This window comes from Mastigoproctus giganteus, chromosome 2, assembly GCF_048544385.1.
Source record: "Mastigoproctus giganteus isolate SK-2022 chromosome 2, ASM4854438v1, whole genome shotgun sequence".
Lineage (NCBI taxonomy): Eukaryota > Metazoa > Arthropoda > Arachnida > Uropygi > Thelyphonidae > Mastigoproctus > Mastigoproctus giganteus.
In genome coordinates, this window is record NC_143576.1 from 170,342,519 (window position 1) to 170,414,607 (window position 72,089).

A 72,089-nucleotide genomic window follows, 5' to 3' on the forward strand; every position below is an offset into this window, starting at 1 on the left:
AAGTAGTGTTACTTGTAAAATTTGAATCCTCAATATTGCGAGGAATTTTTATGGACCTTTTTTCCCAACATGGTGGGTCAGGTAGATGGGCTAACATCAGGCGAGTGTGACAGTTTTTTCCTCCTGGTAATTCGGAATTTTCACCCAGCAAATAGTAAGCCGACAAAAGAATACACTCAATTACACACATAAATAAGTTTTGAATTGAAAAACTGGGTTAGGAATTTTTGCTTCAAAATTGCCTCTTAAATAATCTCAAGTATGTAGTAGTTTAGTATAACACCCTGTATAAAAGAATATATCCATACCTAGACAACCTTCATTAAATATCAATTTTGCCCTAATCATTCATAGTTCCATTTAAAGCATGTTTACAACAAATTGTTGCAGTGTCATAAAGAGTTCTGAAAGTTTGAGGTGGTGTCTTTTACACTGCAAACCAAACTTTTCAGAACAGTGGAATATATGCTGAGCAAGTGGGTATTCATTGGAGTTTGCTTGATATAACAATACTGACATCCCCATGGCAAACTTACCTATTGCTGTTCCTCTGAAAATTACATAATTAGTGCCATTATGAAAAATACACATCTCATTTCAGCTGCACTGCCAGTGCAATAGTACTTTCGGTATGGATACCAAACAATAGTTATTGATTTCTATTTGTGTTCAGTTACTAATAAATATGACCATTCTTTCTCTCAATAAGAAACTGAATTTATATATTTTATTATATATAAATTTTCATTAAACCCAACTTATTTTAAAATTTTACAAAACATTTATATAAATGTTACATAAACAATTAACTAGCCAAAAGAAATTATTTACAAGGTTATCTTCAGTTTGTAATCCTCTTCAAAATTTAAATTTATTGCTATCCATAAAAAATAGTAATGAAATCTGATAAATGAAAGATCTGATTTTTCTTTTCCTTCCCATCACACCAGTGAACAGTGTATAGTGTTTAATTCATGGCTATTCAGTTTTACATTGGCACAGAAACTAATCTAATTTTCATGTTAAAATAATCATATACATTTGTTCAGTTCACTGGAGAAAGTTCTGTTGACCAATAGGATTTAGTTTTTTTTCCCCCACAAATAGTGACAAAGCATTAAATGAAAATTAAATAACAAAATTCATAAGGTGAAATATGATACATGTAAGAACTTGATTTTTTTTTTTTTTTTTTTTTCCTTTTTGCAGTACAAAATTGCAAATAACCTGAATTGTGGATATATTCCCACTTTTCTGTAGTATATTTACATATCACTTCATGTTCTTTTTATCATTTTTTCAGTGGTGTTTTTTTTTTTTTTTTTACATTGTACACTTTCATGCTTGTGTAAATTAATAAAACCTTTTAACTCGGCAAATGTTTAATCACTGCAACAAAAACAACAAAGTGCCATGCATAATGCACATAAGCAACAGTCTCGAGCACAGTCATCTTTTTTTTCTTCAACAATTCTGAAATTAAATTTTAAAAGAATAATTAATATTCATTATAACCTATATTATATTTAAAGCTCTTATTCACTGAGAGCCTGTTTATTATAAATTAAAATTCACTTCAGCATTTAACCATGTCATGCAACTATGATTATTGTACAATTTACACACATGGTGAGATATGACACCGTGGAAACATGTAAAATACAGTTCTGTCTGAAAATTTTTTAAACCCAACTTACCCAGCTGTGTCTGAAATTGATTGGTATAAGAAAAGTGTATAGCAGTTGCTAAGCAATAGATAAATAGAAGCATATTTGGAGAGCATTGATAGCAGGAAGATAAGGTAAATGAGATTTAAATGATAGAAAAGTTCACAGAACCAGTTATCTGAATGGGGTGTTGACAGTTGGGAATATGATCCTTAATTTTTTCAAGAGATTATCCCCATCTCTTCAGTAAAGGATTGGTTATACGTGTGGCTGTTAAATAATGAAAATTGCAATACAATAAATATGAAATATTTCATACCTTAAAAATTATCCCCTTCAAAATTGCCTTGGGCTTACACACATGGTTCCCTACATTCCAAGACAGAAACATATCTGGAAGTCATCTCTAAGAGTCATTTTTTTTTCTGAATGTCTTCAGTGGACTGAAAATGGGTTCCCTTCAGTACAGTTTTCAGTTTAGGGAAGAGGAAAAAGTCACAATGGGCTAGGTGAGTAGGGTGCATGTTCACACATACACAGTGATTTTGTTTTTGGCCAAAAACTGGAGAACATAGAGCATGCTGTGTGCTGGTGCATTGTCTTGATGGAGCATCCTTCCACAGTTCAGGTCTCTTTCTCTGAATGTTTTCATGCAGCCTTGTCAGAATTTCAATGTAGTATGTTTAATTGACATAGTACATCTAATTTGGTGGTATGTATTCAGCCATAATATTAACTTTTAATATCAAAAACAAAAACGGTTTCCATTTTTGGATTTCACATTCTTACTTTTTTCATCTGGGGAATTGCTTTGTCTTCCATATCATTTCACTGTCTTTTAGTTTCTGGGTCGTACTGTACTGGAATAGCCAACTTTCATTGCAAGTGACTACAATACTCTGGAAGTCTGGATCTTCAATTTTTTTCAAAACATCTTCACAAAGTTGGAGTATTCTCATCCTGCAATCTTCATTTAAAATTTTTGGCACTTACTTGGCGCGTGCGCACACTTTTCTCGTGCTTAAATTTTCCGTTACAATTTGTCCGTTTCTTTGTCCATATTGAGTTCTGGTGCAACCATTCTAATACTTAAACAGTGATCGCTTCTAATCAATGTCCTTACCCAGTCCACATTTTCATTAGTTTTCATGGATACTGGATGGGCTGGTTGTTCATTGTCTTCAATATTCTCTCTTCATTCTAAAAATCGTTGATGCCATTCAGACGTGAACTCTTGACATAACTTTCCGTGTTTTCTGTAGTTTCATTAAAGTTTGAGATTGATTCATTGTTCGTTTCTTTTGTCTATCATTTTCCTGGCAAACTGCAAAAACACAAGGTAATGAAAGCCTGTCTTACTGCTAAGCAAGTGAGTGTGTTGAGTGTGATTTGGCAGACAACTAGCGGAAAGAAAAGATTCAAGGTCAACTTCTGTGCCTTTGTTTCACAGATAGCACTTGGTGTGTAGTGGCTGCATGGATTGTGTCATTTAATAGCCACACTTGTAGATAAACAAATATGACAGCCGAGGACAAACTACTAGTGAGCAACTTGATTCAGTTACCCAATGCATCTAGCTGAATGACTAAAATCAACAATAATCTAATCACTCAAGTAATTGAGCAGAACCATAGCCACCTAACCACCGCCTTTGTGCCCATACTAATACCTGATATACCAGTGTCCCAATTACAACAGTATGACATTGTGTAAATATATTGGATTTGGCAGGAATTTTATTCTACTGTGCCATATCTTATTCAAATAGAAAATTTTACAGCATTATTAAAGTATAACTTTAAATATTGCCCTCTTTTGTCAAGATATGAAAATCTGCTAAATTGGTGGAAAGTGATAATTTATTCCAGGCTTTTCAAATTCTTGGAACTATGGAGACAACATTGTGTGTTGTCTTCCATAGTTCCAAGTGAGGGAATTTTCTTGAAAGAGATAATTGAAAAGCATAGCAGGTTAAGTGACAAATTCTAAAATAGTTTTTTTTAATCAGTAGCATGTTTAAATCAAGTGAAAGCCATCCCCTGCCCCAACTTCTACAAAATTATACATTTCAATTTTTTTTTTTTTTTTTTTCTTTAGCCCACAAAAACTTGTAGTCCCTAGGTACACTAGTGTGCCTATTCTTAAAACACTGTTGTTGGGTTCATAGTCACATCAGTGGCTTGAGCATGTTGCACAGTTGTATTTGTACAAGCATGTGATGTGTTTGTGGGCTGAAAAGCTCAGAATAACTCAGGGGGATCCTTCTCTCCCTCCCCCCTCCTGAGCTGGTAACCACAGCCTCGATTGAAGAGAACTTTAGCAATTCCTACAGTTTTTAACAGGAATTAACCCAGCCCTCTCTAAACATACCAGTATTCTTAATTAAAATATTAAAAAAAATTAAATCTGTTAAAAATCTTTAATTTTTGATAATACTTTCTATTGTGTTCATTAGTCTCGTAATGTGCTGTATTTGTGGTATATGCATTGTGTGTTGTCTTCCTAGTTCAATACGTTTTAAATAAAATGTACAAAGGAATAAAAAAAAAAAAACATTGGGATTTCTACTGTATTATATGAATAATAAAAAAAAACTAATTAAAAATGTGTAACAAAATTCTTGGGCTGAATTGGATGTGATCATGTTTCTTGATTTATATCTTTAAAATTTTTTGAAATAAAATATGGAATCAATACGTGAAATATGAAATGGTTGATGTGTGTGGAGAAAGGAGGGAGGGACAGATAATGAAAACTTATGAACTGTTCCCATTTCTTTAATAAATTGTATAATCTAACTTCGTGTACCTCTGAGTAAGATTTGAAGTACTGTCTTGCATATGCATTTTTTAAAAAAGAAATTTATAACTAGCAGTGTCTCCTATCATTTACCAGCACACATTCTCAAATATCTTCCATTAAATACAGATTTTCAAAAAAAAGAAAGAAAAATTTTACTGAATTAAAAATAACTAATTATTGTTATTAAAGAAAGTAAAGTTCCTGAATTTTAGTGTATTTTGGTTACTAGCAGAATGTGTTACTTTGCAAAATCTCTTGATTGACAATATTTTCTCTGTCGACTTTCCATGATGTCTGCTTTTTGTAATATAACTATATTTTTTAATTGATCAGTAATATTTATTCATATTTCAATTTGGTAATAAAGGCCTACTCTGGAAGTAGGGATCATAGCCTTTTTAATGAATGATGATATGATTTGGTAATGTTTTTTTTAGAAGCCTGTATTCAAAGGTATTTGATAATGTGTGTTATTTAGTATTAAGAGTTAATACTGTAGTCATATATTTAGTATACTATTATAACAATGCAAGGTCATTTTTCTTAGACTAGAATTTTATGATCAACTTGTCTGTGATATTTATAATCCAAGCAGATTTGCAGAATGCTGTGGAAGTTACATAGATCAAAAATGAAGTTTCAGTGGTTAGTTTATATAATCAAGAAACTCCCTTCCTGTTGACATGCTTTTTATTTGTATCTCATTTAGGGAGGGACTCACATCTGGTGAGTATGGGCTTGGCACACCCAGGGTCCTGAGCTGGATATCATTCTTCTCTTTCTTGGCAATTCCTTTCTACTTCTCTCTCTCTCTGATCATGTATACTTGATATAATACAATGCTCTGCGGACCACCGGTGTTCCACGAGAAAATTTTGGTGGTTCGCAGAGTAATCTGGATATATTTGCAATTTTCGTGTTTATTAAAATGTTTCATTATATTCTGATTCTACTTTTTTTGCAATTTTCACCTTATTACGTTGCACGTTTATAAAAGGCCCAGTACAATATCCGGTATTAGCGAAGCTTTTATTGTAAAAAAATATGGAAAGCTATTTCTATTTCTTATCATTGACCTAGCCTGGGCATGGCCTGGTTCACAGTTCTTAGGTAAGTGACCAGTGATATTTTTATTTTAACTGTTCACAGTGTGATATTTAATAGCATCAAAGAGCTTGAGTTTGATAACTATCTTATTTCTTGTTTGGTTATAGATTCAAATAAAATAATCCCAATGAGTGAGAAAAAACAAGCAAGCATTTTACACTTCTTAGGTAATACATCACGTCATGAGTTGATTAATGAATCAGAGCCTCCGCAGCCACAGCAGGGCATCATCAGGAAGGACATTAGAACTGGAGGTGGAGAAGAAAAGGTTTGGTTTTATTCAAGAACCTGGAAGTGAACTGGATCCACGGCCGCTTTCTGGTGAGTATGGGCTTTGTGCACCCAGGGTCCTCAGCTCGATATCATCATTCTTCTCTTTCTTGGTGATTCCTTTCTACTTCTGACTCTCTCTCAGGTTCAGGCTGGTGCAGCATAAGCCTCAGGTTTCCTTGCACCATATAGCTAATCATAATATGTTCTGAGTGTTTATCCGGTGATGCCATGAAACCTTCGAAACTCGGCAGGCACTTGCAGTCAAAACACCCAGATTTAGCTAAAAAGCCAGATGAATACTTCCAAAGGATGCGTGAAGGTTTGCAAAAGCAAAAAAGTTCATTAGCAACAATGATTGTTGAAGATAAGCCCTTAGTAAAATCTTATTTGATAGCACTTCAAATCGTGAGATGTAAAAAGCCGTATACAATTGGAGAAGAGTTAATTAAGCCTTGCTTGTTACAAACCTGTGAAGAGGTTTTGGGGAAACAGGCTGTCCAGAAACTGAAAGGAGTTCCTATGTCCGCTAACACTGAAGCGCAGAATTGAAGACATGGCCGAAGATATTGGAAATCAAGTGATTGCACTTGTGAAAAATTCTACGTTTTATTCAATTCAACTTGACGAATCAACAGACATAACTAACAAGGCAGTTCTTTGTTTTGTGAGGTTTGATTGCCAAGGAGAATTAAAGGAAGAACTCCTCTGTTAATCTTTCGGGTAGAACAACAGGCTTTGAAAATTTCAATGCACTTAATAGTTATTTCCTGAAACAGTATTGAATGGGAGAAATGTATTGGGATATGCACAGATGGTGCCGCAAGCATGACTCGACATCGTTCAGGAGTTTTTGCAAAAGTGAAAGACGAACATAGACATTTTGTTTACTTATTGTATTATACATCATGAGCATCTTGTGGCGAAAAGATTATCTCCAGAACTGCACGAAGTACTCTTGTAATTACGTAATTTCAAGAGAGCATGATGTAATTAAAATTGTTAACGAAATTCGCCACAAAGCGCCCAATTCTCGAATATTTGAGTCACTGAAGAAATGGGCTCTCAGCATACTCATTCTTCTTCACGCTGAGGTGAGGGGCAAAGTACTAACCCGATTGTTCGACCTGCGCCACGGTCAAGTTATTCTTCCATCACCAAAATAATTCGAGGTTCCATGATCTCTTATCCGACAATGATTGGCTAGCCAAGCTTGCATACCTGGCAGATATCTTTCTTTGTTAAATGAGCTGAACACGTCCTTGCAAGGACAGCTTATGGATGTGTTCGCACTGCGGAGCAAAATGGAAGATATTGCTGTGGCAAGCGCGGTTGGCTGAAGAAGATCTGCAAATGTTCCCAAATTTTGATGATTACATGAAACAGGTGGATGTCAACTGACAGGTAATAACTCTTGTTCGATTGCACTTACAGTCGCTCACTGACTCTTTTGGTCGTTATTACCCAAAGGAAGAGGACCCCAGACACGGAAATACGTGGATAATAGATCCATTTTCGGCGAAAATCGAGGATAGTAATTTTGAACATGAAAGAAAAAGAAAGCCTAATCGATCTATCATCCGACGACAGTCGCAAAGGTAAATTCCACTCGTCCCTAACAAGATCTCATTTTTGGCTTTCCGTAAAAAGTGAGTGCTGAGTGAAAAGGCCATCAAAATTTTAATTTCATTCGCAACTACATATATGTGTGAAAAGACATTTTCATCAGTTACGGCAATTAAAAACAAGTACCGCTGTCGGCTAGAAATACAAACGGCTCTCCGTGTTGCAGTAACGTCATTGGAGCCAAGAATCCAACAGCTTATTTCAAACAAGCAGCAACAAATGTCACACTGATTATTTTGCTATAATTAATCCTTTATACATCTCTATGTCGAGATGCACTCGATAATTGTTAATATTAATTTTCTGTTAATTCTTTTTTTTTATCATTATAAGGCCATTATATTAACATTAATGATATCTAATTTTCTGCAAATAACTTGGAGTGCAAAAACAAGTAAGTACCATTTCATATTTAGAATGTTACTTTAATGGAAAAAATCACGGTCCGCGGGATTCAAAATTTTGAGTTTAGTGGTCCGTGAGGTCCGAAAGGTTGGCGACCGCAGATATAATCCAAGCACATTGAAACTTATCGATTACATTACACTATTGAGTCAAATCTTACCATTGCTTGCAAAATCCTAATTTACATTGTCAGTCTTTTGTCATAAATACATCAATTTAATATTTAATTTCATATTTGTCACAATTGATTAATTTTAATAAAAATATTTGTGAAGATAGTTTTGGATGTTTTATTGTTCTAGATCTGCCCATAGGTATACCAAATTGGATTCCCATGGGTATTAGATTTTTTGAACCATCACTAACTTGAATTGGCGATTCAGTTACATTTTTCACTCGCTGGCTACAGTGATTGCACTGAATGATGGTGCACTGTGGAGCTTTGAGTTGTGTTCGTACTGACTTCAACTCCTGGTTAGTTAATGTTTTGCGATTCTTGATTTGTGATGTCTGACAGTTTGATTTGTGATTCTTGATTTTTGACTAATGATTTGTGATGTCTGACAGTTGCAGTACTATCTTTTCAATTACTATCTGTTCGTATGGAGTGAGCTTCCTTAGTCTTCATCTATTGCTGAGCAGTGGTAGTACCACATTTCATGACAACAAATAGTCAATTTTAGATTGTGTATGCTATTAGCCATTGCTTAAAGGATCTCAGTCCAGAACATGTTTGTCTTGAAATCTCAGAGTGCAATCATAATAAAAGCAGCTCCCAATAGGTCATATAAGACAGGCAGTGAAATCAAATTTACATAATATTAAAGTAAAAAAAAAGGGAAGTACTAGATAGAAATGGCATAAATGGGCACAGTGAAAGGAGTTGAACTGTTGGAATCCAATGGTCTAGATATGAGCTCAGATCTCATTGTTGACAGACCACCATCCCACACTGGAAAGGAAAAATGTGAATTCGATTTCCATCAATGACGCAAAAAAATTTTGTGTTCCTTTTTCACAACGAGGAAGAGATTAGCCAATCTCAGGCAAAGGTATCATGGTTTTTTCTCCTGGAAACGGATATTTAGTCCAGCTAACCGACCCCAGACCTTGCGAAATTTAGAGACATAATATATGCGGTGTAATATGGCCTACCTTACCAATGTGCCTAAAACACAATAGTGTTGGCCTTAGATTTAGGTAACATGATGTGTATCCCAATTGAGGTTTCTTTTGATATATTTTTATTCTGTGTAATTAATTTCAATTAAGAAACCACAATGGTTGGGACCTCAAATTATCCTTTTTGGTGTTACAGGATAAATTATTGCAGAAGATTCACAGGAAAAATTTCTGATGCTTCAGTATAAAGGCCAGAACTAGGCCAAAGTACTGTTGTTGGAGAGTATTAGCGACTTGGGCATATTGTGCCATATATAACGTCAGTAAATAGCGTGTGTTCTGTTTGCTGGATGAAAAATCCCAATTTTCCGGGAGAAAAAAATCATGCTATGCTATGCTCTCCTGAGACTAACTCAGCCAAGTTATGAAAAAGTCACAAAAACTCGCATCATTGAGAGTATTTAAACTGATCTTGACTGGCCGATGTAGAGAGGATGGTAATTCATCAACTATGCTACATACAAGGATGTCCTCGAACTACGCTATTCAACAAAATTAACAGAACATACAATACGTGTAACTTGTGCAGCTTGCAATGAGGCGGAACAAATTTGGTATGGTAGTGTACCATAGAATAACTAAATGAGATGGCACGAAACTTCGGATAGGTATAAGGGACATTCATAGGGGTTGAAGAATTACCAAAAAGGTCACATTACAGAAGTCGATAGAAGATTCTCGAAAATGTGGTCACATGGAATCAGTACAACGTATGATCTCCCTCCAACAGCTAAACAGGCCTGAAAATTGGGATCCATGCTTGCTATCAGGATGTCTAAAATTCTGTGGCAATAAATGTCATTCTTCCACCAGTGCAGTTCATAAAGTGAATGAGGAGTTGGCTTTCGTAACTGCCACCACCGACGACGACCAAGTGGCGTCCCACCCATGTTCGATTGGATTTAAATTGATTGTGCTGGCTAGGGCCTATCTTAGGCCTAAGCATGTGCCTAGGGCCCGTACTTTGAGGTGGCCCGTAAATGGCAATGGACAGCCAAAATCAATGATATCCAGTAACTTAACTACAAACATGAATGTTCATGTCCTTATAAAATTTGCAAATAAAATTATCACGGTCTTTGTCTTTATACTTAAACGTTTTTTTTTTTAAGAAAATATGGGCCAACCGCACCCCTAAAAAGTCGCGCATAGGTCTCGAGGATCTGGTCTCCGAACCGCTGTGCAGTTAGGTTTCTTTATCAAAAACATGAAGTGGGGTGCAGCCGTTGGTCATTATTCTGCCCCACATGAGAACGCGTCGACCGTAAGTGTCCCTTTTTCTGATGTCGGAGGGAGGGTACCACATTTCTCATTGTGTTCAGATGAAATAACGTCTAGAATCTATACACTAAAACGGGGCTCGTCAGAGAACAGAGCTGTACCCCACTTGTCTGTGCTACAAATTACATGTTCATGGCACCAGCTTCGAGCTTTGCAGTGGCTTAGGGCTAATGGAATACATACCACTGGCTTCCGTACTAAGAATCCACTTCAGTTGAGCCTTTTGAACACTGTCCAGTTGAATATGTTTTCTCCTGTGGCTGCAGCAACCTCTAGAGCCAGATAGCCGTCTGCTCTGGTTGATGTAGCCCTCGAGCGACCATGACCAACACTTCCTGTAGTGGCTCCTTTCTCCTGAAACTGCTTCCATAATGCTGGGACGACACTGACACATTAAGCCAATGTGCTACACCTCTGCCTGCAACTGCCCAGCTTCAAGTTGTCCAACCGTCCTCCATCTCAAAGAATCATCTAAACGACGATGATTCTCTTGCCATCCTGGGTATTAAAGATATAGTTATCCCACTGAGCAAGCCAAAAAACAGAATGAAGTAATGTGGTCGTAACCCGTGTTTTTACAGGCATGAATAATTTGCATAATGTGCAGCTCTAAGGCAGTAGACTGATTTCTATTGGATGTTCGGAATTTACATGCCAGGGTGCCTCCTAAATCAAATATTCGCTTCAGCAACACTGTTTTGTCGAGCAGTGTATCTCTGAGGATTAGAACATTATTGGAGCGGTTAGAGAAAAAAATTTTTCATAAGGTTTTTTTTTTTTTATGTTGAGGAGTTACAAGTCAATGCTTTCTGAATTGATATGTATTCTAGGTGTTTGGCTTATGAATACGGCTGGAAAATGTTCTAATAAGAACGTGTTGTTTGCCATTGTGCTGGTAAAGGACGTTTTCATAAGAAATGTGTCTAAAGGGACAGCTCCACCTGTGCAAATTTAGTTGAAAAATGTGGTCCTTCCCACTTTGTAAAGACTTGCCTGAATATCTAAGGGCTCTTCACTTCGTCAAGAATAGGACTGAAGCCGGAATATTTTGCTGTTTAAGAACTTAATGTAAAGAAAACTTTCGGACTCTTGGTGCATACAAAGTTCTTGGAGTGGAAATGACTTAAGTGTAAGTGTAACAGTGTCCGGTAGGTTCAGAAGTTTTTTCTTTTCTTCTATGACTCAAGACCCATTAGACTGCAAAGGATGACTAGCAGTTAGAGCTCAATCCGTCAGCTGTATCTTGGGTGATTGATAGTAGGAAGAACTTATTGCTTACACATAAAGGAGCATAAATTTAAATTGAAGAAGGATGATTGTCTTCATTCCGAGGATAATTGATGGTTGGAACAAACTTCCATCAGTGCTGTGAAAGTGGACAGTTTGAATAAATTTAAGGAGGTATTAGAAAAATTATTAGAGGGAATGGACACGTGATTTCTAATTATTTTTTGGTGTATAAGTTTGCTTTCTTGAATCATTTGCCGATACTAATGCTGATGTACTGGGACAGTGGGTTTTTTTTTTTTTTTTTTCTTTTTGCGTAACTCTTCCCTTAGTTGTTTCTCCGTCTCTCTCTTCCATAATTTATCTTGTATACTTGAGCAGCATAATACAGCATGTTCGTGTCAACTGAAAGAATGTAGATAGCAGCAAATAGCCAACCACGCTACACCTTAAGGATGGAAACCAGGTAGTGTCAGGAACTGCAGTCATCTCTGGACAGAGGCCAAGCATTCAACACAACACTGCGGTATATTGACACTTAGATTGATTTTACTACGTATGGTGTCTTCGCATAATACACGGAAGTTTTCCAGATCCGATTCTAACAGTCTAAACAGAACAGAAAAATTCAAAGAATCATCTCAATTGAGAGAGTGTGTTAAGTAAATCCAAGGCCAACACTACGAACCGTGTGAATATTGTCCTTTTAGGTCAAATCTATCTAAAAGAAATTCAGATTTTTTCAAGAAGTAGGGAAAGAGCCAGTCACATAAGATTTCCCTAATAACGTAATTATAATTAACACCTATTGGGAAATTGTGTGCTAGTTGGGAGTGCAGTAGCACACGCTCTTTGAGTAGACCGAGGTTCAAGCCCCTGACTGCTGAATACGGTTGATCTGCAACCCGCACTGGACCAGCGTGGCATCCATCCTGTAGTGGGTTGATAATGGCTGCACTTTACCTTTTTTTTTTTTTTTTTTTTTTTAGCTCATTTCTAGATGGATGTACCAACAAGTACTGTAAAGAGATATCTGAGACCTCTGTCCAAGAATTACATGCAAGTCGCAATTAGACATTATCATCTTACAGGGTGATAATGTCCAATCACACCAGATCTTTTAAAACCATAATCTCAATGCATTCTTGGTTGAAAAGATCATATGCCTCATTACATTACATAATATCGTAATTAAAAATAAATTGAAATCTTATTGATATCAAAAACTTTGTACACCTATCGATTTACTTTGTTGGCGCAAAACTCGACAACGAGAACGTGAATAAACAGACATTGAAGGAACGCTTTGATAATACGAGAAGTGATCATTTAATTCGCGGACTGGTGCAAGATTTTGTTTACCGCGCGAACTTTCCATAACTGCTACTACAGGCGCTCTCCCTGATCGTTACTGAGCAGGCTCTGTATGCGCATGCCAAGACTTGTCGAGCTAGTGTTGCGTGAAGAAAGCTTTTTGAGCTGCGTGTCACTGACAACCGTTTTGAAGTATCATGTCGGACGTACAGATTGAATAGCGATATGTGATTCGTTATCGTGCCAAGAGCGTAAATGCATCGGAAACGGCGCTTCCCTAGCCAGGTGGGCAGGAGCAGTAGTGTGTAGCACACGCTTCTTGATTAGACTGGGGTTCAAGCCCGTGACCACCAAATACAGATGTGGAAAGGTCAGGGAATGACCACCGCATATCCCCGGAGCAATATGGCCTTAGTTGCTAATGCTCCTAAAAACCAAATAACAAACAAACAACAAGCATCGGAATTAAAGAGATAAATGAAGCGTATGGTAATGGTCTTGGTAAGACAGCTATATTCCGGTGTGAAAACGTTTCTCCATCAAGGCAGTGCTAGGGGTATACGGCTAATATTGTGTAGGCAGTGATCACTGCCATAGGTGCCGAGATTCTGCCACATCCCCCTTATTTATCAAACTTAGCCCCGTGTGCTTTCTTCCTGTTTCCATGTCTGAAGGATGCTCTGAAAGGCAAGCGTTTCATGTTCAAGTACAATGATTCTCGCAGAGCCACAAAGGAAACACTTCGCAATATTTCGAAAAATGGCTTGCAAGAAGCATTTAATGCATGGTTACGACGGTGGAGAAATTGTGTAAAGTTCAAGGAGAGTATTTCGAGAAGGAGAAATCCACCGAACATTCAGATGATGACAATTAAGATAAGATTTTGCACTAGTCCGCGAATTAAATGATCACACTCGTATAATATATAACAGACTGCCTTATACATTTAATTGAATAGACACTGGTCCAGCCCTTTTGGAAAATTTCTGGCACACTTATGGTTATTCCAAAAGTGTAATTATTTTTAAGATATATAACAAATAAAAATAAACCAATGCAGATTGTGAGCTGCGTATTCAAGGGCTACGATGATGTTTTGAAATGCTTCACTGGTACATCGCATAAAAGAGTTAGCTTAATTCATTTCATTATAGAAAAGTTTGGGATTAGGATAAAACAAGGTTTTAATCTTTAGAATTTTTGAATAAGTTAAGGCCACGACGTGTGTGTCAATATATGATGTTTGTAAATTTAATGTGTTCTGTGGTTGGTTCATATTACATGGAATACAAAATCTGACTTTCTGTGAGAAAAAGCCATAACCTAAGATTTATAAACTCTTCTAGGGTATGAATAAAGTCCATATAAAAGTTTCGCTCATACCAATAAGAAGCAGTTCTTATTTTTAAACGAGGACATAAATCAAATCAAAGCTTTTTTCGTGAAAAATAAAAAGGCATACTTACACCGTTGTAGGCGGTGGTGGAGGTGGTGGATACGGATATGGCCCTGGGCCAGCTGGTTGTGTTGGAGCAGGCTGGCAGACTTGTGGCGGATAATATCCACCAGCGGCAGGATAGGTTTGAACTGGTTGGCCAGTTCCACCATAGCTTGGAGGATAGGTTTGAACTGGTTGGCCAGCTCCACCATAGTTAGTAGGATAAGTATTCATGCTCGTGCAAAAATAATTTCAATCCTGCAATATTAGCTTGATTCTGTTCAAGAAAGGATAAAGAATCTTAAATGAGAAATTACATTGTGTATTTTGCTAAGAAACACTTAAATTCATAACACAACATAATTGCAGTTTCAGGAAACAAAAATATGTGTAGGTTAAACAAATCACAGAATAGATTGAAGTAAAATGCATTGTGTTTCATGTGTATCAGAGATATCCTATTTCATGTGTATCACAGAATCCTAATTAAAATGACTGCAGAAATCCACTTAAAAAAGGCTTGTAATAAGTTTATGCTAAATTTCTTTCTTTCTGCTAATCTGAAAAAAAAAAAAAAAAAAAAAGTAATACTAAAACATTTTCAACAAAATGGGAGAACAGTTTATTCAGAATAACCCCGAAATGCAAGTCCAGCACTGTGCAGGATATTCTCCATAATGGCCAATTTTCCCTAGAAATTCTTTCTCAAATATTCTATCTATTAAAAGTTTGCTGCTTATTATATTAATCTGTTTAGGGCTGAGCCGGTGTTGACACATTTAACTTTCCAGCGCTTTGCACAGTCCACGTTGCTAGGCGTATGAGAGCATCTGGCCACCAGTTATGTTTGTATTCCAAAGTTTTCTTTAATTTGGGGTTTTAAATGAATACCCAATCAGGTACTTCTTGTGTACTCCTTGAAAACTTCGAATCCCGTCATTAACGCAAGGAATTTTTATGTTTTTTTTTTTTATAAGGTGGCTGAGTTAGTCTGTCTCTAGCGAGGGTAGCATGGTTTTTTCTGCCGGAAAGTCCGGTTATTCATCCAGCAAATCATCCACAGAACACACAAAATTCACTGACATATTATGTAAACGTAATATGGCATAACTGCTGATGCGCCAAACACCTATAACAACCAACTCCTTGAAAACAAAATTACTACCCATAAATGCTGGATGCAGGCATTAACGACTGTTGAGAAAAGATAATTATCTTAAAATCATTATGCGTTCTGCTCTACAACCGTTCATTTGCTGTGTCAGCTATTGCTCATTGCACGTCCAGCAGTCCTGGCCTATGTTAACACTAATATATTACAACTACGTTGTGCAAAAGTGAGCTGTGTGCCAGGGTTTGGCTAAAGGTTACTGGTGTTATGTCTATCATGATGATATATTTATCACACAACGTTTCTCCTGTGTTGAAGTATATAGCTGTTTGCATTTTCACTGACTTTTTTTTGTTTGTACATTCATTTCGTGGACACTTTATTAGAACCATGGGACCACCGTGGGTCCGAATCACTGCTCCGACACGATGTATCAAGGATTCAACAAGGTGTTGAAAAGTGACATGAGGAACATTGGACCATTCTTGTAATAAACTGTGTTGTTGTTGTTGTTGTTATTTGGTTTTTAGGAGCATTAGCAACTAAGGCCATATTGCTCCGGGATATGCGGTGGTCATTTCCTGACCTTTCCGCATCCTCCGTATTTGGTGGTGACGGGCTCGAACCCCGGTCTAATCAAGAAACATGTGCTACGCACTGCTGCTCCTTCCCACCTGGCTACGGAGGCGCCAATAAACTGTGCTTAATTCCTTTAATTCCCCTAGTGCTGTGGGCAGAGAATTGTGCTGAGTAACTTTCCTTTCTGTTCATCCACACAAAAAGATACCTAATTGGATTGAGATCCGAACAGTGAGCTAGACAGAGCAGATGCTTGGTCTTCCTCCTGTTCCTCAAACCAACTTTTTTTACACATTTACCACAGGTAAATGTACATTGTAAAGGACATTGTCATCTTGAAAACACCCCCGTCCATGGGGCAAACATGCAGTATTGCAGGATGTACCTGATCCTCAACGACGATCTACAAAAACATTCTCCACACTTCCTCCATCAGTCTGTATTGTCGATATACAATAGGAGGTTCCATTCGCACGGTTTTTTCGTAATGTGCAGCACTCCTCTCAGTGCTGAAAAACGAAAATCTGTCTCATAGGAAATGTTTTGCATTCGATCCTTCTACATCAGTTCTTTGATTTATGTTAGCAACGCAGCCGTATTTTTCGGTTTTGTGTTTCACATCATTAGTCTAAGTGAAAGTCTGAATTCCATAGTGTTGTTTGTAGATTTCTTTGCATAGTGCCCTGCTGATGCCTTGTGATGTTTCCGTATTAAATGCAGAGATTAGTTATTCCATCATTTGGCGAAAATTATACTTGATAATTCGTTGTAGATGTCGAGCACCACCTTGTCCGTTCATGGACATTTTACAGAAGTTTATTTTTTAAACTCCAACTGAAATGGCAGCTTATTTATTAAGCTGTCCTCTCAGTTGTAGCAACTATAAATACCTAACAGCACTAATACCTCTTTGAAAGCCTCTAAGAACCTGTGCTAGCTGATTGCTGGTGAATTCTTTATGAACCCCCTCCCCTTCGATTTACATTTTTGCATATTTTTTTGCAGAAGGTATTCAACATTCTGTGCTACTTGTGTTGCTTGGGCCTAAATAAGGTAGTAGTAATAGTAGTAGTAGTGGCATGTGATGCAAGAAAGCAAATGTATGAGCTTATGCAGCATCAGCCAAAAAAAAAAAAAAAAAAAATCACACCATTCCCTCCAAATGCCTGTCCAGTTCCTCCTTAAATTTATTCAACCTATCAACTTCCACAACGACAGATGGAAGTTTGTTCCCGCAATTAACCACCCGCCGGCTAAAGGAAAATTTCCGCACATCTATTCTACATCTGTCTTTTCTTAATTTGAATTTATGCCCCCTTAGATTCGTAATCTGAACAAGTGGAAGGATCCCATCAGAATTCAGCGTGCTCAACCCATTCAAGGCCTTATATACCTCAATCAGATCACCGCGCAGGTGCCTAGTCTCCAGCCACTGCAATTTGCAGAACTTAAGTCTCTTTGGTAAGAGGATCCCTTCATTCCCCTCACCAATCTTGTTGCCCTTCTCTGTACACGCTCAAGTAAATCTACATCCTTCCTAAAATGAGGCCTCCAGACCTGTACGCAGTACTCAAGCCGTGGCCTGACCATTGCCTTATACAGAGGGATAATCACCTCCTTTTCCCTGCTAGCAAAATTCCTATATATCATTGACAAAACCCCATGACCTGCCCTGGCAGCCTGTCTGCATTGCTCAGAAAACTTCATATCTACCTGCACAATTACTCCCAGGTCTTTTTCATTTTCTACCACCTTAAGTGTAGTACCACACAGTTGGTACGTTTCTCTGGGGTTACTTCTACCCATATGTAGTACTTTGCATTTGTCAAGGTTAAACTTCAGTTGCCACTTCTTAGCCCATCTGCCCAAATTATCTAGATCCTGTTGCAGTAGCACACTGCCATTACTGTCATTAACAACCCTGCAACCTTTGTATCATCTGCAAACTTCGACATTAAGCCTGATATACCTTCATCAATATCATTGATAAATATACAAAACAACAGTGGACCTAACACCGAACCCTGTGGGACTCCACTAATAACATTCCAAGAAGAGCAGCACCCATTGATTACCACTCTCTGTCTTCTAGCACTTAACCATCCTTTTATCCATTGTAGCAACTTACCCTTAATACCATTCTGCTCCAATTTGTACAATAGTCTTCCATGCGCAACAGTGTCAAAAGCTTTCCTGAAATCCAAATATATGATATCAAAATTATTTTTCGCATCCAGTTCCTTTGTAACCACATCATAATATCCTATCAAATTTGTCAGACAAGACTTTCCCTTAACAAACCCATGCTGTGTCTGAATTATTGCTGCAGTCTTGTCTAGATGATCCTGCAATGCATCTTTAACCAGCGACTCCATTATTTTACCCGGAACAGAAGTTAAACTAACTGGTGAACAGGTAATTTTTGTACAAGGAATATTAACTCTGTCATAAAAGTAAAATTTTTGAAAACATTTTTTATTACTATCAGTGGTTAGGTAAATGAAGCAATTAGTGATCCTCTGTCGTTTGTAGTCTGATCATTCCGCGAGCAAAATGAAGTAATGAATTTAATTTTTGATCCTCGAATACAATACTGACTCCCTATTATTCAAAAAAAGTTTCCAAAGTTTCTTCCTTGCTTGTTCTCCCTCTGTAGGAGCCTAGTCGGCACTATAAATCGTCGTCTGATACTCGTTAGGAAAGGTCCGGCTCTTCGATCGATGCTGTGGTTAGGTATCAGGCAGGTGTAGGGTTTCTTCTTTTTCAGCAAGCCCAACACATGCAAATCGACCCACGAACATACGCTTCTATAGATATAATACACGTACAGTTATGAGCGCACGCCTGGTGGCCGTTAATACATTAATTATTAAAAAAAAAAAAAAAATCTCTACTTGTTCAGTGTATTGCTGCCTTTGCTTTTACATATGTACAGTCATCAGTTAAAAAAACAATATCCTTTAATTGATAACTGCGAATATGTGACAGTAAATAAAGGAATATTTTTTACTAGTAGTGACTATGTTGATGCTATAGCGAAGAACAAGCAGAGAAGAAAGTTTCTTCTATAGTGTATTTAAGAAGCATCAAACAAATTATTGATTCACTATTGTTTTGCATTCAAATGCCAAACAATCCTGTAAACTGATGATGCTGCCATTGAACCACCAAAAAAAAGGACATTCTGATACCCATAATAATACAAGTGGAAACTTTATGGCTGCGAAGCCAATTCTCATCCATGTCACGGCACATGCTAATCCTACTACTCAAAACCAAAAGTCAGCATCAGCATTAGTCCAAAACAAAACACCTTTTATAAAAATTTCATGAGCATACTTTTAATCAGATAATACTCTCACACTTAGACGTGCATGCCGCTGAAATGATATCTTTTTATATTAACATGTCAGAGATACCGCACATAGGATAGCAATATAAAAGTAAAAGTAAAGTGCAGCCATTATCAACCCACTGCAGGATGGAAGCCTCCTCAACAATTCATGCTGAGGGAAATGGACCATAATATGCCACACTGGTCCAGTGCGGGTTGGCAGATCGACCGTATTCAGCAGTCAGGGACTTGCAGGGATAGCAATATACTTGACCTCATTTCTACCAAGAATCAATCTATAGTGGGAACTTTTGTATTGAGGACCAATATTGTTGACCTTATTTTTACCACGAATCAACTGATAATGAGGAATTTTGCACTAAGGAACAATTAGCAGATAGGAATCATGTTGTCAGCCATATCTAAAAAGAGGTAACTGTTGTCAAGAATAAAGGAAAGAGGTTTAATTTTAGAAAGGGGAATTGTGATGACTTTATGCATCATTTGAATTCAATTCAAAGGAAAATTGGCGAATCTACTATAGCAAATGGATTACTATAGCAAATATGAATGCTATATGGGAAATGTTCAAAGAAATAATTCTAGAAACTATCTATCGTGTTATACCATTAAAGTGTTATTATTCCAGGCCTGGACTCGGAACAATTATTATTAAGAGACACATCCCCATGGCAAGTATAAATTAATCTGTAATAAAAATTATAGGGGGAAATAAGAAATTCTAAGCTGTCCTTTGAAAAGACGTTTAGAAAGAGGACGGAGTGCAATAACATTTTATTTTATTCATTCATTTTATTTTTATTTATTTTTTGCATATGTTAACACTATACGAAGTGGGCTGAACGATATTGGCCTGGGTAATGGCACGGATCTTTAAACATGTAGCTTAATAGCTAAATAAATTTTTACATGAATATTTACGCTTGAGCGTGCTTCAAGGATTGCCGTCGTGGATAGCACAGTTAGTAGATTCACCATCCTCCCTACACTGGGTGGAAAATACTGAGTTCGTTCGATGATGTGGGAATTTTTATGGGCCTTTTTCACAAAGTGGCTGAGTTAGTTTCAGGCGAGGGTAGCATGGTTTTTTCTACCATAAACTGAGGTTTTTCGTCCAGCAAACAGAAAATTCACCACAGAACACAGGAGCAATACAGCCTTAGTCGCTGATGCTCCTAAAATATATTATAACAACTTCAACGATTGACAGTACTATTGGTATTGATAAGTTATTGGAAAGTGGACTACTATGCAATCACGAAAATAAAGCGTTAGCATATTGCTTCTATAGTTGTGCATATATTTTCGGTTTGCTGTTCAAAAATCCGACCATATCAAAGAAACAAAATTATGAAACTGTCTGAGACCGACTAACTCGGCCACGTTGTGAAAACAGCCCTTAAAAATTCATCGCTTCATTGACGGGATTCGAACTCAGGCCTTGTTTTACCCGATGTCAGTGGACGGTGAATTTAAAAGCTGAAAATAGATTGGTATAGAAATTCAAATGATTAGCTGTCAAAAAGACTCGAATATCTCATTGAATTTTTGCAGTGCTATGAAAGGCAGCGGCAGGACAGATTTCCATATCCCGAACAACTCTAATGCATGCATCTCTGGAACCAATTGGAAATATTCAAATGCCTTTCCAATTTACAAAAGTGTTGAACCGCTAGAGGGCTACCTTACTAGTAGGACGTGCTGATCAACGCTAAAGAAAAATGTGCTTAAATATGCGTTTTAATTATAGTTATTGCCCTAAAACGTGTTCTCACCTAAAGAAGTCAACTAGTGGACTCTCATGGTAAGAAATTTTTAAATTTCAACTGGGAATTTAGCAGGCTATTTGCGTTTTCATCTGTATCCTTTGTTTGCGAGACCGCAGTGGTCACCATGTGGCTGGCAGCAAGGATATAGAGAGGCGCCAATATAAAGCGGCGGCCACGTAAATACCCTGCATTTGACTGGGGAGGTGCCCCAACTTGTGCCAAACCCGAGCTGCAAGAGCGTTCCATCATCTGTGCTGAATTACCGTTACTGTGCTAGTGAAACATGTATTTTATGTCTTTCCCCCCCTCTGCAATAGACATACCGTGGACAGAATGGATCTTAGCAAATATACATGTAGTGCAAAAACTGATGTCACCACTGTTATCGGCGCCAAGAAAAACCCCCAGAGAAAGTAACCCCGTTTTCCTAGGGCCACTTATATACTAGGCTGTTTCTCCCCCCCCCTCCCCCATACTGCTAGTGGGGGAGAGCCCAAATCCTCGCCTGCAGATCACACGGCAACAAATATACCCACGGACTATCTCCACCAACAGCTCTCAGAGCCCTCAAACAAAATAACGCGTCTAGACCTCACTAATCCGGATAACTTCGAAAATCCGAAATGGATACAAACATGGTTGAATAACCACACGAAAAAGACTGTGACTCTGACTGTGAACAAGTTAACCCTGAACACCAATTCCATACTCAAGAAGTTAAACCGACACCTTTGCCTAAAATAAAAAATAAAAATCAAATAGTCTCTAATTCGGACAGAGCAACTAGAAGCCAGAGCCAGCCAAAGGACGCTCATGATGATCCTGGCTCCCTACAACCAGGAAAATAAGTTGAAACCAAGCCGAAGGATTCCCCCCCTGGACCCTGCACTCCCAGAGGGATCCCCCTTGGATCAAGTACGCACCCTCAAGACAGCCCTAGAAGACCTATTTAGGGACCAGAGCAACAGAATCTCAGCAGGCCTCAGAGGCCAAATTGTTACTTTATGGAATAAAATGGAGTCCGTTTTATTCCAAACATACTTAGAATCTGAAATAGCCACAGCTAAACTGGAGGCTTATAAGGAAGGAGGAGCAAAAAATATGCCACAGCGCACTCCCTCCTATGCAGATGTGCTGAGGACACCGGCTCAGTGTGACCACACAGCCACTCAACCAATACAAGCCAAGGAGAAATCCACCACTCGGCGACCTAACGTTGTAGTGTTGAGACCCCTTAATAAAGTGGACAAACATTCTAGTGAAGGCATTAAGCAGGCAATAATTGATAAACTCTCCGATGACCTGAGGACCACGAAAATAAAATCGGTACGAAAGACACGGAATCCAGGCGTGGTAATTGAAACAGAGACCACAGAGGAAATAAACGAAATAATAGCCAACCCGAAGATCGCAACCCTGGGGCTCAGAGCTGAACCCCCAAGAAGGAAGGGGCCATCCATCCTTATATACGACCTAGATAAGGATATCAAACCCGAAGAGGTCGCAAGAGAATTGTTTGATAGAAATCTGTCCAAACATTTGCCAGATCAAAATCTAAATGATCATGTGACACCCAAGCACACCATCAAGACCAAGTCCTCGAGCACAGTCAACTGGTCTGTAGAACTGAGCCCGGTAGCTTGGCAAATACTTATAAATCAGACAGGAGTTTATATATATTGGGGTAGCCATCGATTCCGCGAACATGTGGCTATCATCAAATGCTACAACTGCTGCAAGTTCGGACACACGTCGCACACATGCTCCCAGGCTGTGCGAACCTGCGGCCACTGCGCTGGCAAGGGCCACAACTTCACCGACTGCCGAAATACCGTTTGTGCTAACTGCAGAAGTCAGAAAATGGATGCCTCCCATTCCCTCAGAGACAGCATGTGTCCCATATACCAAAAATACAAGAACTTGACCCAATCCAGAACAGATTATGGCACCACACCATAAACAATTCAACACCAAAGTAATCAAATTCTTCCAGCTAAACGCTCATAGAACCAGGGCAGTGGCCGACCAGGTCAGGATGAAAGCTGAGGACGAAAATATAGATATCATCATACTCCAAGAACCATACGCAGCCGCCAATCAAGTAAGGGGATACCCCCTACAATACAAGATCATACAGCCTGAAAATGGGCCGCTATTGTGGTCAGAAACCCAGATATAACAGTTACCAGGATCACTCACCTCTGCACGGCCTGGGCAGTCTGTGCACATCTTATCTCAGCACTGGGAGCCTTCTACGTCGTCGCCCTTTATTGCCGCCCTGGAGAAGACATAACGATGGCTACAAGGTACCTAGAACATGTAACAAATATCCTCCCTGACCAGAAACTAATAATAGGAGCGGACGTGAACTGCAGGTCACCAGCTTGGTACAGCCGCACCCTGGACAGGCAGGGGACAAGGAATGGGCAGCGCCTGGAGGAATTCCTAGCAACATCAACGATAACAGTGCTAAACCAACCTAATCAACTACCGACTTACTGCAACCTACGATGGGAATCAACCATCGATGTCTCTCTAGCCACTAGGAACATTGCTGGCAATATAACAGACTGGACGGTTCAGGATGCCTGGACAACATCCGACCACAGGGTTCTGACGTTCCAACTCAACAGAGACCATCAGAGACAATATCCTGAGAGAAAAATGCTGCAGAGATATGTGCTGAACACTGCAAACTGGAACCAATTCAGAGACACTCTAATAGCAGAAAAAGATACACAGCAAGCTGCAATTCAAACAAATCAAGACCCTGACCAACTCCAAAAAACAGTCACAGCGATCATTACTAAAGCAGCGAATGCTGCCATAAAACGAAGAAAACCTGCCTCAGGCGCTGTACCATGGTGGAGTCCGGAGCTCCAGAGGCTCCGAAGAGAAGTCCAGGACAAACGGAAAGCATTCCAGAGAGCCAGACGCTCCTGGCCTGCCCCTGAAGTGAATGCACTGCGGGAAATCTACAAGGAGGCCAAAAACCAGTACACCTCGCTCATACGCAGAAGTAAACAACTCTCGTGGGAAAATCTGGTCGCAACCACTGGCAACACAGCCCTGGGGGGTGGTCTAAAAAGTAACCACTAATAAACTCCCCAGGGGAGAGGTAATTTCAACCACCATAACACCACAGGGAGATGCTACCAATTCTGGGAGGAATCTGTTAACAATATTTTGGATGCAACCTTCCACCCTCATGTAGACCCACAGACACCCCAACAAATCAAGATGTGCACAGAGAATGATGACTACCGAACAGAAGATAGGGAACCGGATTTCACAATAGAGGAATTACAAGCGGCTGCGCACCTTATTAAAAGTAAGAAATGTCCGGGTCCGGACCACTTGGAGCCGGAAATCATCAGGAAGGTGGTGGAGATAGCCCCCGATATGCTACTGAACCTCTTCAATCTATGTCTCCAAACTGGGACCTATCCGAAGGACTGGAAAAAAGCAAATATTAAACTCATAATTAAAAACCCGACAAAACCACCAGACCAACCGACTTCCTACAGACCAATAGCCCTACTAACAGTCTGCAGTAAACTCTTGGAACGACTCCTGTTAACCAGAATACAGGCTCACTACCTACATATAAACAACGGAACCTCAACGTGCCACCTAGGCAAATATGCCTATCTGCACAGAAGTCTAAAGAAAATTTTGTACTTTTAAAATTTTTGGTGTTATAATCTCAAATCAAACTATGTCCTAATTATACATTTAACCATTCCATTGTTTAAATGACTTACAAATTTTCGGTCATTAGCCTGTCATCGCATGAAGATAGTTTAGTATCTCATGCGACTCCAGTTGCCGCCCCTTCCTCGAGGAGGAAGACCTCTACTCGCTCAGAAGGTTAACTAAAATTCTAAAATCATATTATACAAATTTGGCTATCTAACTCAAATCTCACACTAGATCTCTTCCCCACACATAGAACATCCACACACTAGTCCAATACTCGCCAAGTCCACGACACCGCCACAGCACCTCAACATCAAAACATCCTGATATATTATCGACAAAATAATGTCATTAACTTCTAATAGTAATCAGTACGCTTCTTATTTAATTCCATTGCATTATTAAACTCTGGACATGCATGATCTACTGCAACATGATCACTTACAATTTTCTTGCGCTTGCAATTTACGCAACAAGGGACTTTATCTTTATTTGGGCAATCTTTAAAAGAATGCCCATGTGCTGCACAATAGCCACAAAAAACCTCATTCCTACAGAATTTGGCAATGTGGCCATAAGTCATGCACTTATAACATTGAGTTACTGTGACAATGTCACGAACTCGACAAGCGGACCAATTCAAAAATACTCTGCCCACACTTGTTAACTGCTTATGAACAGGACTGGAAACTTGAAGAATCCAGTTATTAACATTCCTCTTCTTGCCTTTATTCACAGATATAATTGCCAGATTTTCTTGAAACAGGTCTTCTTTTATTCCATAATCTTTCAAGTTCTTTAACCATAGCTGTTCTAATAACTCCTTCTTATCAATGTCTTTTTCAACATCATATATCAAAATCTTCGGATTCTGCTTCTTCACTTTTCAGCATTCAATTTAAGTTCTTTAAACTTCACACATTTTGTAATCATATCTAGATCTTTTTCTGTTTCAACTTCAATCACCACTTTCTTATCACGAACAGCCCTTAAATTTCTCACTTTGACATCATGAAGTATCGGTCTTACATTCTTTATTAGATCATTTCTCACATCTTCACTGCTCTTATGTTTCTCATTCTTGGTTGAGATAATGGCAACTTTCGGTTTGTTCTCCACTTTATCTTTTACTACAGTTGCATATTCTCTAGGAATTCCTTGAGTGTCCTTTTTAACCCTCTTTATTCGAGCATTAATATCAAGCTCTAAGACAACCATCTCTAGGTCATCCCATAACTCCAAAATTCGGGCTGATACTTTACTAGTTATTCGATTCTCCCGTTGAAAAAGAATATATCTCAAATTAGAACGAGATTCAGCTATTTTTTCAAATCTTTTTGCAGCACTTACATCTTCAGAACTTTCTTTTATACTTCCTAGTATAACCTTCATATTTTGAAACAACTGCTCCTTATTATCCACAGACATATCAGTTCTCTTAGCACTTCTAGGTGAATCAACCACCTGACTGCTCTTAGTCACCTTAGTTTTTGTTGACTCTGCTCTCATAACTTGCTTTTGCTTCTTAGAAACAGAATCCTTAGACTTCCTTTTTTCAGCAACAGCACTTTTATCCTGTTCTTCATCAAATTCATACACAGAGCTATCATCTCAGTCTTCACTTCCTGAATCTGTTTCTGTTCTATCGTAAAGAAGAGAGGCCAGCGCTCGACTTCTTACTAGCCATGTTAAAATTTTTAAAAGGCAATTTAGCCAACTATATACAACTCTTAATAAAGGAGTCTGGCGGCCAAAAGTTTTAAACAGACCCGAACTCAAAAATATTAACTCACAAAATATTAAACTAACAACAGAGTCTGGAAATCTATCCAAACCAATTTAAAATCTATCCCTACTCAAGTCAAACGAGTCAGGGTCCCAGGAAACTTTTAAATACAATCCTGAGGGCACAAATGCAATTAACTCCTGACCAACTCTGCACCTCCTACCTCAAAACACCCGTTCAGCCGGCTAGGGGTAAACCCCCAACCGCCCACCCCAGACGCCGAGGACGTAGGGCAGCTAATCAGGTTACAACTTGTGCAATAATAGAAACAGCAAAATGGTAACTATCAACTAAAATTTAATTCAATCAAATTAAACAATCACTCAAGATAATCACCAATATTCACTATTCCCCAAGATTAGCCCCTGGGGCGCTCACTACCTACAGGCAAACCTAATGTCCTCAAACCAGTACGGCTTTAGACCGGGAACATCGACTGTAGATGCCCTGAAGAACGTCCTTACACGTGCAGCTGCCACAGAAAACAAATACTTCCTGGCTATCTCTATCGACTTTGCTGGGGCGTTTGACACCCTTTGGTGGCCGAGCGTCCTGGCCCGTCTCCGGGCGAGTGGGATGCCAGGCAACCTCTATCGAGTAGTCCAAAGCTACCTCTCCAGTAGGCTCATCATGGTGAATGCCCCATATAAAATACTCACCAGAAAAATCAACAGAGGCTGTCCACAAGGCTCCGTTTTAGGACCTACGTTATGGAACATCGTCTTGGATGAATTCCTAAATACCGATATTGGAGAGGCGTCTTCACAAGCCTTTGCAGACGACCTCATCCTGATGATAGAGGCAAACAGCAGAATCCAGCTGGAAAGAAAGGCAAATCATGCCCTTGAAATCCTGCAAGAGTGGACCAATATCCACTTCCTTAGGATCTCTGCAACCAAAACGGACTCCATTCTCCTCAAGGATGCCCTAGATTACAGGAGACCCCCACAGATGAAGATTGCTGGTATCACACTACGACTGTCCAAGGAACTTAGATACCTGGGAGTAATACTGGACCCCACTCTCTCCTTCCAGGCACACTTGAAATACATCCGTAAGAAGATACGGGGCTATACAGCCCTTGTTACCAGAGTAGCAAAAAGGGACTGGGGATTGAAAAAGAAGACCCTCAAGCTGTTTTACAAAGCCGCCTTCCTGCCGATAGCTACCTATGCTTCAGGAGCATGGTACCCCAAAGTCACCATGGCTGTAAATCGCAGAATCCTCGACTCTATCCATAGAGCCATGCTGCTTGCTATAACCCGGGCCTGCAGAACAGTTAGCACCCACGCGCTCCAGGTGCTGGCGGAACCCTACTTTAGACCTCGAAGTAGCTAAATGTGGAGTATTATACGAACTCTCCAAGGGAAGAGCCTGCACCTTCGTCGGCTTCGACGCAGATCCTACCACACACCGTTTGACTGAGAAAAAGAGACTTACAAATCATCTCATGCAAACCTAGCAAACCAGATGGGAGAATTCCCCAAAGGGAGAAGTCACCAAACGATTCTTCCCCAATGTTGGCAAACTCTATCCAATGGCTCCAGCATGGTTCACGCCGGGACTGCACACGACCTTCCTGCTAACAGAACATGGTGCCTTTAAGGCCAAACTTACAGCCCTGGGCATTACAGATGACCCTACTTGCTGCTGTGGAGAGCTGGCACCACCTAATGCATGAATGCCAGCTTTATGATGACCTCCGCTGCCAGCTCATCAGCCGGATCACCTTTTTGCCCAGAGATAGAGAACAACACCTCATGGACGGGAGGCAGGAATATATTGCCTTCTCAAAGTTCGCTGAAGCCTTGTACAGAAGAAGACGGGACCTAAATGCACACTAGCCACATAATGGCTAGAAGCCAAAATGTGCATAACACCAAAAATGACCTACCAAGCAACCATGAAGACAGACAAAAAATCTGAATGAAGGATGAATAGCAGCTGTTCTGGCGGCCTGAGCCAAGCACTAGCCTGGCTCTCCTTTAATACCCCTTCCTGGCAGGAGGACGAGATGACCAGTCGCCTCGTTCCCCTGCCACCCCACCTTTCCTTCTGGTGAGGCATGGGCATGCCTCATTGACCACCTGGGGGAATCTCTTCTGTGTCCCCCATACTTCTGCCTTTCCCCCCAACCTTCTTCCTCCCCTCCCCACTCTATCTATACACAACGCGAGCACCCTACACACTAAATTTAATCTAGCCCAAAAATAATCTTCGCCCAGTCTCGGCCTAATTATCCTACGCACTGCCCTACTCCTGCCATATGAATGCATGCACACGTGCTGTATGCAAACATCCAAAGTAATTACGATTGCATGGATGCGTATATATTATATACCACTGTTGTGTATATGTGCATATATGTGTATGTGCTTGTATGTGTACGTGTACATAAGTTTTTTTTTTTTTTTTTAGGTCCTAGCCGACGAAATCTCAGGAAATTAAGCGGCAGGACCTGCCAGAGTAAATTTTAGTCTACTGGTGTTTCCTGGTCTGCTTCCACGGGACGAAGGTGGGGCAACGCTGGGCTCCAGCGGCTAAATGACCAGATGAACAACGGTACACGACATTACACAGGTACAATACCCACACACTTTTAAACCTCTGGCATTCCCAGGAAACTGGTACACCCACAAAGAAAGCAACGCGGAGATGGGGGAAACCCCTGGTGCCGTATGACAACAATATACCTTACACCTTACACCTTACAAAAGTGTTTCCAAGCGCGAAATGGGTAATTATAGACTGTAAGTGTAACTTCTGTAGCTAAGAAATTATTATGGAAGTAATAATAATTAAGGATGTTCTGTTGGGTCTACTGGGCAGCAATGAAATTATACAAAAAACACAGCACGGTATTGCTAAAGGATTATCGTGTCTAATCCGATAAGCTATTATGAGGTTTTTCCGAAAGAATTAGATGCAAAGAATAATTTCGATATACACTACCCTACCATTACTACCTGGAAACGTCTCTGTTGACAGTCATGTCCTAACCAACTATAAATATGCTCAACTATAAATATGTCATACACAACTATAAATATGCTCATGGGCCTTTGAGGAGACAATAGTACTGAATGCAAGATACCGCAAAAGACGGAGTTATTATTATTATTATTATTATTATTATTATTATTATTATTATTATTATTAATATCCATATGATGCAAGGAAGCCTGAGGCTTATGCTGCACCAGGGAAAAAAAAAAAAAAAAAAAAAAAGTTCCCGAGTAACCCTGAGAGAGAGAGAGAGAGAGAGAGAGAGAGAGAGAGAGAGAGAGAGAGAGAGTCAAAAGTAGAAGGGATTCACCAAGAAAGAGAAGAATGATGATATCCAGCTCAGGACCCTGGGTTTGCCAAGCCCATACTCACCAGATGTGAGCCCCCGGGGTTGTTTTAAGAGACTTACAGCGCGGAATGCTGCTACATAAGCAATCCGTTTGTATGTACTATTTCAAAGGCATTGAAGATCCCTAGGTCGACGACCGATGATGTGATCTACAAACGCTCTCGTGGGTAGCATATTCGGTATAATCACCGTCCTCGCCAAACCGGGCGGAAAAGATGTGTTCGAATCCTGCCAGTCAATGATGCGAGAAATTTTTATAAGTCTTTTTCATAACGTGGCTGTTATACTTTCTCAAGGGAGGGTAGCATGGTTTTTTCTACTCACAACTCGGGTATTTCGTCCAACAAATCGACCACAGAACAAACGCAATTTACAGACATATTATACACGGCGCAATGTGGTTTAAGTTGCTCATACGCCTAAAACCCTGCAACAAACAACCAACCGCTCTAAAATTGGAAAAAGTGGACTGATATCATCAAGAAACAAACCGGAAAACCTCCTAAGCTGACGCAATGGTGACCGAAGAGCGTTGCAAAGAATTCTCCACTTGGACCGCAGGTCGACATCGTTCCAAATGGGCAATTCTTTGGGTTGCAGAACACATTTTCTTAGTTGTTTGTTGTTGTTTTTGGTTTTTAGGAGCATTAGCAACTAAGGCCATATTGCTCCGGGATATGCGGTGGTCATTCCCTGACCTTTCCGCATCCTCCATATTTGGTGGTGACGGGCTCGAACCCCGGTCTAATCAAGAAGCGTGTGCTATGCACTGCTGCTCCTTCCCACCTGGCTACGGAGGCGCCGTCATTTTCTTAGTGAGACGATTGGGACAATGTCATCAGAACTAACGGAAAGCTGTGGCATGACGAGTCATGGTGTATGATCTAACAGTCTGACGATCACGCTTGAGTGTGGCCGATGCCTGAGGAAGGCGATCTGTCAAACTGTATTCAATGGTGATCCCAATATTTTCTAAAAGTGGACTAATGCAAAATCAGGAGAATCATTAAGCTTTAATTATCACACAGCAGTCGTCTGCGCGGGTAGCGTGGTGATATCGCCACCCTCCTCCCGACATTGGGTGAAAAAGGCCCTGTTCGAATCCCGTCGATGACGCGAGGAACTTTTATAGGGTTTTTTTTTTTCACTCTGTGGCTGAGTTAATCGGTCTCATGTGTAGATAGCAAGGTTTCTTCCCCAGAAACTGGGGTTTTTCTTCCAGAAAAACAGAAAACACACGCAATTTACAGACGCAATACATATATAGATATATGAAATAACTTTCCGGGTGATCCTCATGTAATAGTTTTTTTTATTTATTATTATTATTTTTTTTATCACAGCAAAAAATTACCGATAATTTTGACGATAAGGGGGAAGGGGCTATAGGCTGTTTAGCTCCTACCTGGAACCACCACTGACTGTATTGTTCGGAAGCAGCGTGATGGTCTGGAGCTGTGTTTCATGGTTTCCCTTGGAAGTTGATAGCTCAAATATATTCAAGGAAGAACTGGACAAACTTTTGGAGCAAATGGATATGTGAAATGGAAAAGTGTTCTTTTTTTTTTTCTTTTTGACTGGCGCTCTATAAGCTTGCTTTATTGCATCATATGCCTCTACTAATGCTAATGCTAACGAATCATTATGATTTGAATATAAACAATGAATGCTGAGGTCTGCCAAGGCGTCCTCGAAAAGAAAACATTACATACGTTGTAATTTGGTTACTTCTTTACCTGCTCATGTTGTGTTTAATTCTGTGCCAAAATTAAAATCATATGCTTTCTCTAATAGAGGCTTATAATTATAGACTGCCTGTGAGATTTCGTTCTCAGATCACCGCACCCATAACTAAAGCTACCTAGTGAATTAACGCACTGACGTGGCTTTTTAAAAGCAAGTTCAACTGCAATTAACACCAGAAACTATAAGATGAGCACAAACAGTCGTTATTTGTTAAAACCCTACAACCAGTAGGGATTTAGACGCATCGGCGACTTTGATCTGAACTGCTTACATTATGTCTGTAATTACGCGCGTGTTCTGCGAGTCGATTTGCCTGTTTGCTGGATGAAAAACCCCATTTTCTGGGTGATAAAAACAATGCAACACCCGCCTGAGGCTGACTAACTTAGCTACGTTGTGAAAAGGCCCATAAAACTTCCGCGTGTTATGGACGGTATTCGAACTGACGTCTTTTCAACCCGGTGTTATATCAACTGCTACAGTGAGAACAATTCTGATCGATTGACTTGTCTGGTAAGTTTGCTTTATATATCTGTTTTACAAGGAGAAGATGGGATATATACAGTCCAGAGTCTACCGAAAACTGACAATTGCAACAATATTTAAGAAGCTTTTGACTTTTAATCAACAGCTCAAGTCAAAGTACACGAAAACTAAAATATGAAATGTCTTGTGAACTGGGGGGATAAGTAAAAAGAGGTTACACATTCGAAATCAGCATTAAAAATACACTAAGTCCATTACTTTTCCATTTGAAAAAATTTTTCGTTGTTCACTCTAACAGAAGACAAAGAGTGGTTATACTGTAAATGGTATTTCACTATTGCTAATAAACTGCAAATAGCATTATACTCTAAATGGTATTGGGCCACATTTTATTTCTGAAGTTTGTTAATGGCATGGAAGAAGGTAATAGATGTGATATTAACGTTTCTTGACAGTAGAATATTTGGATGGCTAGCAAACAATGGTAGCCAAGGTAAGTGCTCCTACGAGACCTAGATAAAATTTTCAGTAAAAGTGGCAGTTGAAGTAATATAATACAAGGCACCTCTATCAAACTTTATCAGACCTATCATTTCCTACATATATACATGCATATATATATATATATATATAAAGTGTTGTTCAAAGAAAGTGCATCACCCCTTAAATTTGTAATTGTCGTCCGAATAACGTAAGTATATGGCAATATTTGTTACAGATTGCATCAGATAAGATTGATGCGGATAGGTGATGATCAGCTGTTACTTTCACCTATATAAGCACGCTCTGCAAGAGTTGCAGTCATTCCTTGCTTGTGTCAGGATGGCGAGTTACGTGCAGTTGACGCCACGAAGAAAGAGTGGTATTGTTGCTTTACTTTGAGGAAGGATGTTCTTCCAGTCATATTGCTTATAGAATGTCTTGTAATCAGTCGACAGTGAGTAGATTTCTTTCCAAACTCAAGAATACTGTTTCTGCTGATAGGAAAAAAGGAACCGAACGCAAACGAGTCTCTACGCCAAAACAGGACTGCCTTTTGAAGCGCTTATGCCTTAAAAACCATAAAGCTTCTTCGGCTGAGCTGAAAAGATAATGGGAAGAACATACAGGAGTGGTAGCAAGTGCAGTAACAGTTAAAAGACGCCTCTTCAAAAATGGCCTTTAGCCCGTCTTCCTAAGAAGAAGCCCATCCTCACACAAAAAATGAAAAAGATCCGATTAATTTGGTGTAAGGAGCATGTCAAATGGACCCCCGAGCAGTGTAAGTCAGTTATTTTCTCGGATCAGAAGAACTTCCACCTGCATAGTTCTGAAGGGAGACAAACGATTCGCCGTAGACGTGGTGAAGAATACCATCCAGATTGTATGGCTCTACAGTGAAATTCCCTACCAGCCAAATGATATGGGAGTGCATTTCGTATCACCTACAGTTTATAAAAGGTTCCGTAAATGCCAATGGACACCTAGCTATATTGGAAGGCAAGCCAACTGTTAGAGACCATTTCAACCTGCCAAGTAACTGCATCTTAGAGGACGACTGTGCTCTTTGTCATCGAGCGAAAAGTGTAAGTAGGCACTTCTGTAGTTATTTTAGCTTCATTTCTGCATTAGAGGTTCGACAGTAATGTGTTTACATTTGTTACAGATGAAAAAATGGTTGGAAGAACGGTCCATTACAACTGTTAGCTGGCCAGGAAACAGCCCGGACCTGAATCCTATAGAGAACTGTTGGCATCGTGTGGAATCTGCAGTTGCCAGAAAGAAACCAAAGTCCCTTTGTGAACTTCAGAAAGCCGTAATTCGTGTTCGGAACCACGGACTATCAGTTGATTATCTTCAGAAATTGATCTTGTCAATGCCTCGACGGTGTGCTGCTGTCATCAGGGCCAGAAGCGGTTCAACTAAATATTAGGTTGTAATGGTGAACTTTTCATTTTGATTTCCATCTAAAATGATAAACTGAAGGCTTCTGATAACATTTCAGCCATAATTGTCGTGTTTACGAAAACTGTTGTATAAAGGTTGTAAATGCTCATTTTGGAATATTTTGAGAGCATCTGTCAAATATTACTTTGCCTTATCTATTAATAAATATATTTTGTTTATATTTCTAATTGTGATGTAGTCATTAATGTAACATACCATCGCGAAAAAGGGTTAGAAATGTGAAATTCCTAGGTGATTCACTTTTTTTGTTTGTTAGGAGCATTATCAACTAAGGCCATATTGCTCCGGGATATGCGGTGGTCATTCCCTGACCTTTCCGCATCCTCCATATTTGGTGGTGACGGGCTCGAACCCCGGTCTAATCAAGAAGCGTGTGCTACGCACTGCTGCTCCTTCCCACCTGGCTACGGAGGCGCCTTGATTCACTTTCTTTGAACACCAGTGTATATACCGGGTTGTTAAAATTGAAGTATCCCTATGTAGAGGGCTCTGGAGCGAGTTCTAAGACTCGTACTGAAGAGAAATTTGGATAACAGGTACAATAAAGAATGTGCTAGCCATTCATTGCGGAAAAAAAAAAATAGTTACAAAATTTGTCACTGTATGGCGCGTAACTATCTTAGTTACGATTATGCAAATAACTTACGTTATTTTCATAATCGTAAGTTATTGCCACAGCGCCACTACTCAGCTCAATTAATCATTAATCGTATTTTCATAATCGTAGTTACGATTATGAAAATAACTTACGTTATTTTCATAATCGTAAGTTATTGCCACAGGGCCACTACTCAGCTCTACTGTACTGTATAAAAGCAAAGCAGTCTCTTCAAAATCATACAGTAGATGTTTGCCTGCACTACAGCAGCAAGGCCAACAACGTTGCAGGAAAAGGCGCTATTAGTGAAGCTGTACAATCGGAACAGCAACAATGAAGCTGCGGCTATCAGAGAATTCCGGCGTCAGAAGCGCAAAAGGCCCACGTGGACCTATGACTGTTTGTGCTCTCCGCAAAATGATTGCGAAATTTGAAGCGACAGGACATCTTGGCGTTCAACCAGGTAGAGGTCGAAAACGAGTGGACTCCTCTCATGTTGAAGATGTGGCTATGACTGTCGTGGATTTATCATGCGGTAGCACAAGTGTGCCAGCTGTTTCTCGTGAAGTGGACATGCCGTATTCCACTGTAAGGCTAGTAATGCGTCAGGTGTTGCGGTACTATCCTTACAAGATGCACATGCTACAGCAGCTAAAGCATGGTGATGCAGATATTCGTTTCACATATGCACTTCAGTTTCTGGCGCGAATGACAGTGAATATCACTTGGCCATGGAACATCATTTGGAGTGATGAAGCCCACTTCTGCTTAAATGAACAAGTGAATACGCACAACTGTCGCATTTGGGCAACAGAAAACCCTCGAGTTATCCAAGAGGTCCCGTTGCATTCTCCAAAAGTGACAGTGTGGTGTGGATTTACGGCCACATTCATGATTGGGTCCTATTTTTTTGAACAGGTAACACCGACTGGACCCCGCACCTGCTCTGTCACTGGACAGCGATATTATGAAATGTTGGCAAATTTCGCAATAGCAGAGCTGCAACAACGTGGGTGCCTTCAGGATACCATATTCATGCAAGATGGTGCACCACCCCACATCCACCGTTGCGTCCAAAGATTGCTAAGGCAACATTTTACAGACATTGTCATCAGCCATTGTTTCCAGACATCTTGGCCACCCCGATCACTGGACCTCACCCCATGCGACCTCTGGTTGTGGGGTTTTTTGAAGAACCAGGTGTATCGAGAAGGATGTCAAACTGTAGCAGTTGTTGTTGTTATTTGGTTTTTAGGAGCATTAGAAACAAGGCCATATTGCTCCGGGAATATGCGGTGGTCATTCCCTGACCTTTCTGCATCCTCCGTATTTGGTGGTGACGGGCTCCAACCCCGGTCTAATCAAGAAGTGTGTGTGTGTGCTACGCACTGCTGCTCCTTCCCACCTGGCTACGGAGGCGCCCAAACTGTTGTAGATCTGAAGGACAGCATTAGAGGTCATGTGCTGGCTATTCCAGTTGACATGTTACGTTTTTCTGTAGAAATGCTGTTCTTCGAATGGAAACTGTTGTTGACCAAAATGGAGCACACATTGAACAATTGTAGCGCTTTTCAAGTGATTTGTATTGACACAGCGCCATATAATGACAAATTTTGTAACTAATTTTTTTTACAATAATTGGCAAGCGCATTCTTTATTATTATTATTATTACTAGCCATATAGTGCAAGGAAGCCTGAGGCTTATGCTGCACCAGCTAAAAAAATTTCCGAGTTACCCTGAGAGAGAGAGAGAGAGAGAGAGAGAGAGAGAGAGAGAGAGAGAGAGAGAGAGAGAGAGAGAGAGAGAATCACCAAGAAAGAGAAGAATGATGGTATCCAGCTCAGGACCTTGGGTGTGCCAAGCTCATACTAACCAGATGTGAACCCTGGGGTTAATTTTGTACCTGTTGTCCAAATTTCTCTTCAGTACGAGCCTTAGAACTCGCACCAGAGTCCTCTACATAGGAATACTTTAATTTTAAGAACCCTGTATATATATATATATATATATATATATATACAGGGTTATACAGGGTTATATATATATATATATATATATATATATATATATATATATATATATATATATATATATATATAGGTCACAAAGTTTCGAGACCCAGCAGACGCCTGCATTGTAACTTAAATGAAGTATTTAAGGTTTAAGTAAATTAAACAGTGGGAATGTCCTTTTTTCTTTCTTTCGCAGGTGGCTCACACTAAAGGACACTTACTTAAATTTAAGAACAGTCGTAGACTGGATATAAGAAAATTCTTCTTTAACTTAAGGTTTATTAACTGTTGGAATATTGGTTGTTGTTGTTGTTGTTGTTGTAGAGTTTTCGGAGCATCAGTAACTAAGGTCATATTGCTCCGTGTATTGTCTGTAAATTGCATGTGTTCTGCGATCGATTTTCTGTTTTCTGGAAGAAAAACCCGAGTTTTAAGGAGAAAAAAACATGTTACCCTCGTCTGAAACCGACTAATTCGGCCACTTTGTGAAACAGGCCCATTAAAATTCCTTAGGTTATCGACACGACTCGAACTCAGAGTCCTTTCCACGAGGTGTGGGAGGACGGTGAGTCTATAAACTGTGCTACCCACGAGGGCACTGTTGGAATAAAATACCATCTGTAGGACTGGAGGGCCATAGGTATCTCTTATGTAACCCTTCCTTAAATTTGCATAAGTAAATTTAAGGAAGCGTTAGATAAGAGATACCTGCTGAACCCCAGGGGCTCACATCTGGTGAGTTTGGACATGGCACACACACCCAGGATCCTGAGCTGAATATCATCATTCTTCTCTTTCTTGGTGATTTCCTTCTCTCTCTCTCTCTCTCTCTCTCTCTCTCTCTCTCTCTCTCTCTCTCTCTCTCTCTCTCTCTCTCTCTCTCTCTCTCTCTCTCTCTGTCAGGGTAACTCAGAATTTTTTTTTTGCCTAGTGCAGCAAAAGCCTCAGGCTTTCTTGCACCATATGGCTAATAATGATAATGATATTATTGCTTAAATTTTTCCACTTTTTTTTTTTTTTTTACATTTTTATTGCTGATAACATCCTATAGTAATACTAAATTATCAGAGAACGTACCTATCCTCCCCACACCGGGTGAAAAAGACCTCAGTTACAGTCCCGTCAATGAAGCAAAGAAACTTTGAGTCTTTTTCGCAACGTGGCTAGTTAGTCAGTCTTAGACGAGGGTAGGATGGTTTTTCCTCCCGGAAACTTGGGTTTTTCTTCCAGCAAACAGGAAATCGATCACAGAATACACGAAATTTACAGACAATATACACGGAGTAATATGGCCTTAGTCGCTGATGCTCTTAATACCCTACTAGAACAACAATCAAACCCTGACCAGCTTTGTTAACGATATTTATCGGTCATGTTTATCCAAATATGTGTTTTTCGTTTTGTGTTTGTTGACCTTTAATATACAGTTTAGCTATTTACAGATATGGTCTGCGCAATATGGTCTAAGTCGCTGATGCGCCTAAAACTTTACAACAACCAACCAATTTGTGATATGAAATCGGATGTAGGCATGCAGAGGCATACCTGGTGAATCTGTTCCTTTCATCTTCGAGAACGGCTTTTAGGCCATTAATTACTGACACCTGTTCTGATACAGATGCCTCCACAGATCCTTGACGGGAATCATTCCAGGGACTGTGAGAGTGACGACTGCAAGATGTGCAAGCGAGTGCAAGATGGCATTGCCAAATTGGGCAATGCCATCTTGGAACAGTCCGCCGCTGTCTGGTTACAAGGTCAACGCTAAATATTGATACACCATAAAGGTGATAGGGCCTTCCAGAATAAAGAGGACACCCGTGCAGTACCACGAAAATAGTTTTCATACGATAACACTACCACTAGCTGTGTGTACAGAGAGTTCGATTCGTTGTTTGGTGCGGCTTCCTCCACGCCTTCATGTGTCCATCAATGCTAAACAATGGGAGCCTTGATTCCTGTGACCACATTACATGTTTCTAGTTCTAACCCTAGTATTGCGGCTCCCATTCGGACTCCATTGGGAATTTATTTATCTGAACCTGTTCTTAAATGAGAGGCTTGTGAATTGTCCTGCAGCTACTAGACTCACTGCCCTGTGTTTTTTCCATGCTGTACCAGTGGCAATAGGCCTCTGTCATCCAGTATTAAAGGTTTTAGCAATTTCCTGCGATCGTACCTTCTGATTTTTGCATACATGGAGGACCAGACATCTGCGATACCGATAGTGGAGTATCATTGCTGGTTTTTGATTCGCCGCAGTCACTGATTAAAAACCATGGACACTGTCAGCATTGATACGCGAATGAATTCTATCTACTCCCGAAACGATACTTTCACCTATGATTATGCTATGATTATGCCTCTCGTCTGCTTTTCCCACAGTACATTTTATGATGACTACAACTAGGCATTCAATTAGTGGTACATAACTTACTCTTCAATCTCTGTCGTAACACTGTTTCATTTGTATACGATGGGAGCCGTGCGATATCGTAATACTGGATTCTTTAAAAAATTGGTAGAGTAATGTATATACGACAGGTGATCATTTATATCGCAGGCTGGTGCTAAATCCCCTCTTAATTGTCATCATCTGAATGTTCTGTGGAATTTTCCTTCTCAAAATTCTCTCCTTGAACTTACACACTTTTGTCACCATCGTCACCATTTTGTATCCATGCATTAAATGACATTTTTCGAAAGATTGCGAAGTGTTTCCGTTCTGGCTCTGAGAGCATCGTTTGGTCGGACACGAAACGCTTGCATTTCAGAGACATGGCAAATCCGATGAATAAGGAGGATTTGGCGGAATCTCGGCACTTATGGTAGTGATCACAGCCTGCACAATATTAGCAGTATGGATATTAGCCTGGCATTGTATTGATGGAAAAACCATTTCACACAGGAATATAGCTGTCTTACCAAGATATCATTACCATACGCTTCATATATCTCTTTAAATGTTTCCGATGCATTTAAGCCCCGTCTGACACAATAACGAATGGCATATCGCTGTTCAATCTGTATGTCCGACATGATACTTCAAAACGATCGTCAGTAACAAGCGGCTCAAAAAACTCTCTTTACTCAGCACTAGCTCGACAAGTATTGGCATGTGAACACAGTCTGCTCAGTAGCGATCAGGGAGAACGCCTCTAGCGGCAGTTATGGAAAGTTCGCGCAGTAAACATAAAATCTTGCACCATTCCTCGAATTAAATAGTCACTCATCGTAATACATTTTTGATGTTATTCAAATCGATTCCAATAGTTTTGTTTTTAAATTCAGTAAGTCTGTTACACTGCAAGATCTTTTTTTTTTTTTTTTTTCAATTTTATTTTCGAGTAGCAATGGGAACGGATTAAGACAGTATCCCTTTTTTAAAAAAATTTCCATTGAGTTTTGGTTTCTTTTCGTTTTTGAAATTTGTGTAACTCACCTGTAGAAACATTACTTAAATAAATGTTTCATGGTGAGTTACACAGATATCTATATGAGTTACACAATACAATGCAATTGTCTTGTAAATAAATCAATAACCAGTGTCGAGTAAAAACTTGTAAACAACTGGATGCAAAGAAAATGCTGCCCCTCTCTCTAAAACTTTGTTCCGGCTTCCCTTCTTTTTTTGATTGAGCTTGACAACAGTTTTCATTTCGAAAACGCAAATTGTTAAGTATTTGTATTGTAGGAGTTTTAACTTATTGATCATAAACTGTATCCTCTTTGTACACAGCAAAATTCATTTAACAACAGTTAGTTCTTCTTCACATTAATTCCAAAAAAAAAAAAAAAAAAAAACCATTCGAAAGGTTAAGGTACTCTGCTGATTAAAAAGTCAAGTCATAATTGTTGGTGTCCAAATGTCAAAACCAATGCTAATATTTAACCCCAGGGGCTCACATTGACACACCCAGGGTACTGAGCTGGATATCATCATTCTTCTCTTTCTTGGTGATTCCTTTCTACTTCTCTCTCTCTCTCTCAGGGTAATTCGGAAATTTTTTTTTTTTGGCCGGTGCAGCATAAGCCTCTGGCTTCCTTGCACCATATGGCTAATCAATAATAATAATTATTTTCTTGTATCGGCCTATTAGGCTCTCAGACTTCAAGCATAAATTAACACATTGATTACGATATAATAATTATTCGTTAAATAATTAATAAGTAAATAATCAAAGTTGATGATTCATATTTTCACCTAAACTAAATATAAATTAAAACTATTATGCAAGTTTTTGAAGAAATATTTTGTATGTTTCGTTTTTGTTTGTTTGGGGGCAGGGAAGAGAGAGAGAGCGCCATCTATTTGTAGACGTCCATACTTACAATGTATTTGCATTCGTTCATGTGCATGTCCTCGAGTTTTAGTTATTCGTTTATAAAGACGGGATATGAGTCATGCACACTGTCAACGGTTTCCCGTATTATATCCTCAAATATTTATCGATAACAGGAAAGTATCAAGAAAGAAATGTTTTTTTTTTTATTCTTTATTGGAAATCGCTTCTCGTAAATTGATTTACAGTTCCTGGATGAAAACACATCACCCAAAATGAAATTTGTAAGTTTTTTGATTTCAGCTTTTAAATTTATTAAAAGAGACTCTCTGAAGCTCTGGAAGTTTAACTAATAAATAATTCAGTTTTTTAAATAAAATTTTATTATTATTTTATATGTATATTTGTAATTATTCCTAGCTTTTGCCGTTCTTACGAATATTAAATTACCGTATTAACATTTCATAGTAAGGCCAACGTTTCTGTGCACTTAACGTCTTACATTACTACCTTCTCATTTCTACAGTCAATTACAACTTATAATACACATTTTCATTTAATATTTCAATTTTAATGTTATTATATTGTATGTATTGGTTCTTTGTATTCACTGTTTCTTTGAGTATCATTATCTTCTGCTATGAATTGGAAGTAGTTAAACTTTATACGTAATTTTTGAAATTTCTTGCTATCAGAAACATATACGTACTCTGTCTATATTAAGGAACAAATACTTTTTGATTTGCAACTGTTAAAAAAAAATGATTTTTGACTCCCACCATTCAATTCATTTTTGTAAAAGCAATCATTTGGAATGTACGAAGAGCGACAATATTAAATACAAGAGACAAAACAAGTGTAAGTAAGTATAAAACTATTCGTTTCTTTAAATTGAAAAACAGATTGAATAACAAAATTTCTCGCCAGCAGTGATGTATTACATAAACTTTTATTTACCATTCCTTACTACCCTTATTGAGGTGCATATTTCTAAAGCTGCCGTTAAAATGGCGAGTCGGTAAAAACATTAATGTAAGGTTACTAAGCCATATTTAGAGACGACACCTACCTGTTGCAAGGGGTGTTCACTTATCCTCGTTTGCTGCCCAAAGAAAATATCCTTCAAAAATAACTTTCACGTATCACATCCACAGGTCCTATCAGTGATCTCGTGATTTTCGCGACACTTTGTACTTTATTCTCACGGCGATTACATGTATATGTACCCACAGTCTCCTCCTGCTTTCATATATACAGTAGGATAACAAGTTTTCGTGGAAGTGTCATGTGGAAGGTACGTCATAGGCGTTACACCACCAGCTGTACACACTCATGACTATGTTACGCAATGTTGTCATAAACGACACCCCGGAGCATACCTTACGGTAAGTCAATGCCAGCTTATCGCCGAAAGCGGGTATGTAAGACGTCTGTCTTAGCCGATTAGCGTAAGATGAAAAAAAAAATTTTTTTTTTTTTTTTTCACTGTACGCGTTTGATTTTGTATACGTTTCATTTAATTGTACGCAGCTTATTTAACTCAATGAATGTTATGGTGGGCGTCAAGGAAAGTGATTGTAGTTTCTGTAGGCCTGCTGAAAAAGCGAGTCCCAATTATATCCACAGCAAAGTACCAGAAAGGGATATGTGAAACTAGGAAAAGGAACAAAGCTTCTGAGGAGTATCTAATACTGATGTATTGGTTGCTACATGAGTTACAAACATGAGGTTCAACCGTTTTATTGAAATAGCTCTTTAATGATGGTCAAGAATTAAAACGTGCAGGGTAATGTGTGCACTCAATTTGGGAAGTTTACGGCGTCATCACGAAAGAATCAACCAATAGCTCTGCGATCCTATGTTCAATTAGCAGGTGAAATAAAATTTTCCGTCCTAAATATTGAATACTGATAAACGTTAACAGCCCAGAAAGCAATGTCAAAAAAAAAAAAATTCGGTGCTCCTGAACTATCGCCTGTAGGCTACAATTACGCGTCTACCCACTTGCGGCAGCCCTGGGATCAACTTTCTGTTTTTCTTTTTTTGTGAAAATTTTTTGCAAATCTAAATGTTCCGTGGAGCCCTAATATTTTTAAAAACAGTAATGATTATGATTGCCAATAAGGAGTAATACATCTGAACAAAAAAAAAAAAAAAAAAATCAGTAATAACACATTAATGGAACATATAAATAGAAATTAATGAATATAATCAGAGTATCCCTCTGAGGAACTCCAGTGGAACCCCTCAGTGCGAAGTCCAGGAGGGAGGGAGGGGCGATTGCCCTTTTTTATTTATGTAAACCCCAAACATGAGAGGTATTAGAACCTATAGTACTTAGTACCGTGCTTGGGTTGGAGGTTGAGAAGACGAAAAAAGATATTTGTTGATATTGGACTTGAACTTCTATAGACTGTAATTTTCAGGAAATACGTATGAAATAAGGTTGTTCCAGAAAACGGTAGTTGAATGAATAAACGAGGAAGATGAAAAGTGGGTTCTGTGAGTTTGAAGTTGGACAGTAAATGGATGTTGGCTGGTGGCTGCACGTGTTCGGACTGTTTTGAAAGAGAGAGCTGGAATTATAGAAGCCAATTCAGAAAAACAGTACCCTTGGAAATATCTCTAGAAGAGGCATGTAGCAGAAACAGTACGTCTATGAGACAGCAAGTGGAGAGACTCTGTTAGAGATGAATCATTAATTAACCTAACTGCCCTTCTCTGAATGGAATCAAGAAGCCTGAGAGAGAGGTTTTGGGGGCACCACCCCAGTTGTGGGAACAATAATCCATGGTAGGGCGGATTTGCGATTTATACAGAGTGAGCAGCTGTTTGGAAGAAAAGTGACGCCGAGAGCTAAAGAGAAAACCAAGTTTTTTAGATGCAGAGGAAGCAATATTTGTAATGTGCTCGTGCCAAGAGAGATTAGAAGTCGGGGTAATCCCCAAAAGTCGGGGTAATCCCCAATACGTCATTTTGCCTAGAAATTGGAATGTCACCAAAGATAAGCATAGGAGCAGAAGAATCCTTTTTTGCGAGATATAAGACAAGACTGAGTTTTAGGATTGAATCAACTAAGTTGTCTTTGCCCCACTGGAGAATTACCTGATTATCGGCATTTAAGGAATTGGTAGCAGATATTTGAGAAGTTGAAGCTGATTGAGCAGGGCAAGGTTTCTCAAAATGGAAAGTGGAATGCAGTGTGCTATCATCGGCAAAACTATGCATAGGATTTCCAGTCAATGGAAGAAGGTCATTAATATACAAGAGGAAAAGAGTGGGGGAAAGAACTGAACCTTGGAGGACACCAGCATTAATGGAGAAGTTAGAAGACAGAGAGCCATCTACCATCACCCTCAGTGAGCGATCAGAGAGAAATGGATAACCAAATAAAAAACAGTTGGCAAACCATAAGATGGAAGTTTGTTTAGAATACCTTTATGCCAAACACGATCGAAAGCTTTTGAGATATCAAGAGCAACTACTTGTGTTTTACCGAATCTTTCCATTGAATTAGTCCATAAATGGGTAAAGTAAGCCAGAATATCACCAGTGGATCGACCCTGACGGAATCCATACTGGCGATTGTTGATCAGACGGAAGGTTTCTAGGTAGTTTTAGAGTTGGCGGTTAATTGATTTCTCCATTACTTTAGAAAGAGTAGAAGTAATTGCAATGGGACGATAATTGGATGGGAGGGATTTGTCACCCTTTTTAGGAACTGGCTGGATATGAGCAAATTTCCAAGCAGAAGGAAAAACACCTTTGGAATAAGAAAGTGAAAAAAGGCGGCAAAGAATAGGAGTAAGTTCAGGAGCACAGGTTTTGAGAACAAGTGGAGAAATACCATCGGGACCTGGAGCTTTCTTAGCATCAAGATTCGTCAAAACCCTTCTGACATCCTTTTGACGGAAGACCATAGGAGGCATTGAATGGAGCGTGTTGGGAATGGTGAGAGGTGTTTTACCAAGATCATTAATACATGAGTTGGAAGAAAAATGGTATGCTAGCAGGTCAGCTTTATCCTTGGCTGAAGTGACCACAGAACCATCTTGTTTGGACAGAGCTGGGAGCAGAGATAGGCAAAAGTTGCGGCCAATAGCTTTGGCAAGAGACCAGAATGCTCGGCTACCATTAGGGCAAGAAGCAAGTTTTCTGCTCTTAGCCTGTTCAAACTCTAGTTTGGAGTGATTAATAACTGCTTTACAATAGTTGCGAGCTTTGGGGCGCCTCCGTAGCCAGGTGGGAAGGAGCAGCTGTGCGTAGCATACGTTTCTTGATTAGACCGGGGTTCGAGCCCGTCACCACCAAATACGGAGGATGCGGAAAGGTCAGTGAATGACCACCGCATATCCAGGGGCAATATGGCCTTAGTTGCTAATGCTCCTAACAAACAAACAACAAACTTTATCATCATCATCATCAATTTTTTTGCGAGCTTTGGTGTAGGCAAAAAATGAAACTGAAGAATTAGAAACAAGCCAATTGTGATATGCAACGTTCTTCTCTTGAATAGCCTTAGCACATTTATTGAAAAACCAAGGTTTAGATAAAGGACGAGATTTTAAAGTGGAGTGTGGGATAAAGGATTCCATTCCTGCAAGAATAATTTCACTGACACGATTTGAGCAAACGTTGACATCAGAAGTTTTGAAACAGTAATCCGACCAAGGAAAAGAAGAAAAGAAATGTCGCAGGTCATCTCATTTTGCATTCTTGTAATGCCAAACAATACGAAGGAAAAAATAAGTCTGGAATCGCCCCACGGTTCAGAGGAGCCACTTTATAAACCAAAACCACTGCTCTAGGCAGTTCTGAACCTTGGACAGTTCTTAATCTCTTAAAAGCCTTAATCCCAGACTTCAATTTTTATACGCTAATGGCTTCTCTTCCATTAAAGGACACAAACAAACATAGGAGATCGCAAAATCATCTCTCTCGCACGCACTCTAAAATCTTATGGAACCCTAACAAGCTCTCCTAGAGTTCGTGCACTCCCTTGCTTGGATTTTCTAATGTTGCCTCTTTGAATTTATTATAAAATTTAGAGAACATGTGGATACTCCTCTTTGGTGACACCTAACACGTTGGACTTTTTTTTTTAAACGCCAATATTAATGTAAATTTTTTATCCACTCTGGCTTGCATGCTGTACAAGGGGTGATTGTAACTAGCAGTCAGTTGAATAAATAAATAAATAAACCATTAGGACAATAAACCTGAACACATGGATACACTACTAAGTGTAAATGAATACCCAAAGCAGCAGGTTCATTTAAGGTTAGTAGACCAAGCTGAAAATAGTAATGCCAACCTGACGGTTATTATTCCGAGGATTGTTTTATGAAAAAAATTATCATTACAGGATTGAGAATATCAGGTACAGTTATGAACTTAAACATTTAGATTTTAAAAATAAAATACAATTATTTTAGCATATATATGAATGTGGGTTTATTTATAAACAAAAGGATCAAGTACAGCTATAACCAACGTGAAATTGCCTCTAGGACAGGGTCCTCGCCTTTGTTTTACAATTACAGTATGTTCTACCTCAAAACTATACCCTCACTGCTTTACTCGAGAATGTAGAGTTTGATGTAGTACATTGCTCACACTCACGGAGGGCGGTCAGTAAAGCAGTGATGATCCCCCGATATCAGAAATGAACGTGGAGATAATTCGACCCAATAATTAGCATGAAATAGCATGCAAATATGTGACCCGATTAAAAAAATCAGGCTGAGATAGCCTACAATAGAAACGTAACTATGTTTTTATTTACGTCTCTTTGTGCGAACAATCGGGGCTATTTTGCCATTAGGCACTGTGCCCAGGGCTTTAGAAAAAAATCGGATCGAAAAATATAATTCAAATAGAATTCAACGATTTTATTCTAGCAATAAAATTCTACAAACTAATTTTTAAATACAAATTTCAAAGATAAGTTCTTTCTTTGACTTTGTTGGCATTATTATTAACAAAGTCATCAAGTTCATATTGCAAGTAATTTTGTACTCACCTCAAACCTCAAGCTTATAGGGCCACCATAATTTCTTATATATGCCCGCATATGTTCTTGTTTATACTCCGGCACGACCACCAGGTCAGTGGAGTTTACAAAAAATCAATAAATACAAATGCTAATCGTATTTAGCAGTCACGGGCTTGAACCCCGGCCCACTTAAAGAGCGTGTGCTACTGCACTTGCGCTCCTGACCACTCGGCTACGTCAGGCCTAATATGTGTTATGTCTGTAAATTGCGTGTGTTCTCTGGTCGATTTGCCTGTTTTTCTGGACGAAAAAACCCCAGTTTCTGGGGGAAAAACTTCATTATCTACGCCTGAGACCGACTAACTCAGCCAATGAGTGAAAAAAGCCCATTAAAGTTCCTCGCTTCATCGATGGGATTCGAACCCGGACCATTTCCACTCGGTGTGGGGGAGGACCGTGATAATACCATTGTGCTACTGCGCAGACGGTAATTTAGTACTGGGGTAATTGTTGTGGAAATAACTTCATTACGACATTTATCAAAACGCTTTCGAATTTCTTTAAAATCAGAAGAATAAATTGAACGCAGGGGCATTTTAATATGTTTAATAAAATGTAATGAAGTCGTGGAATGAAGAGTACCTAGGGACCTACGAACGCCATAAGACGGCCCTACGAATAAGAAGAACTCTTTATTATATACAGAAGGCACATTGCTGTATACAACTCACTTCACGGCTACAAGCCACGGGTTTACATAAAAGAAATTACACAACATAATAAACACACACAAAAAAAAAAGCATTATGATTCCTGAAAGGTTTGGACATTAGGGTGATGGATCCATGGCAGTGATGAATAGGTCTCCGGGAGCAGGTTCTAATGTCCTCTGACGTGGTCCTGTGAAGGAAGTCGACCGAGTACTTTCTGCCTATATTCCTTGTCGACTGCGAATTTGTAGAGGTCGCCGTCCAAGGACTGTATGTCTTGCAGCATTAGCACGGGTAGGAACCGAACAGATAGCTTTAACCGGTTTGGAATGGCCTGTAGGATTGGATTAGCCCTAAGGCCTGGGACCGGGATCCTCCAATCGCGGTTAGCCCAGAAATCTGGTACTGAAATAATGCCGACCATCATTTTGATGGCAAAGACGAGTCTTCTCTCGTGAATGATGGCAGGAAGACGTCTGATGTTGAGAGCTGCCGCCATCTGAGTGGTCCTTGGTGCAGGGGGAAGCCGAAATTTCCATATGGCCCACTTCAATAGCCAGAATTCCCCCGCGAAAATTCGTCTAAGATGGGTCGTAGCAGTTGAAGTCCAGACTTCGGCGCCATAGAGTATGACCGGATAAACACGTCTTAATATATCTGCACCCAACAGCCTGGTCATGGACGTGCATAAGTTGTTTAATCATCCACCGGAGTCGACAGAACTTTATTTGCAAGTGGTCTATATATGGCAGAAAGGAGAGCTTTTGGTCAAAAATAACGCCCAGATCTGTATATTATTGGATGGCAGAAATCGCGAATCCTCTTAAAATGGGTTGTACTATTGTTGGGCTCCATTTGAGAGAAAGTCAACTGTTTTGACTTCTCAGGACTGATTTGAAGTCCGAAACCGGAAAGGAAGGCCTCAAGGTTCCGGATTTTCTGAATGATTAAGGTATTGATGTATTCAGCAGTGTCTCCAGGGCTGATGGGAGTAACAAGTTTTATATCTTCGGCAAAGATGATGATATCAGTTCGGCCTGTCACGAATGGCACGAGAACAGCTGAGAACAAGATTCCGGACAGGACCCCGCCTTGTAGGACTCCAGCTGTAATAGTCCTGGTGTAGCGCAGATTGCCATCGCGAACAATAATGGTCCTGTTTTCCAGCATTGTCTGAATAAACTAGAGTACGTGTTCACCAATGAAGTAATACTCACGTAGTAGCCTTGCCAACGCGTAAACGGATATGGAATCAAATGCTGCCTGGACGTCGATATACATAACGGTGATTTCCGAACGGTGCTCAAATGCCTCGAGGATCTTGGTAGTGGTGGTGACTAGAATTGTAGCGGTGGATCTTGACTGGGTAGCATAGTGAATCTGCGGTAGCTGTTGTGGAATAATTTGGATGGTTTTCTCAGAAGAGATTTCTCAAAGAGCTTTAATAGGCATGATGCAGAGGAAATTGGACGGAAGTGACTGGGCTGAGAAGCAGAGCGCGTTTTCGGCAGCGGTCTTACTAGACAGACATGCCACATAGGAGGAAAAAAATTTTGATTAAGGATCTTGTTAAATAACGACAGGATTGGATCAACAATTGATCACGAATGCATTGTCGTAATGCACTGCTTGACAAAATTAACAGAACACGTAGAAAACGTGGTATAACTCGTGCAGATTGCTATGAAGCCGGACAAAATTGGTATGATGGTGTACCATAAGGCTTTCCCTTCGGCCCACCGGGGAAAACCCGGTGGGCGAAGGGCGGTGTGATTTTCAATATTACACTCACACTCTGACCTCGGTTACATTCTATGTTTTCTCCGGTAAGAATTTTTGACCCAGTCCGCCTCTGTGTACCATAGAATGACGATGAGATGGGGAGACAGCGAAAAACTTCGGACAGGTATAAAGGACATTTAGAGGAGTTCTATAAGAATTACGAAAAAAAAAAAGTCACATTACAGAAGTCGATACAAGATTCTCGAAAATATGGTCACATGACATCTGTACGGCGTATCAACCCCTCCAACGGCTAAACAGGCCTCACAGCGGTGAACCATGTTCGATATAAAGGTGTCGATATAAGATTCTGTGGCAACAAATCCCATTCTTCCACCAGCGCAGACCTTAGCTCAACAAATGACTGAGAAGATGCAATGTCCCGCATATGGTCGATCGGGTTTAAGTGTGGATATCTTCATTGGATATCTTCAGTTTCAAGATATTCCCTCCACCACTTGAGCTCAAGTGAGGGAAGAATCTGTTCTCGGTGCCTCTGCGTAGTTACGGTACCCCTATCGAAAACATGAAGAGGGGGTACGGCCGTTGATTATTTATACACCCCACACGAGAACACCGCCTCCGCCATAAGTGCCCCTTTCTCTTATGTTGGAGGGACAGTACCACATTCCTCGTTGTCTCCGGTTAAATAACGCCTAGAATCTTTGTAGGCTTAAACAGAACTCATCAGAGAACAGATCTGTACTCCATTTGTCAAGACTGTATTTATGTAAAGCTATAACGTGCTTTGTAGCACGTTCATATGCGTTAGAACTTTGTGCTGTAATGTAAAAGATACAAGAACATGCTTTGGAATGAACTTAGAGGTAATTCCAATTAACCTGCTCTCCCTCTGAATCTGCCCTTGACGTGTCGTTGCTAGATATGGATAGATTGAGTGATTCAATTACATAAATAGCGTATAATTGGCAAACCTATCAACTGAAACGCTTCATGATTTATCTGCCTAATGTATTGTTTATTATTGGAGAATAACTCCTCTCACTGGCTAATAAATTAGAAAGCTTTATTAAATAACTCATGGAGCCACTATATTTTCCTCTAATTGCAGCCGTACACATGGATTCCAGGATGTCTGAGTGAATTAGCCCCAGGTTTGATCATTCCTCCATCAGGATATTTTTCAGCTGCTGTATTGTGGTCGGTCGAGAACTGCGAAACCGAACTGCCCTTTCCAGCATATCCTAGACACTCTTAATTAGATCCATATCTGGAGAATTAGGCGTCCAAGGTTGACGTAGAAAATCTTGGGAATGTACCTCGAACTATTCAGATATCATTTTTTTCAATGTAGACAGTTGCATTGTCGTCTTGAAAGAATCCATCACAATACGGGTAGAAATGAAGCATCGTGGCTGATAAATAAGGTAACTGCACATGGGTAGCAGTAATCCCGGATTAGTGTACTAACTATGTGATAGCACATACACAGGATAGTGGAAAGGAAAAAGAGTTGGGGGATAATTGTGCAGTCAGATATGAAGTTCACTGAGCGGTGAGGGCAAGCTGCCATGACAGCTCATGGGGGCTTTGTCAATGATGAACAGGAGTTTTTCCAGCAGGGATAAGGAGGTGATTATCCCATCGTTTAAGGCTAGACCACATCTTGATTACTCCATACAGGGCTGGAAGCCTCATTTTAGGAAGGTCGTGGATCTTTTGGAGTGGGACGTTCTAAGCAGGAAAGTTGCAAGTCAGCGGCTTCCTTCCCAAAATGACACTGAGACAAAACCTTAGACACTGTTAATTAGTACTTCCAGCACTAATTAACGGTGTCGTTCCCAATATGGGGATCGATGTCAAGCCTATATTACTACCCATGGATATCATACGCCTTATTAGGGTGCGTTTAGATGAATTTTTCGATTTGCCATTTTTGGCCGCTCATGGAACTCCTTTGCAGAACTGAATTGCAGATGGAAATTTGTACTGTTTTTGTGCATTATTGAGACTCATTAAAATGAGCGTCTCACTAAATTTGTCTTATTTTTTCTTCAATATTTATTCAGCCTATCCACTTTTACAACATCAGATGGAAGTTTATTCCAACGATCAGCTACCCTCTGGCTGTAAGCAAATTTCGGCACGTTTATCTTGAAACATTCTTCCTCAATTTAAATTTATGACTCCTTATGTCTGTTGTATAAGCAAGATAAGGATGCCATCAACGTTTTATCTACTCAGACCATCTCGTAGGTATCTAGTTTCCATAAGCTGCAGCTTTAAGCCTTTTTTGGTAAAAGAGTACCCTTTTGGCTCTCGTGGTAGTACATTTCATATAATCACCGTCATTCCCTGCACTAGGTGCAAAAGACCTCAGTTCGGATCCCGTCAATGACACGAGGGGTGTTTATGGACCTTCTTCACAACGTGGCTGAGTTAGTCGGTTTCAGACGACGGTAGCCCTTTTTTTTCTCCCGGATACTCTGGTTACTCCAAATCAGTATCTTGAATACACAGTACTCAAGATGCAGCCTAACCATTGCCTTATGCAGAGGAATAATTATCTCCTCATCCCTGCCGGCAAAATTCTTTTATATCATTAACAAAACCCCATGTGCTATCCTGGCAGCCCGTCTGAACTGCTCAGAGAATGTCATATTTGATTACACAGTTATCTCCAGGTCTCTCTCTCTCACTCTCTCTCTCTCTCTCTCTCTCTCTCTCTCTCTCTCTCTCTCTCTCTCTCTCTGTTACGTTGAGTGTAGAACCATACGGTTAATTTTTTGGGATTACTTCCACCCATATTCGGTACCTTCACTCTTATTTGTCAATATTAAAGTCACTTGCCACTTCTGAGTCCATTTGCCTATTTTTTCTAGATCTTATTGCAGTAGCATACTCTGATTATTGTCATTATCCACCTTGCCCGACCTTTGTGTCATTTGCAAACTTTGACATTAAGCCTGATATGCCTTCAACAGAATCATTAATAAATGTTGAAAACAACAATGGGCTCAGCACTGAACCTTGGAAAACTCCACTAATAACAGTCAAAGAAGAGCAGTGCCCTTTGATAATTGCTTTTTATTCTTTTCCACACAACCATCCCTTTATCTACAGCAGTAACTTGCCCTTGATGACACACTGCTCCAGTTTATACAGCAGCTTTCATGTGGAACAGTAACAAAAGCTTTTCTGAAATCTAAGTACATATATGATGTCAAAATTATATTTTCACCCAGTTTGTTACGCGTCACAGTATCCAATCATATTGATCAGAAAAGATTTCCCCTTAACAATTTCATGCCATATAAATGTCTAGAACAGTGGTTCCCAAACTACTGAGATCTACGGAACCTTTCAAAAATCAAAAAACTTCACGGACCCCTTCAAATATCAAAAAAAGTTTGTGGACCCCTGTATATAACATGCATATATTATATGCACATATATAGGTGTATATATATATATATAGTCGACCACCGTTTCGCGGAATCCCTGGAACTGGTCTATGGACTCCCCAGGGGTCCGCGGACCCCAGTTTGGGAAACGCTGTTCTAGTGGGTTCTACATTACTTCTTTAACCAGTAACTCTATTATTTTTCCCTAGAACAGAATTCAAGCTTTCAAACAGTAATTACTCACTTCAGCCTTTGATCTTCCTTTGTGAGTTGGAGAGACATTCGCACTTCTCCATTCTATAGGGACCTTTCTTCAAACCAGTGATGCTCTCATAATTATTTCTAAAGGTTTTCCTGCCTATTTTTCTGCCTCTCGTAATACAATTGGATAGATCCCATCCGCTCCACGTTCCTTGTTTACTTTTAGTTTCATAATTTCTCTTCTACTTTTCTCTCAGTTATCATAAAATCATTTAGCTCCCTGTTAGAATTTGATATACTTCTGGCATCCCCATCCCTGTTTCTTCACATATGAAAATAGATGCAGAATGTTTATTCAGTTTGTCACCCACGTGAACATAATCACCAACAGTTATTCCATTCAGTACCTATTGGACCAACGTGATTCATTCCTTTCCTTCTAGTGGTACCATAGGTAAAAAGTCTTTGCTGCTTTTTTGTGCATTCTTTTCCAGCGACTTCTCGTAAACTGCCTTTGCTTGTCTAACCCCCTTTCATGACTCGATTGCAACTTGCTTTTTACTTACTGTAGGTTTCTGAATTCCCTGATAATTTTTCTATATTTTTCTCTACTAGTAGTCTCGTCAATTCATATGACATTCATTTAGGTCTAAACTTTGAACAGTCTCTCTTACTTGTTATAAAAAGCTTAGTAGCTTCTACGATTGCTACTTTTATTTAATATAAATATGATAAATTGTTGTCCTATTATAATGAGTAAATGATTTATCAATGATTAGAATGTGATATCATTAGAAGTCATAATACTGCAAAATAAATATCTGTTAATAGTAATTTATCAGCTAGCTGTTGCTATGCCATATATCATCCTTTCCCACCGATTTATTTTTATAATCATTATTAATGAAAAATGGAACCAAACAAGTTGATATTACCGATAATAATATGGACGTTTAGTCTTTTAAAGCAGTATAATTACACTCCCGATATTTAAAAGTTAAGCGACAAACAGAACTTTATCTCAAAATATATTCATTGTGTTGTAATAAATACTGCGGGTTAAAAAAAAAATAGTTTACAGTATATAAAAACAAGAAATTCTAAATAAAAATCGATGGAGCTGGTTTTCTGTCTTTTCAGTATTGAAATATCAGTATCCCTTCAGAATACAGTACTATAAAATCCACTTGTATTTACTGTAAATTTGGTTTCCATCAGTAGATTAAGACGTTGAAACCCACTTGTAAACAAGAAAGTGCCCACACTCCTTGCCAGAGATGAGAACCTATCAGGTTTTATTTTATTATCGGAAGGTGTGTGTTCATTTTTCTAACCCTAAGGCTAAGGGCTACCTTTTTTTTTTCTTTTTCGAATGCATTTCTAGTCAGGATCTAAGGATCCTGATTAGAAATGCATTCGAAATAAAAAAAAAAAGTCAGTCTCAAGGCCGGGTGCTAATAGCACCTGGCTTTGAGACTGACTAACTCAAAATACTAAGGAGGAAATCCACGACTACCGACAGCTGATCTCGAACTCCACTCAGTACAGCTTAGCGCTCTTGCTGACATGGTTACCGGGGCCCGCTGAGTTAGTCTCAGGAGAGGTTAGCATGGTTTTTTCTCTCGGAAACTCGGGTTTCCGTTTGCTGTAGAAAATCGACCACAGAACACACGGAATTTACAAACAGTATACACAGAGCAATATGGCTTTAGTCACTGATGCTTCTAAAACCATACTACAACACAAAAGCGTTTCAAAACCATTCCCGGCGACTTAGATGTCTGCTCGGGCCGGGTAACACGAACGATGTTCTGGCTCGGCTCGGGTACAAATAATCGTAATGAATTGTTCTTTCAAACATTTCGGTCTTTTTCTGGCTATTTCTTACATAAAAAATTTTTTTTAATAATTTTTTTTATCTATTTAAATTTTTAAAAGTTTTTTTAGAAAAAATGTGTATTATTTGTCTGTTGACACTTTTAATTGACCAATAAGGTGCACTTCGTCAACGTCTCCAAAATTCACCGAAATTTGTACTCTTTCGTAGAAATGACCCGCCAGCAGTGCAAGCTCCGAAAGAAATTTTAGTGCAGCTGGGTTAGCTGTGCAATGTGTCGAACCTATTTATGTAATTAGCAAGTGTTGACTATTTTATTTCTGCACAACAATTTGCAATAACAAGCATGTGAAGAAAGGTGGCTGGTACAGGTGGATATCGATATTCCTTTTGGAATTATATTAAATATGATAATTGAAATTTATTACATTTTATTTTTTTATTACGGTAATATTGATAATTATTTTGGATAATTATTATTGTTATATAATTATTAATATTGAATTTGAACGTGAAACTTTATTTTTTTTTATTATTATGAAACTTCAGAAACTAATGCTAGCAATTTTATTTATTTAAAAAGTTTCAGTCGAGCTGGGATAAAAATCAGTTCGGGTGGGTCTGGTATGGATAATGAATTTGAAAAGCAAATTCGGGCCATCTTGACTTCGAGCCGGGCCGGAATAAAATAAAAAATGTAGGCCCGTGCAGACCTCTACGGTGACTAAATGTTCGTACGACAACAGCTGGGTTTAGAACTTTTAATGTACGTGCCCCCACTCTGCCTTCCGTCCTCATTCGTTATTCCCTACAAAGTGCTGGTGCTGGTGCTGTTAAAAATTAAAAGATTAACTCTCTTCAACGCAGTGGCGTATCCAGGTATCATCGTAAGGGGGGCATGGCGACCAGGATCCGGATTCCTGGCCCCCTCGCATTTCGCCCCCCACAATTCGCTTCCCACATTTCGCCCCCAGCACATTTCTCTCCCGGCACATTTCTTCCCCTGTAGATAATGAGTAGGTTATAAAAATGTATATAATACAGCTAATTTTTTAATAATTCTAATTTATTTTGTTTTAATAGAATGAATGCACATTATTATTGTTTAAAACTCGAAGTTGTATGCAATGCCTCTAAGGTAATCAATCACATTACGATTTTGAAAATCTTGGACTATTCTTTTGATTCTAGCAGAAATTGCAGCATACTTCTTGTTTCTTTGATTGCCTGAATTATCGGCAATTAGTTGTGTAATTTCGAAATTGTGCAGCCCTTGTTTCTTTAAAGAATCAATGAATCGGTAAATATTTGGGAATATAGTAGCACAAGTTTCCTGAAATTCCCTGTGCTACCCCTCCACTCCGTTGTTTGTATGTTGCTGATCATTCAGTGTTCGTGTGTAAACATTCCACAATTCGACGGAAAAAATGGGTAATTGCCGGCAATTACCCATTCGGAAAAGTTAGAATTATCGGAAGTTCAGTTCGAGTAATCGAGAGAGTTTAACATTGAATCTCCACTGAAGGGGCTGGAACTTCAATAAAAATTCGAGTTATCGAGAGTTGACTGTATTTACATTTTTGTAACCTATTCATTATCTACAGGGGGCGAAATGTGGGAGGTGAATTGTGGGGAGCAAAATGGGAGGGGCCACTTTTCCGTAAATCATGGCGACCAGGTCCAGGTATCATTGTAAGGGGGGGGGGGCATGCCGACCAGGCTTTTCAGTTTTTTTTTTTAGAAAGCCTCCTGCATTCTTTTTCTTTAATTTCAAATTTTTGTTTGGGGGGAATATGCCCTCTCTGCCCACCCCTGAATACGCTTCAACGTTTTCAAAGCGTTCAATATACCTGGATGAAAAAGAAAGTATTGAAAAGTTGATCGATGAAGTGGAGAAGACACAGGCATTATTTTCAAAAACATTACAAGAACTGTAATATTTTTGAAAATAATGCCAGAAAATGGTTTAAGAATATGTAATAATTCATCAAAGCTGGTAATGCTAATTTTGAAGTACTTGGGAGGATAATCTTGCAACTCATTATATAGAATTTTCCTTTGATGATCCTCTTGCTGTAAAGTGGATAAACCCATCATACTCTTTTTCTTTCTCATTCGTGTTATTAAAGCGCTAACAATTAGAGCATCGAAATCCAGCTCAAATCTGGATAACTAGAAAACATGGTTGTGTGCGGAGGTACAGCAAGAAGTTCTGTCGTACTGCAGTCGTTGGCAATATTAACGAGATGACAGAAAGTCCTCTGTGTGCGGGGAGCCCAAGGCTCTCCACATACACTGGACAGTTTGTTGTATGACCATTATATGGGGGTGCGCTCACATGTTTTACAGACCTGAGACAGTACAGAAGTGCTGCAACCAGTCCCAAAATTCGTGGCGATTAAACAGTCGTACGCAGGGGTGGGCTGTCCCGAGGGTGAAGGGGTGCACTGTAACCGGGCGCCAACGTTCAAGGTGGGGCACCTGAAACTTACATGTATGAAGAAAATTTTAAAGGGGTGGGCGCCAAATTTCAATTGGCACCCGGGTGCCACATACCCTAGGAACGCCTCTGGTCGTACAACAGCTAGGTACAGAGTTTCTAATACAAGTACGATCACAGACAACAGAACTGTTGTTGAATTCAGCTCCCGCACTCTGCTTTTTCTTATTCCCTCTCAATTGTCCTTGAACACAGCACCCCTCCCTGCATTCCAAGGTACGACAAATATCCCTACTCATTCCGCGTCCAAAGTTCCCCTTAGTAGGTCTTCTCATCATAGTCATCACAAAACAATCTGACAGCTCAGAACCCTTTTCTCCTTCCGACAGTTCTTACGTGGTTTTATAATCGTACATTTCGAATTTTTCCCTCAGTTCCCCGCAATCAGATATAATTAATCTTTAATAATTTTTTTGTAACTTTTTAATGGTATTTTTATATATTATTAAAAATGTTTTTTATGTGTTTTAAAGTATATAATTGTTATTAGAAAATGAGAGTTTGTTCTAATAAATTTTGTTTACTTACCTTAATGTTGTGGATAATCTCTCCTCAGGTGGGATTGAACGTCTCGGTTTGGGACGTTCTATCACACTAACAAAAACAGTTAGTGTCTTTGTATGCAATAGTTGGTTTAAGAATATATAATAATTCATCAAACTCCTGAATTATTACATATTCTTATTCTTACTTCAGATTGGGTAATGCCCATTTTGAAGTACGAATAGAATTTGAGAGGGTAATCTCGCAGCTCATTATACGTTCTATAGATTTTTCCTTTGATGAGCCTCTCGCTGTAAGTTTGAATCTCGAATGCAGCACTTCCATGTCATCACTGCTCTGACTGATGAGCACACATAAGTTGTGCTCATGTCTTGAGCACACGAGTTATAAATGACCGGGGCTTATACGTCCTACCGTGTGACATTGTTGGCGCGTTATAGTCTACGTTGCTAGTGCGCCAATAAACTCCAAACTAAACCAAAACTTCCATATAATGGGTTCGCCACATTTTACTCCTTTGGAGAGGTCTGGTTTCAAATTCCACCAGAACTGCAATAATTCTTACTGGCCACTTCAGCCGGTAAGAATTATTACAATTCTTGAACACCCACTGTGTACAGACATAATACATGATGAGAACCATGTGAACTAGCATAATATAGAACGTGACGCATTATGACCAATTTAGTCAATGCGTGATGGGTTCCATCCAAGGTGGTGAATCCAGATAAAGGCATTGCCATCACAGTACCTTAGGTCTCCCACGATGAATACTGCAAATCCGTTTGAACTCGTCTATAAACATACTGGTAGTGAGGAAACCAACATAGATAACAAATATACGCAAAAATCTGTAAAATTTATTGATTAGTAGACATAAAACTATGAATAGTAAAATTTGAAGCATAAATTATCAATTCCGCTAATGTGGACTATTTATCATAATAAATAGTCCATGCTCTGCAGCATCTTCTGATGCTGAGAACGATGTCATCCAGAGAGCGGCAATCCTTCTCCCAGACAGTTGCGCAGTCCTGTTCTTGAAGTTGTCCAGTCTTATGCCCTTTGAGAATCCCTTGATGTTAGCGTGAATAAGAGTAGAGGTCTGTGCATTTAAGTTTTTGTGTTAAAGCATAAGAAGAGTTTTCGGGAGAACTTCTACCAGACCGGTTAACACGGCAATGCTGCTTCATTTAGGTCATTTATCCTTCACGTGATTGTTGCGTTTCTGAGTATGTCTACTGTATGCATTTGAATTTTAAGGTTACACAAACTCGTTACAGTATGCATTTTATTCACAATGTTAAATTTTGTTATCCTGTGGAACGGTATCTTTTACAGCAGCTTTATTTTATCTGTAATAGACTTCGTCTCAACACATCAGTTACATACATACATAACCTTTGCTCTTGCTGAATCGAGGACATGTCTTTTTTTTTTTTAATATAAACAGTAACAGATGTCAGATATTTAAACAAAAACGACATACATCCCTTACGAATAATTGAAGTGTTTGCATTTTATGCAATTATTTGTGTATGCCAGATACTAGGATAAGTTTCTTCCAAAGTTCGCAGCCTTTTACGTTTGCAACTTACTGAAAATTTGACTTTTTTTTTCCCCTTCTTTTTTTGTCATTCGGTGTGCTCTTTAGAAATTTGTATCAGTAATAGTTCATATCGTGCCCATTACAATATATATAATTAGATTGTGGAGTGTTCTACAGTAAAAATAAGAAACAGTTGAAAAGCAAATACAGTGTATTTTCAACTCGTTTTTTTTTTCTTTGTTTTATGTACAAATTGAAGATTAGAAGAATTTTTTTTAGTCATTTCATTTCAGCCCAAGGGACTCACATCTGGTGAGTATGGGTTTGGCACACCCAGGGTTCTGAGCTAGATATCATTATTCTTCTCTTCCTTGGTGATTCCCTTCTGATGCTCTCTCTCTCTCTCTCTCTCTCTCTCTCTCTCAGGGTAACTAAGAATTTTTTTTTTTTTTTTTGGCTGGTGCAGCAAAAGCTTCAGGCTTCCTTGCATCATATGGCTAATCATAATAATAATAATAAAAGTGTCTTCATTAATGTGGATATTCTTGAGTATAGGAGGTGGAATTTTTTTTTAAATTTTGCTTCTCGGCCAGAGATTTCCTCTGGTATTCTCCTGAATTCAAAGATTATTACAAGAAAACTACAAACACAGCGGCGGAGAATATCATCATATCTGGCGTTTTGGACTAAAAAACGCATATTAAAATGAATAACTGCTACTACTTGGCAGATAACCATAGCACTTCCTCAAAAAATGTATTCGCAAAATGAGATTCATAAAATAAATAGTAAAATAGTGATAACCACTATATTATTGTTAAAAAAAAAAGTGCAGTGCAGTCCTACTTGAAAAATTTCTGTACATCAGTAGTGCTGCTGATAAGAACAATAAATCCATTAAGAAAGAGTATCTGAACGTTATACGCGAAAACATTTCCAAAATTGTAATAAAATACAGTAGTTCAACACTTGATTATTCTTGATCGTTTGCTTGATCATTCTTCCTCTAAACCCTGCAGATGATAAAAAATATGACAAGGGATCCGATGTCAGAATACAGCAAGTTTTTGCCACCTCAACCTTTCCACACTCTTTAATCAAAGAATTTCCCTTCCTTGGAACTTTCCCGGCACCGTTCCATTTTTGCGATTAAGACAAACTAACTTAGACCCATGACGTATTGAAGGCCTGTAATTTGGTGACGGTGCTCTGTGTTTCAAAAACAGGAAGGTAACTGCCCTTTTCAGATGAAGTAACTAAGATGACTAAGATGAAGTAACTAAGATGACACTTAGAATGGCAAACAATATCAGAATAATCTGTTTGCTTATGAAAATAGTCGACTCGCCTATCGTGAAAATTTATGTAGAGGTTATCATTTTTCATGAGACGGTGTCATATAGAGGAAACTGCAAAATGTTAGGGAGAGTTAAGTGCACTGTAAGCTAACTCGAAATTCTAACCTGGTTTTTTTTTTTTTTTCTTTTTTTGCTAAATAAAGTTAGTATTACAAACATGCAAAAATCGTCTAAGATTTTTTTAAAATTTACAGTGTAGGTTTTAGGGTAACGAAATGCACTCTTTCAGTACGCCGTGGGTCTGAGTTATAACATCGCTTCCAAAAAGGCGAGTCCTATTGGGAATCCAAAAGGAGTTGCATTGCATAATACTATTTATGTTAGTGTCACCGCTCTCATAGTTTCTTCAGTGGTATACCACCCAGTCAGAGAGCGGATTAATAAAGGAATTCGTTCTTAAAGAGCTGTTAGTATGTTCTGCTAAGTCACAACCACCCTGACACACATTTTGATGTCTGTCCACACTAATAAGATGGCACTGTTATTAAACCGGCTGTCAGAGTGCTCGCATCTCGCTACAACAAAATGGAAATACAGTAATATTCTCGTTAGGGAAGTACTGTTTATTGGAAATAGTACAACCCCAGGAAAACTCATTGTGGAGGCGCTTCTTATGAGAGGTCAATGCCATTAAAGCTTTTAGTTTGTAAACAAGTTTGTATGTTTTCTACTTCGCCACTGATCACAGGGGCGTATTCAGAAGTGGGCAGAGAGGGCATATGCCTCTCTTAACCAAAAATTTGAAATTAAAGAAAGAGAACGTAGGAGGCGTTCTAAAAAAAAAAAAAAAAAAAAACTCAAAAGCCTGGTTGCCATGCTCCCCTTACGATGATACCTGGATACTCCACTGCTGAGCCCAGTAGCAAAACTATCATACCGCCAGGTTCGTCACCGCGAGGGAACTCCGAAGGGTCAAGGGAATTGGACGTTTGGCTCAGCGTGGTTATTAAAGAGCACAAGAGAGGTCTTTTCTAAATGTCGCAGGGAAAAGCCCAGAATTTGTAATTTCGCTGCTGACTAGCCCAACCTTAAAACGATGGAAAACTCTGATCACATATATTTTGCTATTTCTTATGAATTGCTAATAATGATTCCTTGCTGTTCCTTATGAATTTATGCGATCCATACGCTGATGCATATGGATCACATAAATTTCTGAAAACTTTTTAATAGTTTTAGGTTGCTGCTGTAGCAAGTCAAGCTCTCCGTTATATCATTATTTTATTACCATCCACTAATATTTCAAAGACAAGCACGAGATCTCAATCACTCTAGGGTTTTTACACCCTTATTTATTTTTTATTTTTTTACGACATGCACGAGTGAGCTCCTCGCTGTGTCATCTTCATTTCAAAACAGATATCAGCCTTCGAGAAAAAGAAGTAGGACACGAGGCCTGTATAATGATAACATATCAGCTATGCCTTGTGAAGCAAGTACGTAGGAGTAAACCTACTCGAGTTTAATGTTATATTTGTAGATAATGCAATAAATTACAAAAATGCTTGGATACATTTTTCAGTTATTCGATTTTTCCTTTTGTAATTGGGCGACAACAATATACAAAAAAATATAAAAAGGTCTCACCAATTGAGAACCACCGCTATAATTAGGGAACTTTATAACAACGTGATACTTTATGAAACGCCATGTTGATCTTCAGTCAGGGATAGCTGACTGAAAATGATCTCCGATTAGTAGAGGTTTATAAGTGTATACGCAAATTCTTTAAAACCTTAAAAATTATTTTTAAATATTTAGAAAAGAGATCTCTTGATTCATAGTTTTCTTCCTGAAATGTGTTGGTTATCACAGTAGGACTGCAACTGTTATTGGTAACACCAATGATTTATGAAAGGGATTAATTTAGTACCATGTAAGGAGTCTGACAAGGAAATCTTCACCAACATCATGTCAATTCCTTTGAACCTTCGTACACGATTAGATATTGTAAGAGAGGATAATGTGAAAAAATTAGCTGACGTTGTAAAGTGAAAATACAAAAATGATTTCCAAAGTTTTATCGAAAACTTTTGCAGGTTTGCTGTCAGTATAGCCTTCTTTACGCGTATTTAGTTGACAAGTGTCACTGAACTAGCTATACTAGAAGCCTCTCTTAATTGGCTTTCGCTTAACCGACGCTCCCCCACTTCTCTTCTTAAAAATCTTTATATTGTTAATGTTAATACGCTGCATTTTTTTTTTTGGATATCCTTGAAGACCAGATGAATAAAGGGGGGGGGGACCCTGGCTGAGAAATAGATATTAAAATCTATCCGTGGAGGTTCTGCTTAAAGAGCTATATTTTGAAGACCTCAAAAATAAAAAAAAGAAAGAAAAGAAAAATGTTCTGAATGTTCTCCTTTAATTCAATGCTCTATTTCCTCTGTTATTTCCTTTCGCTGGTAAAGCATCCAGCGAAAGGAAATAACATTGATATTTATATTGCTACAGGAAACAGTTAAACATAGCCGCCTTTTTTTGCTTCAAAAATATTTCTAAAATTAATTAAATATCCATGTTCTCTATAAAATTTCACGAACTCCAAACAATGATTGCTTCTCCTCACTTTAACTTTTTTTTTTTTTTAACAGCCATTAAATAATTTAAATTACACAACCTATTAGAATCAGTGTTCATACATGTTTAGTAGACGGTAAAGCGAGAAATACTGCCTTGGGGAGTAGCAAGTGGACGAGTGATTAGAACTTAGAACGTCTTTTCACTTGAGTCGTTCGCTTCTGGAATCCAGTACTCTACTCGCCGTTTGACTGTACAGTACTAAAACTTAGGTTTACAGTATATTGATCCAGTTATTAAAAGCTAGTAACTGACACCAGTGACTCTCCCGTTGACTAAACCCACAAGGCTTAAGCAAGCATGCAAACGTCTCGAACTTATGAGCATGATCATGATCATGAGTTCGCTTGGTAAAAGATAAGCATGGAATAGCCAATAGCGAATTAAAATGGCAATTTATTTATTTATTTTTCATTAAAACTTTTGTTATTTTTTCTTTATTTATTATTTTATGTATCTTACAGTTTGTATGAAAGATAATTTTTGCATATTACCTTCTCTTTACAGTATCAGCTCTTGTACGAAATTTTAAGGGACGTTTCGAAATTGTGGTGAAGGTTTCCCTGTAAGTTGTTGTTATTTCGTTTTTAGGAGCATTAGCAACTAAGGCTAAGGACCATATTGCTTCGGGGATATGCGGTGGTCATTCCCTGACCTTTCCGCATCCTCTGTATTTGGTGGTCACGGGCTTGAACCCTGGTCTAATCAAGAAGCGTGTGCTACGCACTGCTGCTCCTGCCCACCTGGCTATGGAGTCGCCTTCCCTGTAAGTATGCTACTTGTGTTTTAGGCCGTATTGTTCCATTGTGTATTATGTCTGTACAGGTCTGTAGAGCAGTGGTCCTCGGATCCCTGGGTCCCCGAGACCCTTTCAGTGGGTCCGCGAGGTCAAAACTATTTTCATAATAATACTAAGACTAAGACTTTGGGGGTACTCAATAATTTTTAAAAGTGTAAAGGGGTCCTGAGACCAAAAAGTTTGAGAACCGCTGCTGTAGAGGTCTGTTCACGACCGATTTCTTATTAAGCTGGTGGAAAAACCCGGAATAACTATCGTGGTAAAACCTTATTCCTTCCGAAAGAAGCAAAGGCTACCCTGTGAGTCTTTTGCTCCTATTATTTGATATTCTTTGCGAGAGGTACTATTTTCTTGTTATCTCAGAATATCAGTTATTAATACAGTTACCGAATTGTCAGTAATGCTGTAATCATTTCCCATGTGTCACTGAATGGTGTGTTCCGACTCAATCGATAGTGGTCAGGTATTAACAACGGGCTTTAGTTACTGAGATCAATTGCTAATTCTACTTAACTAATGGACATAAGTTTCCAAAATGGACTTGACAAACCATCCAAAATCTAACATACTCGTGCGAGTTTGTGGCAGTTCGCCGCTGAGCATGCTCAGCGGCGAACAGTTTTATTCTTTTATTTATTGTACAGTTATCATAGCTTCTGATCGATTTTATAATCAAAGAAAATAATAATAAAAATTCTTTTGAATGCTTCTGGTTAAGAATCCTGTTTTACAGACAAATTAAATAAATTGAACAAGATATTGAAGGCGCATCGAAAACAAATAAAATTAAGCTCTTGATCAGAGCTGTGGCATCTCAGGAGAGATAGGAGCCGCAGGGGAGGGGTAGTCTCCATCCAATAAAGTCGATTTCACTTACCAGTGGAATGGAACTCTCCGTCTGAGGTTTGCCGCCAGGAAAGTACCCCGTGCGGTGGTCATGCGTAAAGCCAGCCCCACTTTTGATACGTGTTAAATATTACTTATTATTCAAATTCGAAATAAAGGAATATTTTTAATTAATTTATAAAACTAAGCTTAGATGTTAGTAGCAGCGGGTTAATCGATTTAAAAATTATAAGCTATTTAATGTCGTGAGCGGATAATTTAATTCTCTATTTTAGTATTTTTAATATACCGCATAAAAGTTGTAGTGTATTATGTGACTTTTAGTCTCTCGCCAAACTTAGCGACCTCTTCAAAATTACATTTATTCGAGCTGTATTGTGCTATTCAGACTAAGTAGTCCAGACGAAAACAGAAAAAACTGGTTCAACATGCAATCGGCTTTCTGGCTAGTGCTGTATATTGTCTGTCCTTCAAATCAAGTGGAACTAAATGCGCAACGTTGCTTTCTGTACAGGTAAAGTTACAATGTACAAATTAAGAAATCTAGATATAAATTGTTTTTTTTTAAATTATTATCATTATTATTATATATGATGATATGGCCTGTGATTTTGTGATAGTAATATTAAAAGTATTCAAAATGAATTTCACAGGCGATATCCACTGCAAAAAACAGGAAATCAACATGCAGTCTATATCCCCCCCCCCCTCCCAAATAAAAAATAATAAAAATAAATAAAACAGGAAATTAGTATGACAAAAAAAAATAAAAACAAAAAATATACATACCTTGTTTAAATGTGCCCTCATATAAGTGGGTATATGTGGTACAAAGAGAAAAACAAAAGCGAAAGTAAAAACCTTTTCTTATCAACGTAGATTAGGGCTGATTGTAGTCTCTGGGTAAAGTACGTGAACGTGGTGTGTCCCCGTTGAAGACCGAGCCAGGGATTTCCCTCACAGTATACCTCTTTCGTCACTCGAACCCAGATCTCTACAAACTTTACCCGTTTGGTTCTGGGTTCGAATCTCTTTATAGACTGGAGGTATTTCAAAGGGTTTCTTAAATCGGAGCTGTAGTTAAGCGAGCTCAGATGGAGGGAGTATGGTTTTTTCCGTGAGTTATTCCTGGTTTTAAAGACTACATGACATGCGAATCGGCTCATGAACACACACACTTGTACAGACAATATAATCAATATGGTCTAACTCGTTAATGCACCTAAGACCCTACAATCCCTTCAGAATTTCTGCGGATGAGAAATATTAACATCCTACACCACTTACTCTTCCTTTGATCCCAAGTAGAAGCCATCTATATTAGCACGTTGCGATGCTCAGCTCCGCACTGCAGTACAGTAACACACAAGATTTATTTGCAATGCTCTTCTCACTGTTGATCCTATGTCAGTCCTTTTCCACAAGGTGGAAGGATTGTGATCGTAACCACGGTCCTATACCATATTAGCATCAAGAATATGAGTTCAATTTGTAAAAGTAATCAGTTTAATATGACATTGAACGTCAATAGACATCGACGAATGGATATAAATGAATTAAGTAATGAGTCTAAAATAGGAGTGACCGGGCACTCCTCTTTTGAACAAGGCGTCCCGTTGTCCCGACAAAGATGAAACGGGACGCCAAATAGTGCCCTCCCAAAACGTATAGTATATTAGCATTAGCATATACACTCAGCGTTCACTGAATTATGATCGCCCCATCCTTAATGAACTATGCCGAACTTTGTGCACTAGAACAACGGTAATTTGCATCTGGTTGTGCAAGTCAAGGGATAAAGTAGCAGTTATGGCACGTAGTAAAGATATCACGAAGTTTCAAAAGGGCATGGTTGTGGAAGCTCGTGCTTCGGGTGCTTCTACGTCGGAAACGGCACGTCTTGCCACAGTAACCCACTATGGTTACTATGTGTGACCAGTTCGACACCAAAGAATGGTATTGAATTGGTCAAAGCACCTGACAGAACTGTAAAGGATTACGCAAGATGGATGTTCGTGGTGAGCGGAGGGTACAGCGCGTTGTAACGGGCTTAAGTCCCGAACAACTCGGCAGATCACTGTGCAACAGTTGACATCGCAATACAATATGGGGAATTTGATAATGTCCCAAATGACTGTGCGCCGCGCACTTACACATAGTAAACGATCCAAGAGATACCCTTTCCTTACTGCTGATCACTGTCGACGGCGAATGCTGTGTGGTCAACACGCTGGTTGTACACTGGAGGGCTAGAAATGAGTGTGCTGGTGAGTCCTAATGCCTGGGGTAACAAGCCGACGGACGCAATTGCTTGCGCTTGTTGGCGCGAGCAAGTTATGTCTGTTAAGTCTGTAATGTTATTGTGTTGACTGCTGTGTTCCGCAGCTCTTAGGAGACTATGTGTACCCTGCTATATTGCATATTTTTTCGGACAGAAATAGGATCTTCTTAGACGACAATACGCCGTATCATCGGGACCGCATTCGAGGAACATAGTGAGGAGTGGTTCGAGGAACATGGTGAAAATATCACCCATCATGATTGCCCTACAAATTCGCCTGACCTGAATCTAATTGAACACCTGTGAGATGTTTTGGAACGGGAACTGAGGCGTATGGACACGCAATCATCTATTCTGACAAAGCCTTACAGGCAGCATGGCTGCAGATCCCTGCGGACGTCTTCAGACATCTAGTGGAGTCAATGCCTAATAAAAAAAAAAAAAAAAAAAACCCCAACGAAACTATATTATATTATGGTCACCTGAAAAGTTACTTTCAACTACCTATGTGTGTTGTGTCTGTAAATTGCGTCCATTCTCTGATCGATTTGCCTGCTTTGCTGGACGAAAACCCTCAGGGAATACCTTGCTGTCTACGCTTGAGACAGCAGGCTTAGTATAGTCCTAAGAGAATACTGAGATAATCGGGGTGAGGCAGAGGTGATATCGTTTCTACCAAGAACTACAATTTTTTTTGCCTTGCGAAACAGTAAATCGACATACTGTATAAAACTTCTGCAATTTATAGATTCTGCACATCACACAAGATTCAACATGGCTTAAGTTGACTTTGAATGAAACTAACCAGACTGTCTAACCAGAAAAAAAGTTAGGCTCCATTAATATGAAGTTAGTTAAGCAACTTAAAAGCTAATAATAGTTGATTATTGTGCATTTGGAGTCGCTGTAAGGATAACAGCCCTAACAAACTTGAAGACACTTGACTACAATCGTTTGGTAAGGTGTTTTCAGACGACGATATTCAAGCAGTTCTATTTAAGATAAGAATCCGCCTTCACTTTTAAATATTAGAAAACAATATTTGAGCATTATTATACTGGTAAGTTGGTCATTATTTATTTTAGTGAAATTTATTATTATTACATTATTTATTATACTGAAATGCATTCTGGTATAAACCAGCGCGCATTTCAGTTTGAGCACCATAGCACTTTTTATTCTTTCTCCTTTTTTATTTATAGGATAACAGCCCGTTCCGGGATGCAATCACAAGATAAATGTGAAATAATTCTGATTACCCCTTCCGTGTACTATTTACGCAGTTTTTTTTATCATTTTGACGCTATTCCCGCTGCATCTCGCCTTTGGTATTTGAATTCAATTTCAGTATAACTTTCTGTGTGATTACTCTTGACGGTGACATATCACCATGTTCTGTGTCGATCACAAAGTCCTTGTCAATATTTTTGAAATAGTAATTCTACAAATAGTAAGTGTCTCGTGGTATTGGTGTTATCTATAATCTGTCTTCTGAGCGTTGCTAGGTGCTGATAAATGCTGCATGAAAATTATTGGTTTAAACGAAAATTGTAGTGTAATTAAAAACTGCAGAATTGCTGCGAATTTCTATAAAAGTTAAACATTTATGTTTTGTACTATATTTTGGGAATTGGAAGAATAATTACTGACACAAAGGAGTGCAGCAACGTTCGGGTCCTGATCTTCAAAGGAGTGGCGAGGGCGCACCTCCGTATCCAGGTGGGAAGGAGCAGCAGTGTGTAGCACACGCTTCTTGATTAGACCGGGGTTCGAGCCCGTGACCACCAAATACGGAGGATGCGGAAAGGTCAGGGAATGACCACCGGATATTCCTGGAGCAATATGGCCTTAGTTGCTAATGTTCCTAAAAACCAAATAACAAACAAACGAGTGGCGAGGACAATTTTTTTTTTTTTTTTTTTTTTTTAACGTAATTGTGTTAATTTCTTTGTGCAAAAATTAAAAAGAAGTAAAAACAAAGTTCAGCTGTTAGGCCGATACAGCAGATAAAAAGTCCATGAAAATCCGAATCATCAAATAAAAAAATAAATAATGACCAACTTATCAGTATAATAATGTCCAAATATTGATTTCTAATATTTAATTCCTCTTTTGTTTTTTGAACCATGTGGCAAATAGTGGGGTCGCGAACTTAGGCAATCTTCTTGATTCTTAACCCCCCATCACATGTACACATTTGTGCCATCGATTTTGGAGTGCTAATATTCCTGCTGCATAGAATTCTTTAGGATGAGTTCAGCGCCACTGGAATGTTGTATTGCTATCAAACTTTTGCCTCCCAACAAGCCTTTTTTAACTGTCCAAAGAGGTAGAAAACTAGAGGTGGCATGTCTGGACTGTGGTGAAGGGGAGACGGAGTGTTAAGTGCAGCGATGATCTAATCAGTAATTTGAGGCTGGGCGTTGTCATGCAGAAAATGATCCCTCCTTAGCTTTTTAGGTGATTGATGGCTGCTCTGTGCAGTCATCAATCACCTAAAAGTCCTCACACTGCCCTTAATATTTTAAGGATCTCACGCTGTATTGCAAATCTCCGGTTTATTGACTATTAGGTGGTTTCCAGCCCGTCATCACCAAATACGGAGGATGCGGAAAGGTCAGGGAATGACCACCGCATATTCCCGGAGCAATATGGCCTCAGTTGCTAATGCTCCTAAAAACCAAACAACAACAACAACAATGTGAGGAGAAGAGAAATATGAACTAATTGTCCTAATCGTTACTTTCAAAGGATTACCTCGCCCCTGGAAGCAATAATTAGCACAAATGATTGAATAAAAATCTCAGGGTATTAAATTTTTTAAATGAAAATTAAAAATAAAAAAATTAACCATGTTAATTTTTTTTCAGTTGAATGTAGAGAATTTACATATTTGCACAAAATAAATGGAAACATTATCACAGCAAACAGCGGTGAGCTTCTGATTGATAGAAACAATGTCAATTACGTATCGTAGTGTCCCATCATTGAACATACTTTGGTAAAGTGTTTTTATCGTGTATTTATGTTAATATTTTTTCAGCAGAGTGTACTTGGCTTTGTTAAATAAATGAATATTATTATTAATCAGTTTATTACTAACTGTATTCACCGCTGCACAGCCTGCTTGATAAGGACTGGTCATTCCATTTAAGAGATAGTTTTAATATCAGTAAAATAAATCAATATACATAAGAAATAAGGGAAAAAAATCATAGGTCTGTAATTAGTAATACAATCTCGTGATCGGTTCCAGTCAGATTTAGATCATCAGGTCTTAATATCCAGACAACATTTTAAATTATTCCAGTAGTTTAAGTTTGCTCCTTTATCATTCAAAACCTGAAGTTTAGGTATTAAGCATACTCAAATGTATTGGGATATCTCATCCTTTCAGAGGTCCTATGGCAGTGTCAGTTAAGAGGAGGATGTAAAAGGTAAGTATACTCAGTGTGGAATGGTGGATAACAAGGAAAGGACCTAGATCCCTTCACAACAGGTATAAGAGTGAAAATCAAAAATTTTCAATTTGAAGATTACCCAACGGAAGGTAATATAATGAAGTGTTTTTTTATGTGTAAAGTGCTTGCATTCTCTGGTTAGTTTGCCTGTTTCCTGGATACAAAATCCAAAATTCTGGGGAAGAGCATGCTACCCTTGTCCGAGACCGACTAACTCGGCACGGTGTGAAAAAGCCCAAATGTTCCTTGCTTCCTTTACGGGATTCGAACCTAGGCATTTACCATATGTTGTGAGAAACTGGTGATTATAACCACTGTACTATCCTGTAGTAAGGTATGATATTTAGTTGCCATATATCAGGTATGCTCTTTAGCCTCCGTAGCCAGGTAGGCAGGAGCAGCAGTGCATAGCACACGCTTCTTGATTAGACCGGGGTTCGAGCCCGGTCTAATCAAGCCCGTGACCACCAAATACGGAGGATGCGGAAAGGTCAGGGAATGACCACTGCATACCCCTGGAATATGGCCTTTGTTGCTAATGCTGCTAAAAACCAAATAACAAACAACAAACAGGTATGCTCATTCTCCAGATAACGGGAGTAGGAGAGTGCGACACTCCAAATCAATTTTGTTGGAACCATCATATGCCAATGGAAGATTCCATTTACCAAGGTGGACCTCCATTAATGATTCCCAGAGGAAGTTCACAGTTAAAACAGGTAATGAGAGAAAATCGCAATGACATCCGTAATGAGCTGATTCGAGAGAGACTTGATCTAACTAGAACGTGCTGGATCAACAATCAGAAAAATGCTGCGTTCCACAGGGTTCTGTGGAACTCAGAATGGATTACGATGATTGCACAGCCAGTCATGAATTGAAGCTATCTCCCGGTAAATCACATTACCTGGTGTAGAGAACGGAAGCATTGGTTAGGTTATTACAGTAGTGGTAAAGTGTATTGATATCTTGCGGCACCAAGGGTTTCCCCCATCTCCGCGTTGCTTTCATTGTAGGTGCATCAGTTTGCTGGGAAGGCCAGAGATTTAAGTGTGTGGATATTGTTAATGTATAGTGATATGTACCATTGTTCATCTGGCCATTTAGCCGCCAGACTCCTGCTGGAGCCCAACGTTGCCCACACTTTACCCCGTGGCGGCAGACCAGGTACCCAGTAGTGTCTATTTTACTCTGGCAGGTCCTGCCACATTCTGGAGATTTCAGTGGCTGGATCTGTAAAAAAAATAATAATAAAATAAATAAATAAAAATTTA

General features: G+C 39.1%; 1 long non-coding RNA gene across 1 annotated transcript; it reads right to left on the bottom strand.

The window, feature by feature from the left end:
• Positions 1–815: 815 nt before the first annotated feature.
• Positions 816–42,322, bottom strand: LOC150089739 (uncharacterized). The gene is made up of 3 exons (XR_016546681.1): positions 42,117–42,322; positions 14,348–14,596; positions 816–1,473 (listed from the first exon to the last, which is right to left on the bottom strand). It is a non-coding gene; the product is annotated as an uncharacterized LOC150089739 (long non-coding RNA).
• Positions 42,323–72,089: the final 29,767 nt, after the last annotated feature.